Here is a 72089-nt window from a genome sequence, read left to right on the forward strand (position 1 = left end):
TTTCAGGTCTTTGTGGCTGAAAATTCTCCTGGACAAACGGAAGATAGGTTGCTGGTCTGTGCACATATGTGCTTGTGTTTCTTTCTTTAACATGGCCATACCTCAATTCTCAGCTTTCAGCACATAAATCAGTGTTTGCCAGCACTTCTATGAAGGTGTAAATAAAGGGGGCTTGATGACTCACTGCACAATGGCAACAACTGTAGTATTTCACAGGCAGAACCGCAGCTGCTCCCCACCTACCCTTGAATTGGCTCAATATATCCTGTCTGGGTGGATGTTATTGACTTGCCTCATTTGTCTGTCCGAACAGGTTCTCTTTGGAGAAGGAAATGGGGGAACCTAGAGCAGCCAGTCTGAAATTGCCCTTTCAAGATTCAAAAGTAAGTGCTCCAAACGCTCATTGCAAGTCCCTCTAAGTTATCCATCAGGCAGTGTATGCACCTCTCAGTTTTGTAGCTGGCTAGTGATTTGCACAGGAGCAGGAGGTAGCAGGGGCAAGCCCTGTTCCATAAACACAGTGAGGTGGTGGGGAGCTGCAGGAAAGTGAATGAGACTGAGCAGATGGAGGAGAGGCTCCAGGAAGCATTTCCCTATTGTGATACGCCGCTTTAGGGGACAGTGGCAGCCCTTGAACAGCTGGTTTGCTGTACTTGTTCAGGTGCCTTGCATATACATATATATATATATATATATTTGTACTCGCAGATACACATATTGCAGCCTACTGAGCCCTTACTAGTGGTAAACCAATAGGAGATAAATCCAAATGCACAAGAACCCTGACCATTTTCTAGTTTCATGAAGCAAGGATTTGTTTATCTATCCTTTATAATCTCTTAGTAGCAGAGAGTGAAATAGGAGGAAGGCAAAATTACAGCCTTTTCAAGATAATGTATAGGATGCTGTTGTGTAGAACTGTTTCTTACCTTTTTCTGCACAGAAGAAAACATGGCTCTTTACAAGAAAACTGTGGTTGGTTATCCTAAATTGCTGGAGCACTATATGCTGAGCATTCTGCTTCTCTCCTGATGGAGGAGTTAAATCAGACTAATTCATGCCCAGTTGTAATAATATATCCTGATAATGAAGCATTTGCTTCTGGCCTCAGATTACTGTTTTCATCACCCAGATACTTGCTCCTTTGCTGTGTATGTTCACACAGACCCCAAAATTAAGGTCTTTTTAACATTTGTGCATTTTTTAATACCTGGATATTCTTAACATTAAGATTGGCTTTTCATTGATCCCTACAAGCTGGAGCTAAAGAATTCATGATAAGACTCCTATGACTCCTGCCTAGCCTAATAAATGTGGGCTATGAGGCAATGCAATCTGCTGAAACACTGGAGCACATTTTAAACAGTCGTCATGGTGTAAATATTCCTAAATAGAAGTCCATGGTAATCTAATACAATACTGTGATCTGCAATATGGTAATTACAACTGTGACTTGACTCATTAATTTTGGTAACAGTTGTTAAGCAGCTCATTAGGTGGGTATCGAACAGCAGACGTCAATCTGGGGAGCCTCTCTAAACCTTCCAATATTTTTCTTTTCGCAGCAAGCAGCATAGCAAAGGAAGGAGGAGGCTGGACTTTGGGACTTCTGAGCTCCTGAATTCTGGGTACTTTGTGATCTTGACAAACACTGTTCTTGCTTTGTGAGCCAGAATTAGGCAAAGATATGGCAGTGTAACACATTTCAACTGCTGGGCTTGAAAAATTCCCCTTGGTTGCTCAAATCACTTTTATTTCAGCAGACCCTCCAGTTTCTACTGACAAACAGTGGGGATAACAGGGTATATTCCTTTATGAGACTGCACAGAACTGGTCTGTGTTTTCATTTTCTCATTTCGTATCACATTTAATGTTCTAAAAGAACGATTTTTGGTGCTTATTTGAATTAATTAAGCTAAAGTACATCAGTTGGAAATAAACAAGCATATATCTGTATGCTGGTTATGGTGAACAAGATCACAAAATTCACAAATATGAAAATTAAGCTGTCAATGGCAAGTGCATGAAGTATAGCATCTTGAACATATGCTTTAATCTCCCTGCTTCTGCATATTTCATCAATTTCCTGTTGGGTACTTTAAAAAATGGTGTGACAACCTCCAAGACTGACCAAAATTGGACAGTGCTGACTAGATAGCCACTCTGCACAGAGGAAATTAGATTTGACTTCAAGTATTTAGCTTTTCCTTGAGCAGATTACTCAAGGGAATTTGAATAGACTGTTCTGAAGCTGACTGACTACAAATAGCAATGCCAATACCAAGATGCAAGCCAACATTCAGCCACATTGTCCATGGATTTGCACATAGTTTAATCTTTGAACTTAATGAAGCCTGAGAGTTGTCAAACTTGTCTGCTCCTCCATTCTACAAAACCTGTCCAGTCAGGCACAAAAGTGGCAAAATCACTATCAGACTGTATATACAGTATGGAAGGAAAAGCTGAAGTCATTCAAAAGTTGTTACTAAAACCTCCCAGTCCAGCCCTGCTACGCTTCGATAGGAATAGTGGCAGAAGCTCAGCATCTGAGTAGTGTCTCCTGACCAGTATATCACAGGTAGCTTTCTGTTGGTGCATTTCCCTTCCTGTCTGCAGGAGAGGTGAGAGGTGTCAGTCTCTAGAAAACAAGAACCATCATGGTGTAGTTTTGTTTCAGAGCTGTACTGCAGCGAGAGATAGTTTCTCAGTTGTAAAAGTTTAATCTGCTTTCTTATTATTAGTCTTTCCTGTGATTATAAAATCTTATGCATTTCTTATTCCACATTATCAGCTCAAGAGAAACCCTGACTCTGACGTATAAAAACTTCCTTGCTAAGTAAATGATAATTTTCTGATATGCAGACCAATTAAACCAATGGTGCAATATAACTGCCTTTCAGGCATTTAAGTATTTTTAGCTCCTGAGTGACTGAGTAGATTGGATGGTGCTTTTCATCCACCTTTTTCCTTTCCTCTCCTTTAATCATCCTTATTTCATACTTGATAAACAACGATCCTGAATAACCCCACAGTGGCCATACTACTAGAAGCACTACTAGTGGCAGCATTTGAGTGACAAACACTGGTATGTTTATGCCAGATTTATGTTTAACTTAGAGACGAGAGATGTAAACTCCTTACTGTGAATCTGTCCAAGGTGTGGTCTGCTGAATCTTTGCAAACTGGGCTTAAGAGGCTACAGTGCCTCACTGAGGTAGTTGGAGAGTGCAACCATATAGGGTAGTTTTGGTGGTTTGGTGTTTTTTTATTTTTCCTGACATACTTTCTATTATTCAGCCACATATAGTAAGACTTTTAAAGGCCTTTTCTCCCTCCTGTCCCACTACCTCTCCCCCACGCCAAATACAATCTGGCTGCTGTTGAATATAAGCCTTCTCCCTTGGGTCACCTTCAGGCAGGAGCATCATTTTTTGTCTCTATCTTGCTGAGTGTCTGTCTATTTTCAAGCCTTACTGGCAAAACTCTCCTCCTCCACTCTTCAAATTTAATTCTGAAAAATAAATTTTAGTAGGATACTGCTTATATGAAATATGCTGCAAGTTGGTTCCACCTCCCCTAATGTGAGCTATCAAAAATTGATTGTCTATTCCAAGTTAGCTGTCCAGGTTCCTTCTGTAGTCAGTGGAGAGACAAATTATTTAGCTCATCAGAAACAAGTATTAGAGGACAAACTTCAAGTTATATATGGACTGGATAATACTGTGAAGAATTCTATTCCCTCTGACTTAACTGTATAACTAAGGTCCCAAAACACCTCAAAGTCAGTTTGGATCTAAATTCTGACAGCCCATCTGGTTTCTCAGTGTACAAGCAATCTTGCATTGTGCGAAGGAAGTTTTATTTGATGCCAAACTCAGCCAGCCTTTCTTATGTGGAATAAGCAATTTATTTTTCCTCTGGTTGCTGTTTTTCATTCATCCCTGAAAAGAGAAACTGCTGGATTTTGTAAGTGCTCCAACAGACAGTTGTCTAAAGTCCTGTAGGAGTGACACCACAGTTCAAGTGATAGCAGAAAGGCAAACACTTGATTGATCCTCGAAAGTGTTACTAACACTCACTTCCCTGTCTACCTCTTTCTGCATCATTCACTGTCACATATTTTTAGAGCAGAGCCCTTTTGCTCCTCCAGCTCTTGTGTGCCTTCTCTTTGCTGCATGAGCTGTTTGCCAGAGGTGGGAATTGAAAAGAAAAAATTCTTTAATTCTTTGCTAGAGCTTCACTTCTTATGGTTGCTGACTCCCTTAAAAAAAAAAAAAAAAAAAAAAAAAAAAAAAAAAAAAAGCTGCACTAAATAGAAGTTCGGTCTAGCTTTTAGGCAAACATAAACCCCCACAAATCTGAAAAAAGTTCCTCTGCTCAAAGAATCAAAAACTATTTCAAGCCTGGACAAACACAAAGCTGTTGACTCTTGTTTGAAGTAGGGCCAGTCTGTCATGGTCTAGTACTGGTGGCACTTTTGGTCCATGACTGGAGGCTGCTGGGTTGGATGGGGTGAGCCCTGGTGGCAGCTGCTAAATGTCTCATAGCATCAGAAAGGCAGAGATAGGGAAGAAGGAGAATGATGCAAGTCCTTAGAAGTGTTTGTTTTGCCTCAAAACTCCCATTTAATGTTTGTTTTCCTCTCCAATGAGGCGGATAACTGTGCAGTGAGTAAAGGAAACTGCCTTAGCATTTTTTACCTCTTTTACTGAACTCAGTCCCCCAAAGTATCTCCTATAGCACTTTTTATTTAGGAATGTCATTTTCTCCCGTTCTTTATTTCCTATGAAATCCTCTATGAGATACAGCACTTTTTCTCATCTTCAGATTTGGTTGCACCCCAGAGGCAAATTTTCTGAAAAATGTTTCTATCCATCAGTAAGCTACTGGAAAAGTTATAAGAAGAAAAAAAAATTAGGAATAAATTCTGCTTTGAGGGAGCAGATTTTGTCAGCTATTCCTGTTTTAAATAGTTTCAAAATATAGAAATTCTAATAAGCTGCTTCTTCATATAAGAAAAATTGCCATACACTGTAAAGCAGTTGAATTAGTTCATAAACTGGGTATGCCGTGTGTGGTTACTCAGTTACGACCCACTAGATACAATCAATAATTCTGCCCTATCATTGTACCATAACAATGTTGCCTAGGCATAAAGGGCTTACAAAATCCACATCTATTATGAGCTACTGTCTCCGTTTTTCTATTGCAATTCCTCACAATCTACTTTTTTATGTGTGTCAAGCCTCATCTGTGGGGGAAGAATAATTTAGAAGATCAGTAATGGGATGTGGAACATTTCACCTCCAGGTCACTTGTTTGAATCTAACCCTGGAGCAGTAGTGATTGAAAATCATTGCCATCTGATTGCTTTCTTTTGCTGGCCTAATGGATATGAACCGTTGGTCCTGGTCTACAGCGTAGAGGACGTGTGCCCACATCTGAAATCTTCCTTTGGAATGCAGTTAGCCTCTTTACACTCCCAGCAGAGACAGGACCTGGGTGGAATGGGTGATAGTGAATGAATTGCCTTACCTCCACGACCTGCAGTAGCCTTTTCATGTAAGTGAGATATTCTGGTAGAGTTATGGAGAAACTTTTATTCCCTACATGATACTCTGCTGAGAGGTAGCAAACCAAGCCTCCAAGTCAGATCATGTCCCGTGTTTTTTGAGTGCTTATCTTTCCAAAAGAGGAAAATATTTTAAGAGTGACTCTCCAGCCTCCACTACCAATCAAGAAAAAAATTCAGCAAAGATATAGGTGTCCCGAACAACATTAGAAAATGTGTGGGGATGAGTGAAGGCAGATAAGGAAAAAAAAAAGCAGAGGTGATGATTATACAGAAAAAAATAACAGAAGCCATTACATTATAAGCCTAAATTTTGTAACTTTACTAATATACCACAAATTGCCTATCAAAACTGGCCCTTTTAGGTTGGATTTGTAGTGATGAATCTCAGCTTCTCTCATTGATGCTGTTTGCCTATGATCCTTCTCTTGGCTTCCCTTCTTTTCTTTTGGATTGATCTACATGGTTGCTTGTTAGACACTGTCTGTAACTCACTGTCTGTAACCTGCAGAAGAGGTCTGTCCTTACACCAGAGAGGAGAACTGTTATTTTTAGAAGGCACTGTTTGGGATCCGTGAGGGCTTTCTGGGAATAAACCCTCTTCTATACTATAAACTATACCTCTCTACTATGTTACCTGAGCTGGCTCAAGGGGCAGATGGGCATGACAATGCACATAGCTCTGACTATGATGCTGGTGCCTCCTTTCTTCTGTCTTGTTGTCATGAGGCACCTCAAGTGCAGAAGCTACAAAGCTGTATTTCTCAGTGCTGCCTCAGCTCATATATAGTTCTCCTTTCATAGGTGATGTTTTTTTTTCTCAGGACAGGAGATCAATCAGACAGTGCAAGGACTACTCTTTTTATTTTATTCCACAAGACCAGACAAAACAAAATCAGATTAAATCTGTGAAGCACAAGCAGAGGAACAGAGGGTTTGTTATTACTCTAACCACAAAGACCTGCCTTAATCACAGAGCTTTTCTTAATTCTTCCTGTGATCTGCTTAGGTAAAATCTTTATGAATTAGTATGAGTAATGACAAATCTGAAAGCTAAGGTGAGACTTCAAAATTTGGCCCTATATGATTTTGGGCATTAATTTGTTTGTTTTGTAATGCAGGTCCTCACATTTCAGTACAAAGCAGTGTGCAATACCAATGCAGGAGAAAAAAAACAATGAAAAACTAGGACTGTACTGCTGCCCTCCAGGAGCCAGTAAGAATAATGTCTTAGATTATAAGAAAGGGCAGTAGCAATATCACCAGTGCAAAATACAAGTAACAATTTCTGGCTCCTTTATCACTGACTTTTTCTTCTTTTTCTTCTTTTTTTTTTTTTTTTTTTTTTGGCCAATTTAAGATCAAGATCTTAGAAAGAATTACATTCTGTCTTAGGGGAAACTGACAGAAACACATTTTCAATTACCAGCGGGTGACAACAGAACAACAATGTTGGTGCTTTTTTAAACAAGGTTATTTCTTGGTTTACAGTGGTGACTATTTATAAATGACTGAACAAGATTCTCTTACAAATGATCTTACTTTTTAAAAAAGAAATGCCCTCATTTGAGGAATGGAGATGTTCAATTTATATCATATACTCTGTTTTAAAGGGCAAGGGGTCTTTGTGCACAGAATAGTTGCAGTAAAAATATTTTGAATTGATCCATTCTTTAAATAAAATCTGGCTGTGTGATGGGGTCTTTTCTGCCAGCTCTTTACATGGACACTGCATCCTGCCAGACTTCAGTGACCCCCATCTGGGTTCTGTCCTGTGTGAACAGGGTCCTGAAAGAGAGAGTGGTATGGTCTGTAAATCGCCACCTTTTTGATGGTAGAACAATGCTCTACTGTGCAACCACAGGAATCAGCAGGGACATAAACTCGCTTACAGATAACACACATTAGTGTGCTATCGTTAAGGAGAATAAAGAAATGTTGCAGTTTTTCTATGCGCTGAAATGTATGCTTTCAGTGAGCTAAGCGGGGGGGAAGAAAGGTAGTAGCTCTTGTTTCTATGAGATTATAATGAAGAAAGAAACGTTACTACACTATTCCCTCTTAAATATTTATCTTATTTCAGCTTTGTCAATATATAAGACCAGAATTGTACAAGAAGATGACCTGGAACAAGCACCTTTTTGATGGCTAAGCACAGTTCAGCAGTGCTGGAAATGAATACATTACACAGATGCAGGAGTCAGAAAATGATCCAAGCACAAGGCAGCCTGACTCCCACATAATGGGGCAGTTTGTGGGGTTATAAAACAGGTGATGTATAAATGAAACCAATATAACAGCCCTTGGTATGTAAAGGAGCCACATAAACATGGCAGGCAGTGTGGTACCTGGGAGCTGGAAGCTGGGTATCAGTAAAGTAACAAAGTAGAGCCCACAACAGATGCATTCTGATTTGACATATATTGATACAATCCTAAACCTGGCTGGCATCAATACTGAAGCTGTATCCATTTATATTAGAATGATAGCCCTGACAAATGCTAGGCCTTTCCGGTTTTGGTTTAGTGAATTTTTACAGATCTGGAAGTGCTATGGTCATGCATGTTTGCTCTGAAGTCCCGAATGGAAGGGATGACAGTCCCGTTGAAATCTCTGGGCAATAACAGAAGGCTGGAAGGAGTGATCTGATGCTGAAGTCTGCCATTGAACACCCAGCCTGGAAGATCAGGTGTGATGAAAGATTTGGTGTTGATGGAGGCCTTTAAATACCCAAGCATCTTTTAGAAAGCTGGTATGGTGACAAACAGCTTGTCAAGCAGTTCCTATCCTACCTTCAAAGAACTTAACAGAAATTCATTGCAGAAAGGCAGCTTGTGTGAGAACAGTTGTGAAGTAACAGAGGGCACAATTCTTAGGAATAAAAAGTGAGAGAAAGAAGAATAAACCTAAAAGACTACAGAAGAAACATGACCTTGGCAAAAATAACCTAAAAAAGAAAGGGGTCTCCCTGGGGACAATCAGCTTGACATGTGTAAAAGATCTCATTCTGAAGAAGAATAAACAGTGCCTCACATTCTCTCTGAATAGGACAATGGGAAATAAGTTTCAGTTGCATAAAATTTTAAAATCTGTGGAGACACTTATACCCTCAAATGGATTGCTTAGGGTGGATAGGGGACTTCTCTCTTGGGGTAGTTTCCAGGGACAGGTTGGACAAAGTATTATGAACAGTTCAAGTACAGCTGGTATTGCATGGAAGTCATGGAGTGGGGAAGGCTTTCCCCATGATGAGGAAATTCTTCTTAGAAGAAAGATGAAATTTGAGATGACTCAAAAAATAGACTTCAAGGGAAAAAAATGTTTTGTCATTAAAGTCTTCTAAAAATCTTCCAATTTCCTCACTGTTCAAGATGAAAACTTTACTTACATAAAATTATGCAAATCTTAATTTTTCTTTCTGGTTCATTTAACTATTTCAAAAACATCTAATTGGGTTAGATATCTTTCCTATATAAGTAGTTTTTGCCTCAAAGCTTTTTTACACACCTCTCATATATTAGTCATTTTCCAAAGAGTAGTTTTTCTTTTCTGTCTTGCTCTTTCTTATACAACAGATATCTTTTAAATTAGTCTAGCACAACAAATTCTGTAGTTGAGCAGCTTGTAAATTGTCACTGCTCTTTCAGCAATGGGGAAACATTTTAAAATTGGGTAAGAAAAAGCCCTTTGCCTCCACTGAATGTGAGAAATTTAAAGAAACTGAATTTTAGATTGTTGTTAATAGGAATAACAATTAACATTTAAAATGTTATTGAATATTATGTACTATAACTGATCTGGAGAGATTTTCCTTTAAAGCCCCTGTTTTGGACAAAACAAACCTTGCAATTATCAGAAATAGGAAGAATGCTAAATAAAACAAACAACCCCACAATTTCTCTCCTTTATGAGCAATAATGTCAAATCCCAAAAAGGCTAAAAGGTTACGCTTACTCCATGGCCTTCCCAGGATTCACTCTATTACTGAATTACGCTTTCTGCTCAGAAAACCACCTCCCAAATCTCAGATAAAATAGAAATTACCATCAGTGAAAGAAAATCTTAGTTAAAATCCATGACCTTAATACTGTCAGCAGACAAATCTGTGCCAGTTACACTTCATTTCTTCCCCTGCAAGATCTATTCCAAAGGGGCTGAAATGCTTAAATTTTTCTCTGGACTTAAAATTTTCAGCTCAGTTTATATGTATACCTCCTCCCCACAGCCATTGTGCTTGCTGTTGAGCTTGAGAAGACATGAAACATTTTCCCTGGCACCTGCAATAGTCCTGGGATCCCTCTTTAAAGCCAAAATTATATATTCACAGTAGGAGGACTGGTTCAGATAATCACAGGTCCAGAGGCCTGGACTGCTACTTAGGCTGGAAATACCAGAAGATTAGTTTTTTCCAGTGCTGTTTCCCTAATCTTGTTTCTGGACTATGATGGAAAAAGGCACACAAGAAATACTTTACAGTCAGGCAGAAGAGTCTAGGGGAGAGAATGGACTCTGCATATTTTAGAAAAGACCTTATTTTAGACTTAGTTTTATACAATAGTGAAAACTTATGTCTGAATAAAGTTAGTTGCCTCTTTTTCAAACTGTAGAAAGTCACACAAAATTTATTGCCAGTAACTTGCAGATATTGTCCTGTGGATAAGTATCTCCCATAATAGTTATTCAATATATTTTACTATATGGAAGCTAAGCATGTGTTTAGTTTGCAGAGAAAGACTTGTGGTGTTTTTGGTTTTTTGTTGCTGTGTTGCTTGGATTTTGTTTCCTTTTTTTTTTTTTTTTTTTTTGGCAGGGGGAGGTAGGAAGGTAGGAAAGGGCTTGTTTCTGTGGAGAAAGCAGACTAAACCAGAATAGCTGCATTGGCTGCATTTCAATTAGAAGATACAGTACATTATTTACATGTAGTGATGGGTTGACCTTGGTCATCTGCCAGCCACCCTTTCAGCCACTTTCTTGCTCTCTCTCATCAAGAAGATGGAGGAGAAAATTATGGAAAGTCTCCTGACTTGAGATAAAGACAGGTAATTTATCAATTACCATCACAGGCAAAATGGAATTGACTTGCAGAAAGTATCACTACATGTCTATTGGGTGTAGGTGGCCAAGTCTTTATGATGGGGAGCTGTATCTAGCACAGTGTAGCCGTAAAGACCCTCCCCATGCTCCCTCTGCCTTCCCATTCCCAACACCTGGCTGGCCTCATCCAACACACATGCACTTGCAAAGTGTCCCCTAGCAGAGACACTGGAAGTGTCTTTACAATGAAGGTCCTTGAGCCCAAATTATGTTTTATGGACTTGATTGTGTTTTGAGCTCATGGCCAAGGAGTGGCAAAACCACCATTGGTCAGCATGATGCTGTGTTATTTAATTCACTCTATTGGGGTGTCTGAGGTTTTCTTCCTTTTTTTTTTTTAATATTTAGTCTGCCACTGAAATATGCATGAAAATATGACGGTGAGATGTAACAAATGAGCAATGACAAAAGATCTGTTAATGCAAACAACATAGGGCAGGCACAGAAGACAGGGGAGATACAGAGGAATGACCAGGCTGGCAGGCTGCATTATGGCCATGAAAAATGGAAATATACCTTTTAAGTGAAATTAAGGCTTCTTCTCATATTTTTTTTGTAGACATCATTTATGTGATTTCTTTCAGCAGCTCAACTGGCTTAAATATCTACTTCAAAATTTCTATAACTCCAAACCTGCAGTCTGAAGTTTCCACCAGTGCAATGGAGCCACTAAATCAGACCTTATTTTCTCCAGATGTTGAGCATCTGTCATTCTTAATTAAGGAACAGGAGTTAGTGCTGTGGAAAAGCATGCGCTTTTAAAGGTGACTTGCAGTGGGATGGAAAACTGGAATTTTGCCCTCTCTTCTTCTTCATGATGTGAAAGAAAAGCTAGAGAACTTTCTCCTTTTGAGGTTGAGTTTATTTTATTTAAGTGATGTGCTTAGAAGTATCAGGAATATAAAATCAGATATTTCCTGGTTTTGCTAGGGGACTTTTTGGAGGCTTCATCTCCACATATTATTTATTTGTCCTGAGGTATGGCTGAGCAGGGATCAGTGCTGCACTGCACATATGTGATTTGTGCAGCATCTGGCACAATCTTTATTTGCTCTTAAAAGCTCTGTGGGTTTTAAATCTTAAACAAAGGAGTGTTTTCTCACAAGTTTTTTTAGGTAGAGCTGTTGAATTAGAGTGTTTGATTTAAGAAAGGGAAACAAAATTCCTTCTCCATTTCATCAGTGTGGGCAGAAAATATTTTGGCTTGGCCTTACATGGTTAACCTGGGAAACATTCAGTATATCATAGTTTATGGTTAAAATGTTTTATATAAATGTTTTTAGAATTGTGAACATAACAGACTTTCAAATATTTGGTTTACATTAGTGAACTTTCTCTAAATAGAAGGTGGTAGTCAATAATGGAAAAGATACTTTAATTCTTCAGCCTCAATAAAACTAAATATTTTGGACAATATATTTAGATTGGTTGGAATATTTCAATTCCCATTACGTTTTCAGGTTTTTTTTGCTGCCATAACAAGATAGATTTTTCTCCTGGTTTTAAAGGTTTCCTATTAGAAATTATAAATGAACTATTGCATGAAATATGGATTACAATTCTGAATTCTAGAAATAAAAAATGAAGGCCCAAAACAAAACATGTGAATTTAAAAATTAGCAAATATTCGGGGACCTTTATAAGATTTGTAGCAAAGGAACACAAACAGAAACATATTGATTCTGTTTTCATTTGTAGGGTACTTCTGAAAGAAATTTAAGTCAACTTTTTAAGTTGGAATCTATCCTTTGGAGCTTGGTTTCTCTTCCACTCTCTTGGTACTTCTGGCTACTCTGAAAGACTTAATTGTGCAGAGACAAGCTAACTTTTTCAGCTGAGTCAGAGGCACCCATAAAATCTGAGCAGTTCGAATCAGATGGGGAAAATGTAAACAGACTCAATCATGCATGAAAGCTTTCTCACAGTATGAAAACGTAGAATATAATTTGAGAGTTTCAGAAGTGCAAAAACTTGTATTGTTTGCATGGTGAGACCAGGGTTAATAAAAGAGGTGCTGAAGCAGAAAGCTGGCTTCCACAGACACGAGGAGCAGAGCATGAAGGTTTTTTTCACTGAACAAGGATTAATCAAGCATCTTTGACAGTTTAAAAAGACACTTCATGCAAGGAAGTGTTAGTATCTTTTCATCTGTAAGGAAAAGATGATCCACAAAATCACTAAGGCAACTTTCCTGGCCCTGTATGCTCAGCTGCCCTTGATTTCATAAGAAAACAAAAGCATGGAAGAAAAGACAGAACTGACTTTTGTAGATAAATTTATGGGCTAATGTTTTACTTTTGCTCTGGCTTAGGAGTGGAGTGGAAGGATGTACTAGATTATTTTGTACTATGATATTTTAAACAGTAGCCAGAAGCTTTAAACAGATTAGTGCAGCACAGAGTTCATTTTCCAAACTTGGTCTTTTATCTTACAGACTGGAAGCCTTTGTTAAACTGAATTATTTCATTTTTCTTCTTGCTTTGGACCACATGTAATTGTAATGAGAATGAATCCTGAAAAATGTAGCATTAGAATGGTGTAGTGAAGGTCCAAAACCCAAGAGGTTTTTATATGTAGCTAATATGCTTCCTATTAACACGTCAATAGTGATCCTTCATTCCTGCAAGCACATGTTCTGTAGTTTCTTTTTGATCAGCATTTGAGTTGGAAACTCTGCCTACATTGTCAGGGGTTCTTTAGATATTGTGAGAGGATATAAAGACCCCATTATCTCTTACTTCTCTTCAATTTTTTCGGGATACTTTTATCTTAAAGGATTATCTTAAAAATGCCTATTTTCTTAGAATAGCTCAGTCTCGATTTTTGTATAACCTGTGTTTAAAGAACATTACAGCTTTTCACTTTAAAAAACAAGCAGGCAGGAAAATATTAGTAGTTGTGGCATTCCGTCTAGTTAGGTGTGACTAAACCTCAAACTAACAACGGGCTTTAACATGTTGTGTGCGATTTACAGAAAATAAAATTAAACTCTGATGGATCTTCTTCACACTGAGGTAAAAAAAAACAAAAAACAAAAACAAAACCACAGCTTTACTGAGAAAAAAATGGAGTGTGAGCTGAAAACTACAGCTTTTTTGATTTTCAAGATAAAAAGTAGATCTGAATAGGGAAATTGGCTCTTCCAAGACCTCCTCTTTGTATGAAAGGGAGCGATATTAGAGAGGCTTTAAGGATTTCACATTCACACAGTTGTGAAACAGCTGATTCAAGGTGCACCACAGTGAAGCACATTGATCATTAGAGAAATGCAGATTAGAGAAATGAACAGATTTTCAAAGAAACTATGAAAACGAAAAACCTTCTTCTACATTCAAAAGCCCCAAAGCTCCCACCTCTGGGGATATTGAGGCAAGAAATACTACACAGCAAGCCCTAGGAAACAGTGTGACCAAGGGAATGATGTTAAGGGTATTGTAGAACTGGACTTTTACAGTCTGCAATCAGGAACTTCCTCTTGCCTTGCTGGAAGTAACACTCTTTTTCATTTTTAACCTTGTTTATTTTAAACAAATTATTTCAATATACCTGACAAATTGTCATGCTTTTTAATTTCCCTTGAGTTAACATAAGGTAATGTTGTAGACAAAGGCTTTTATTTTTTGAGATCCAGGCAAACTTGAGGGCCTGCTAGAAAGGATTTGAGATCTGGTGATGTCAGCTGTCAGGATGTAGGGGACAAAGGCCCTCTCAGGAGTTCCCTGTGTCCTAAAAAAGGAGGCCTGAAGTGATGGGAGAACCTGTGGCTTCAGAAGCAACATATTCTTGTGCAGATGGTGTACTTAAACAGGAACGCTTATAAATAATGGTGGCAGCTTGAATTTTCCTTCTTCTCTTGTGCCTTTTGACAAGTCTCTGAAGTTGTAAAGGTGATCATTATTTAAGGATGTGTGCTCCCCTTAAGCTCACAGGTTTTCTTGCACAGAGCTCACTGAAAGTCAGGATGTTTGGGTTTTTTCCAGAAGCCTCAAGGCTGTATTCATTTATGGAATAAAACCGGAGAACAGGCATAATTTCCTTCAGTGAAGAAGATCCAAGGAGTTAATCAGAGATGAGCTTTTTGCATTATTGACAAAGCAGAATTGTGCCTTATTGGTCCACTCTGAGGCAACTGGTTCTGACTTGGTGTCTCCAGCACTCTGCAGCTTTCCAGAGGACAGGAAATCTTCTCTGCAGTGGGCAACATGTGAAATGAGCCAGTGGGGGTGAAAGTTTCATCCCAACTCCCTGATTAGATATTGGTTGACTTAGTTGAGTATGGAGCTTTAATGGAGCTCACACAACTGGTAGAAGACTGTTTTTGCATGAGCTGCATCCTACAAAAACTCGGTGTGAATTTTGCTTCAGGAATTACATTACATTCTCAGACTAATCATGTAATGTTTCTTGAGAATACTTCTTTTCTCATAGTTTTCTAAACCAACAGGGGGCTTGAACAAAAAGCCTTTAATCACTAGCTATGTCTATATAGTTTAAAGAAACCTGTAATAGACAGTTTGAAACCATATTATGCAATGTTGTAAAAATCAGTGCTGGACACACTTATGAAATTTTAATCTAAAACCAATATTTGCTTAAACAGACTTCATGCTGGTATCTTTTTAAGTATTTTCTTTGCAGGTCTTGTAATACTTAGAAGACAGTGAAAAATTCATTTGATTTTGAACAAAATATCGTAAGAATGTACCTTTTGTACAAGGAAATAAACAGCTAAATCAGAGTAATAAGTAAACTGAGCTATTCTACATAGATGAATGTAATCAGTTGATATCATTAAAAGTCAAGTTAAAGTATTGGAGAGGGATACACAATATAATTTCATGTCAAGAAATGATTGCACAAACTGTCCATTAAGTGCCTATAGGAATGCATTAACATTTTTCAGTTTAACCTTCATAACCTTGATAACAAGCCAGAAACAGTTAATTCCACTTCTCTGCCCTTTTTTATTAAAAAGACAAATGAACATGAACACAGAATACTCTAGTAATTTTACATACCCTAAAAAGGTCCCTTTTTCTCCATGAATGTAGAAATTCTGATCTTAGTACCTCTTATTTGTGCACCTATATAGTTTCATCCACTTCAGGGCAGCTTCTTGCGAGCCTTCATTTAATCATGTAGAAAATTAGGAGTAATTTTTATTCATTCTGAGGACCACAACCTTGAGGGTAATAAGGGAAATCATTGTCCTTTAGTTTTTTATTAAGAACACAGGTTATATCCACTCTTCTTGATGACAGCAGCCAAGGCCAAAGACAGAGAAGAAAAATCATACAAGTGAAACTGCATCTGTCTTATTTACAATAGGAAAATAGCTTTTTTTTTTTTGTGAGAATATTCTCCCTTTGACAGCGGAAGCTTAAAAGATTTTTCAGTTTCCCGTTCTTTACAATTATTTTAGGGATGGATCCTAGCCGCTTTACCTGCTCCTAAAGGAACTCTGCTTTGATAAAACATGCAAAAGATCAGTCTTGAAATTCAAAACCTAAACAGTTTAAAATAATCAGGGTATATTGACTTATGGCAGGTGCTTTCCCAGCACTGCTCTCACAGCAGACTCCTGCTCTTACATCATCTTGCCAGTGAAGATTTACCCTTCTTGCCCATTTATTCCTCCCCTGGGTGCTGGATTCAATAGAAATAAAAAAATAAGTCTTCATTAGCAATTCTGCAAGAGCCTTTGATCAGATGTCTCATTTAGGGGAAGAAAGGAAGAGTGGAAGGAGAAGGCCACATGGTTATTGCTCCTCGTTACTGCTGGCTGTTCTCTCCAGCCTTCCTGTTTCCGATGCTGACATGTCAAAAATCTCTAGAGGTGTCAGTGTTTTTAAAATGAATACACAGTTTCACTTCTCATTTGTGCCTTGATTCTTTAGAAAAGAACAAACTGTGCTTCAATCTCTATCTAATTTTTGCTGGATGCAGTGTGGATGCATCCCTTCTTTAGACACAGAAAGTCTAAATTACTGACAGTTGTTGTTTCCTGTTATGCAAATATCGCCTCAGTTATTACAGTTGTGTGGGGATGTGCACATGAACTTTGGTAGAGAGACCAGCTCTAGCAGAGGCAATGATTCCCTCACCCACCATCTCAGTTTGTGTGCTTTGGGTTAGCAATAGCTGCCTACCCCTGAAAGGGATAGGTCCAGTTTTTCTTATTTCTGAGGCGAAATCTTCACTTTGATCTAAATCTTTTCTACTGAAAAAGGACCACAGTGACTAAAGGAAGTGAGAAAGCTCTGGTTTCTGCCACTGAAGGTTCACAGCAAGAGACCTCACACAACCATCCTATAAAACTGTCCCCAGAGGATCTGTTTGCTAACAGTTGTTAGGAGTGGAGTGTGGAGGGCACTGAACCCCTCTCAGTGCTCCAGCACTGATTTTGCCACAGACCCATGCCAGATTACCATTACAGACCATGCAGTGCTAGAGAATGTTCTGGATTCTTGGAAGAGCTGGGAGCAAAGTTGTCTGGCAGCCACTCTTGCCTATTTTCTGTCTTCCAGTTCTATGGATTAAAGCAATGAAGTCTGGACTAGGAAGGCAACTTCTGCTTCCAGAACACTGACAAAATATTGGAAAAGAGAAACAAATTGGAATAGTCCATTATTAACCTGTTTTTTCCCACCTCACCATTTCTCTTCACTTTTCTGCAATGGCCATGGACTATTCCTCCTGAAATTTCTGCTTACCAACATTCTTTTACCTGTGCATGTTGTAAAAAATCCATCCAGTATTGTGTCTAGCATTGCATACAGACACTTTCCCTTCTCGATTTACCTTGTTCAATTTTACAACAGTAAATAGCATGATCTTATTTCTATTCTAGTGTCTCCAATGCAAAGAGCTCTCTGCTCTTTGCTCTAGCCTGACAAGTCAGGTTTTGTATGCAGACCAAACTGACTAGAGATTTTCATCCTGACTTTAGCTAACAAAGCATAAAAGAGACAAGGCTCATATATTCTTACAATTCCCACACTGGTCATATAAAATACAAATTACAGACATGACAGATTAACTTTATCCTGTTACATCAATTGGGGATGTAGAAAAATTTTGCCACTGGCCGCATGACTGGTATGTTTTATCCTTTCTCCAGCTCAGCAGCTCTGTTTTCCATTTGGATAGTCTCTGCCCTACAGAGCATATAGTTTGCTACACCATTGTGCTGTTTAGTCACAAGCATAATCATCTCAAAGTTTATTAATAGCCTGCAGTGACTTTGCATTGGAGGGAGGAGCTTATCTTAGAGCATCTTTAGAAATTACTGCAGACCCAGCAGCCTTTACCTTTACAGGAAAGCAGGAAGTGGGAGAGGTGCCTCAGCATCAAAATCTGTGACGTACGCCAGCGTTAATGCTTCTCCTGTTTGGAGTCCCCTGTAGCTTCATGCTTCACCATTTTGTAGGAGATGAAGTGAGAAATGCAAACATCCTGAAGACAGCAAAGTCTGTAGGGGCCTTCCAGGAGGAGAGGCATAGGAAGGCTTCTGAGCTGAACATGGAAGGTAAGGCTGGACCTACCAGAACAATGCAAATACTAGATACAACATTACAGTGCAATGGCTTTTTGCATTTGGGTGAGTAAAAATCTGAAGACATGCAAATACAGACAAGCCTACCATATATGCTAATTTAAGTAAATATTATGTTTAAATACATGAGTATACACTTGTATTTAAGTGTGGGAAAATTAATTGTATTATTACTATTATGTACTATGTTTCCAAAAATCCTCCTTCTTTCCTTCATTTGCTAATAGAAACACCCACAAAATGTTTTTTGCTGAATGCTTGAATACTATTTGGTGATGCTAAAATTGTAGCTAAGAAAAATAAGAGGACCTTGGTATTGGCTTTTTAACACCGTAACACTGGAATACTACAATGTGTGAATTTTTTTCCCAGATGACTCAAGCTTCCTCAAAGCAGAACAGCTCCCCTTGTGCTGCTTTTCTCAAGTTATACTTAAAATGACCCATAAGCAGAGTGAGACTGGATGAACATCTCTTTCTTCCACAGCCCTGTGAATTTTTAATGCCTGGCATTAAGGTGAAAATCATCATTTCTCTCTGCCTGCTGGGCGATGGGCCATCAATTAAATTCTCTTTTGTCCATATGTAAAATAGCTAATGGTTGCAGCTTCTTTCCATAATAGAGCCATTAGTGGTAATCTGCCCCTCTCTGCCAACCGATTTACTCAGATGGGTATAGAAGAACTGGCAGTAATGTGTTGTATAAACCTGGATCTGTAGATGTCCTGAAAGCAGCAAAGTTCTCTCAATTTGATACTTTGCTGCAATGTATGGCTGTTTGATATGTAACATAATCATATACTGGTGGGGTTGTGGTTGAATATTTTGAATGTGGTTGTATATTCCAAGATTTTAGTTTACACAAATCTGATTCATGATCTGACATAATGTACATATGAAATATTTTCAATTTGGTAGTGTGAATCTGATTCATATTGATTATATTCAGCGCTGGTGTTCAAAGCTCTAAATTATCTTCAGTGTTTGCTAGCTTACAAATACAGCACATAACTGTTAGGGAATTTGCAACCCTTTGAATATATACCCATTTGACTGTGGAACAATTAATATTTTACATTTTTTAAAAAAGTTTTCCCCTCTAAAGAACTCTATCTCTTTTTTGGGAGGTGGGGAACACAGCAGGGTGATCTTGTGTTCCATGGTAATGGTAAAGGAAGAAAGGATAGCAAAGTAGAGACATCTTGTGAACAGTGATAAATGTTTCAGTCATGCACTTACCCACACCAGTGTGCAGTGGCTGAATAATCAGTAAGATAAACCATCATTTTCTTTGTATTTGATGTTTGACAAGTATAATAAGCTAAGTAACTTATTTGGTAAAAAATGGCGATGATCCAGGAGAATGTGTTTTTATTTTTTATTTTCCCTGGGTTGAAAGTCAATAATGCATATGCAGCTGTTACAAGATTTATCATTACTCGAACATATAGGAAGACTACCGCAATACGGGAAACATCTTCAATGATTAGGAAAGCTGGAGATAGCATTTTTAAGTGAAGTTGCCAAAAGAATCATAGCATCATATCGCAGAATCATAAAATGGCTTGGTTTGGAAGGGACCATCAAGATCACATAGTTACAATTCCTGTGACATGGGCAGGGACACCTTCCACAACCCCAGGTTGCTCAGAGCCCCATCCAACCTGGTCTTGAAGACTTTCAGGGTCAGAGCCCCCACAGTTTCTCTTGGCAACCTGTTCTAGTGTTTTACCATCCTCTCAGTAAAGTATTCCTTCCTAATATCTGATCTAAATCTACTCAGTTTGAAGCTATATCCCCTTGTTCTGTCACTACATGCTCTTGTAAAAGTTTGTGTCTATCTTGTAGGCTCCCTTCAGGTGCTGAAAGACCACAATTAGGTCATCCTAAAGACTTCACTTCTCCAGGCTGAACCCCTATTCTCTCATCCTTCCCTCACAGGAGAATTTTTCCATCCCTCTAAGCATCTTGGTGTCCTTCCTCTGTATTCCATAAAGCAGGTCCATGCCCTTCTTGTGCTGGGGATTCCAGAGTTGGATGCAGTACTTTGGATGGGGTCTCACAAGACTTGAAAAGAAGGCACCTGCTACCTGCACTTCTTTTGGTGCAACACGGGATATAGTTGGATTTCAGGGATGCAAATGCATGTGGCAGGCTCATGTCCAGTCTCTCATCCACCAGCACCATCCCCAGCTTATTTTGATGTCAGGTGCAGCACCTTGCATTTGGTCTGGTTAAACATCATGAGATTCCCATTTCTCCAGCTTGTTCAAGTCCCTCTACATGGCATCCTGTTTTTCAGTTGTGTTAGCCACACACTGAATTTGGCATAATCTGCAAATTTGCTGAGGGTGCATTTGATCCCTTCATCTCTGTCATTAATAAAGGTATTAAATAATACCACTTGTCACTGGTGTCCATAAGGAATCTGAGCCATTGACCAATATCCACTGGGTGTGATCATCCAACCTGTTTCTTATCCATCTAACAGTCCCATTGAATCTTTCTTCCTCCCATTTAGAAAGATGTTGGAGGGGGAAGAAGTCAGAGGCTTTACAGAAGTCCAGATAAATGGCATATTTAGTCTTTCCCTTGTCCACTGATGCAGTCACTTTTAAAAAAGGCTTTAAAAAAAGGAGATACCTTTCTTGAACCACTAAACTGTTCAATAATTAAAAGATATGATCTATGAAGAGAAGAGCACTTCTGGCCTGAAAGTAATTCACCTAAAGGCCAATGTTTACTCCAGGATATAAATGAAATATTTGAGGCTGCTTCCTTTTTCAATAATATGAGGGAGGAATTTAAAAAATGGACAGAAGTGATACTGGAGAGATGTTTCAAAAGCTATTATCAGTAGTCCCCCTCCACTCTCATTTAAGTTGAAAGCAGAATCCCAAGGACTTGATACCAAAATGAAGTTAGACCAATACTGAATGCTCTTGAAATTTCCATAGTCCTATGTGTTTGTGGGCAAGCACTTACATTAAGGTTATGTATGTATACGTTGCAATTACTGTATCTGTGTCCAGTAAACAGATACATACTTTCTTGCTCTCTGCTTGCTTTTCTTGTCTGGCACACTCTGCGGATTGTTTCCAATTTGGGTCATTTCTGTCCTCCTGCCAGTTTTCCAGTCCAGTGTGATCCAAATTAAATAATCTTCTATTGTGCCTTTCCTGATGAATATCAGATTAATCTTAGCAGAATGTGGGACTTTGCCTGACAAGATGATTACTGCAATATTTAAACAACCCTTAGGGCCTTAATTCACTAACAATTTATGGTTCTCCCTATATGCGAGTGCTGTTTCTGCCTTCTGAATGCCCAGGTGCACCCTGCTGTGAACTGCATTATCAACTGGAACTTGGTGACATGCACTCACTCCCTTTTGCTGCACAACAGAGTGCTTTAGGTAGAGTCCAAGAAAGGCTTTAAAGTGCTCCCCCTTCCTGCTCCCCAAACTCCACGAAGAAATGTCATCCCAAAGAAAAAAGAGAAAAATGCTGATGGCAGTCAGTGAGAACCAAGTAAGGAGATCCTCTGACATTTGCATTAAGTAGAGCTGCCACGATCTGCATTGTTGTGACTGTTGCCACCAGGCACTTGGAGCAAGAGAGGTGCATAGCCTCTGCTCTCTTCTGGAGCCAGCTGTGAGCATGGGCTCAGAAGTTGCTGGGGCCAGCCAAGGAAAATCCTCACTGGAAAGCCCAGTCCACAGTGCAGACACCGGACAAAGTGGCCAGAATAGAATTTGAGAAGTTTAAAAGGAATTTAAAAATGAAGCCAACACTTAATGAGGCTTGGGAAGAAACTTCCCCTAAGGCCCTGTTATTGAATAGCTGCTGGCTGTAGGCTTTTTTTTGTTCTCTTTTAGAGCAGCTGGTACTGGTCATTGCTGGAGATGGAAAAGCTGACAGGGGTAGACATGCCAATGGCTGTCTCAAGGCTTACTTTAATAGAGTACAGATTCTTATCAAAGGAATGCTAAGGACATGATGAGGACATCTCTACAATGTATGAGTGAAGGAAAGCCTCCCACATTCCCTCTCACATTTGTGTCCAGCCTGTGTCACATTTGTGTCCCAGGATACAGGGTTATGTTTCACTTGCACAGTGTGCCTTTAACTGTCTGATGTCTGTAGCATAAAGCAACTGGTAGTGTTTAGTGGCTCTCTGCACCAGTAGCTCCGTCTTGAGGGACTGAAATTGATGTAATTTATCATGGCAGGTGAATATGCAAGCTGTGCCTCTTGCCCCACCGCACAATGTAGCAGAAGAAGCAATAGACAACGAGTGAGAAATAGCGCTTTTCTTTTTTTTTTTTTTTCCTCCAGCTTTCTGAAACAGCAACACTGTGTGTCTGCATGGTTGGAATATCTAGATACAGTAGCTCCACTTAATGGTGCTGTGTACCACCACACTGTCAGAAAGCTGTTGGGGTTTTATTACTGAACCATTCACTGTGCATCTATTTTGCCAGAAGTGGTAATGAAGACTGCATTTTGTTTTGTGACATTTTTTTCCAGTTGAAAGAAATTCTTCCTCTGTGTTTATATTTTGTCTTGATGTTTTCGTACTATCACTTAACACTGAAGTACCCTTTTATCTGTTCTTTAATAGACATATCCCAAGCAGGACCAAGCAAATGGATGGGACTGTCATTGCCTGGATCAGTATGTTTTTTTCCCTCCTCACTTACTAATCATACTGTATTACCCTGGCTTGATAGATTCATTAAAAATCATAGCTTCAGGCCTTTTGAATACATGTGCCAGTTCCTCCAGACTTTTAAGATGAAGATTACCAGTCACCTCCACTTGCCTGCAGTGAGCTCCTTGAGTTTTGGTTCCAACTCAGCTGTGTTACTTTGCGTTTCCACAGACTTGTTCCTATTAACCTTCTTGCCTGTGCCTCCACTTTCAACATCATTTCGCTAATCCATGCCAGAAAGACAGGAAACATGGACGTGAGTCATACCCACAGGGGGTATCCAAGGGATACATAATCCTACTCCCACTTTGAAGGATCCCTCTGCATGAATATTGCAAGTTGAGTTCAAATATGCCGCTGCTGTTATTTGTAGGAGAGACATTCTGCAGGACTGGGGTGGAAAGACACCGAGTGGCTCAATTTTGTCTGGGCAGGGACCTGTTTGAGCCATTTCTAGAATTTGTCCCCATTAGCTGGGCTCCTCACAGGTGCGACCGGTGGGAACTGCAGCTGCTCCGCAGCTCTGCAGCCCAGACTGCTCGTGTCTGGGACTAATCAGAAGTGCTTCAACCATGAAAAGGTTTGTGACTTTGAGAATATTTTACATATCCCTGTTAAGAAACATCAAAACAACCATAATCCCTTTGCAAACGTTGAGTCTTAACACAATCTTTTACTTGCCTCTGTGTCTGTGAGCAGGCATACACACCTTAACAGGGCTAATGAGCAGAACAGCCAGCAAAACAAAATAAGTAAAATAAAAACAATAAAATAAAGTAAAATTAAATCGAATTAAATTAACTGAAATAAAATAAAATACAAAACAAAATAAACGCCTCTTACTCCCAACAGTGTAGTCTTATCACAGTTGGACCGTATTTTTCTTCTGCCGAATTCAGTTTTATTTTAAATTCTGCACATCACAGCCATACTAAATATCCCCTTAGACAAGACACAAAGCTGCTGAGTAAGACCCCTGCAAATCAGGGATGCTTTTTCATAAGACCAACATGCATAATTTATATCTGCATACAATTAGCCTGTTTACATTTATACATCTTCTGTTTCCTTTTATGTGAAATATTCCACAGGATACTTGGTAATGCATTCAAAGTAGCCTGGTTTTTGTTTTTTTTTATTTTTTGTTTTTTTTAAAGGCTGCAGGACTAAACAATTTATAAAACCTCACACCTAATAAATACTTTATATGAATACAAAAGAGTTTTCTTGCTAGGTAGCAATGGCTTTACATTAAAAATAGTCCTGCCTTTTCCCAGTATAGAAGTTCTCTCAAACACTAGTCTATAAATCCCTGACACATTTTAAAAATGTGTTTAAACTGTGGGTTTTGTGAATGCATTCAGTGTCAGAGTCATAATCATCCCTGCAGAATGGATACAGCAGTGCCAAGTCTTTCCATCACCCCTGATCTGAAAGGCCACTCCTTTAAGACTTCAAGATCCTTTAGGGGGTTTGGATTTGCTTCACTAGGCGTACTGAGGATTTCTTTAATCCTTCTGTGCCCACTCTGTGGTGTCGCTTGGCCCAAATGACACAGCAAAGCTGCATGTGCATAACATATGATAATGAAGGGGCTTGGTGTGACTGTAAGATCATAGAATAATTTAGGTTGGAAAAGACCTCAAAGATCATCGAGTCCAACCAATGGTGTGGAACCCAAATCCACCACTAAACCATGTCTCTAAGGACCACATCCACACATCTTTTAAATACCTGCAAGGATGGTGACTTTACCACTTACCTGGGCAGCCTGTTCCAAAGCTGGACAACAAAAAATTTGTTCTAATATGAGATCTAAACCTCCTGTGGCATAACTTAAGGTTATTTCCTTTTGTCCTATCATCTGTTATTTGGAGGTAGAGATCTGATCCCCACCTGGCTACAGTCTCTTTTCAGAGAGTTGTAGAAAGTGATAAGGTCTCCCCTGAGCCTCCTTTTCTCCAGGCTAAACGCCCCCAGCTGCCTCAGCTGCTCCTCATAAGCCTTGTGCTCCAAACTATTCTTTGGCTCTGCATGAGAGATGCAGCAAGCTGGTGAATGCAGTTGTGGAGCATGGCTGGGATGCATGGCAGGTGAGAAGATGGAGAGGGCTGTTTGCAACAGGTTATAGACAGCAACTCGAGGTGTGTGAGGATAACAAGCACTCTTTGAGGCAGGGGAAACTGGTTTGAAGAGGAAGTGGCATGGAGAAGGTCCCCTCAGGGAAGGACAAGTGTCTAGGGGGGAATAAACAGAGACAGAGACTGGGAGAAGTGCTTGAGAAAGAAGACTAAGATTTTGAAAGAAACTGTTTATTGCCGAAGGAAAATAAATTCTATTGTTCCCTGGGCATGAAAGATCATGTGCATTCTATATGGATAATATTTAATAATGGAGACATAAAAATTAAATCCCTTTGCCAACAACTCATTACTAGCTCTGTACTCATGTACTCAAAATTGAGGAGGTTTCTGCTATTCTAAAAGCACTGACAGAGGTATAGCAGGGATAATCTATGTTTACAAGCATGTCAAGCTCAGAGCAATGGAGTTTTGGGTTCTCACCACTATACAAGCATGTACTATTCTGTAGCTTCTGCCATGCAGAAGTGATGAGTTAGGTCCTTAATGTTTTCACTACTACCTACTGAGCTTTGGATTTGAATGGCTGCACACAGACTGGCACTTCCTCCCTCAGCACACACTGGTACTTCTCCTGGAGCATTCGCTCTTTGGAGCATATTTCCTATTCATATTTGCATGTTCCATTCCCTGCCTTCCCCATGTTGTTTGTTTGGTTCTTTTTCCCACTGTCCCCTGAGAGCACAGTAGCTATTTTCTATCCATGAGTCGAGGGTGAGAATGGTGAAGATTTTGGTACAGGATGATCCAACAGGAGAGGAATTACTGGTATTACTTTGCACTCACTCAGTACCAACTCTCCAAAGAGCTGTTATTATAACATAAAACACAGCTGGAACATAAACCATTGATTCTTATGAGTTTTTTTCTTCTTCAGTCAATATTTCTTTTTAGGGAAACTTCACTCAGGATGCAATAAAGAGGTACATCATGACTGCTATGTGCCACAGGACACAAGGGTTCATTTTAAATGTTCTGAGTCCTGCTGGTATTGAAAGGGGACTGCAGTGCCACAGCAGGCCAGAAGATGATACATTTGGAGACTGAGCCCTGCAGTCTATGATGCTGCCAGGACCTCTCAGACAGCTCTCCAGGGCACAAACCTTGAATCTGCCAGTGACTGTAGCTCTTGACCTCTCCTGTGCTGTAGACTCCAGGAAATTATTTCTCTATTTTTACTCAGTGGCTTTGACACACACAACTCCTGGCTGAGGAACAGGATGACTAAATACTGACCAGGACAAACCCCAGTTCCCTAGATTGTTATAAAGCCTGGTGGACTGGAAATGGGCAGGGAAGAAACTTCCTTCTTGAAAGTGAAAAAAATCACTTACACAGAAACAAGTCGCCTTGCATAATAAGACAATTAAAACATCCATACCAGCAGTGCATTTTTATAAATGAGTTCTGTCAGAAGCTGAGGAAGAGTGCAGAGTCACCCCACAAGGCAATAAGGAAAGAGTGTCAGATAGCAATTAGAGTTCACACAACCAGGCAGATGGGTTGTCCTTTGCAGCTCAGATGTGGAAGGGGCTTTTGTGGGGTTTTTTGAGACTGCAAAGCACTGAACAGCTTTTGTTATAATAGAACTTGTCTGTCAGATACTGAAATAGACCAAGATAAGTTCATATGCTCACAATTCTATTTTTGATGCTAAATAGAGGATTACTGTTCAAATAAATGGAGGAAAATGAGAAGAAAAAAATCCCAGGACAAGTTCCCAGGCAGAGAGATCCTGCATAAACATCATGTCATAATAGAAGCCTGGGCAATCACCAACCATGTGATGTTGAACAAGGACATGGGCCAGATTCTGTGCCTGTGACAGTGAAACCTTGGATATACAGACAGACTGGGGAATGAGGGGTTGAAGAGCAGTGCTATGGAAAGGGACCTGGGGGTCCTGGTCCATGGCAAGTTGAACACGAGTCAGCAGTGCCCTGGCAGCCAGGAGGGCCAACCCTGTCCTGGGGGACATCAGGCACAGCATGGCCAGCCAGGCAAGGGAGGGGATTGTCCTGCTCTGCTCTGAGCTGGGGCAGCCTCACTTCCAGTGCTGGGGGCAGTTTGGGTGCCACAATATAAGAATATTAGAGTGTGTCCAGAGGAGGGTGAACAAGACAGTGAAGGATCTAGAAGGGAAGCCATATGGCCTGCAGAGGTTACTTGACTTGTTCACCCTGGAGGAGACCAAGGGGAGACCTCATTGCAGCTACAACTTCCTCATGAGGAGAAACAAAGGAATAGAAACTGATCTGTCTCTGTGGTGACAGGACCTGAAGGAATGGCCTGAAGTTGTGTCAAGACAGGTTTAGGTTGGATATTAGGAAGAAGTTCTTCACCCAGATGGTAGCTGGGCACTGAAACAGGCTCCCCAGAAAAATGGCCATGGCACCATTCCTGCCAGAGCCCAAGAAACCTTTTGGTAAGTTCTCTCTGGAATATAATGTGGTTCTAGGGGTTGTGCTGTGTAGAGTCAGGAGGTCGCCCTAATGATCCTTGAAGGTCCCTTCCAAATGAGGATATTCTATGAATTTTAGTTAAGCTTTGGTCTGATTGTACAGCTTGCTGTTGTTTTGCAACCATTAATTTGATTGTTTAACTTTTCTTTCTAGGAAAATATTCCTGTCCCTTGCCATTGACCTCTCCTCTTCATTGTGAAGTTAGTAATGACCAATTAATGTTGCTGAGACTGACCTGAACTTTGGTTCCTCGATGCTGCCCAAAGACCCAAAGATCCTGGTTAGTATGTGAGCATCATTACTCTGCCATTTATCATTTTCTGCAAGCCAGTGACCAACAGGCCACAGGACAGGCAGTCCTGTCTCAAGTAGCCCGAAGATTTAGTTAAATCTCAACAACTTACACAAACATATGGGGACAGAGAAAGAGATTACAGATGTCAAAGCTGGAAGCAGGATCTGATAGATAAAGATCACTTCATTTTTTAGAGGTAGAGATGTCCTGTGAGGAACAAAGGGTTATGTACAGGACTAAGTCTCTCTGTATTGACTCATTTCTGGTTACCATTGGAGGGTAGGGCTATGGTAACCTTTGCTTCTTCTGATTTTCTCCTCCGTTTGTTTCCCAGCATGTGGCAGAAGAAAAGATTCCACCTGTCCTCTCTTTCCCCCTACCCCATCCCCAGTTCAGCCCTAGACTGTTGAGAAAGTAGATCGCTTTGTGGATGAGGATGGGGATCCTCACAGACTGACTAAAATCACTTGAAAACAGATGGAGAAGAACTGCACATCTCACTCTGTTTTGGTAGAGAAGCAAATTATCAGATGTCCTGTTACAAAAGCTATAAAGAAACTGATAAAGAACCTTGTGAGTTTTTGAGCAGACTCTCGTGAGTTAAGGGTATGCTGGCCTTCAAGTAGCAGAGTTTGTACACCCATTTTCATCTGCCTTCTCTCTAGTTGTTCTTGCTTTAGTTAGATGGACTGTGGGAAAGAGAAAAACAATTGAGCCAAGCAGAAATGGTGGCTGACTTCATAGATCAGAAGTATGTCAATATTAACATATTTTTAACTCACCAAACTATGCAATGGAAGTGCTGCTGATTTCAGAGAGGTGGGAGTATGCATGAGGCATGTGCTATATGCACATTCGAGACTTACACATACAAATATAACACACATGCACACATCCACAGAAAAAAAAAATACCACAGTGATGTCCAATGGGATGATGGTATTTTTTCAGGCAATTCCAGATAAAAGGATTGCTTTTTTGATCTACTATGTTGACTGTGAACAGAAAACAAGATGGAAACGTAGGCAGATGTATGAGGTGGGCAGAAAGTGTGAGAGAGTTCAGCACTGTATCGCTTAGTGCAAAAATGCTTTGGCAGAGCATATAGGTGTAAAATTATGAAGATAGAAAGAGAGAGAATTCAATTTCTTCCATTTTGAGCCTTTATTTTACTAAAGAGGTGAAAAGTTCTTAAAACATCAAAGAGAAAGCTTTATGGATTGTTTGAGCTGTGAAAAACTCAGTTTGGTTCACACAAGCATTGATGATTTTCTCACTTTCTATTGATATGTTATGCATGGAGTTATCACACCAGTGATATTTCACAGTGTTTCTTAGACCCCCGAAAGGTCATGGGATCAGTTGCCAACAAAGTTCTGCTACAAATTCTGATCAGACCTACAGTATTCAGTGCTAGATAAGGTATGCCCGAACATTTTTCACTTTGAGGTTCACTGCAAAGTTTAGGAACACACCAAGCTATTTGTTATGGAGCACACTAAAACAGAACAAAGGACTCTTGTTAAAAATGAAGATGCTCCTCACATCTATCCAGCATGTTATGGGGCACCAGGTGGAAGTATTAGGGAAAGATAGGCCTGCTGAGTAATTTGAGAATAAGGGATTTGTTACACTGTCAAAGGATAAAGATCTTCTGGTCTCTTTGAACAAATCCATTCCTCATACCTTAACATTCAACAATGAAAAATAAGATATTTGCACAAAGAAAACTGGAAATAATAGAATTATTTAGGTTGGAAAAGATCTCTAAGATCACTGAGCATACCATTTACTGAGCTACATGAATGGAAATCATCAGTAAATGTGTAAAATACTGGATTATTCATACATCAGCAAAAAGAAAGATTCAAAGAAAACACATATATAAACTGGAATTAAAAAAAAACAGCATTAAAGAATGGCCAGTGAGTGAAAAGTAGTCAAATGAGTTTTTATTTCCAGCCCAAATAAATGAGTGGCAATTTGATAGACATGCTGCAAACATGACTTGCTGGCCATGCTGGGTAAGCTGAGAGGCCCATTCTCCTGATTTATTTTCTCAGTCACTTTCTAGGTTTACATCTGCTGCCCCCTGTGTGCATGCCTCCTGGAGAATCACCACCAGAAAGAGTTATTGACTTCTCAGCCACCAGAGATCAAAAAGTCTACTGGCAGTGCAGTGTATGATACCTCTCAAGTGACTACTCAAATTTAGGACTTAGTTTTGTTAATGCCTCAAGTTGTCTACTTTGCAGACAGATAAGGTGTAAAGGTCATGATTTTTAGTCATCCTGGACAATGCTGGCTTTGTTTCCAGGTTATGGAAGCTGGATGGGAAGATGATCTGAAATAAGCTGAAACACCCCTGTGACAACAGCAGCGAGAAAGTTAATTTAGTGATGCACTGAACATCTTCATGTTCTGCCAGGTAGTGATATAGAGGATTAAGCCCAAGCCTTTTTGCATTTATAGCTTTACTAGTCTTAATTATAACCAACAACAAACCTTGGTGGGGAAATCTTTTTTGGTATATATTGTATGCAACCTCGTTTTAATCTATGTTCTTAGCTCTTCAGACACTGTTCTATTGACTGATCTCTTTGCTGGCTTTTGGTGATGTTCATCTGAATAGATGAGGATTAGGTGGGGCACATTTAAGAGATGCCTGGGTACTTTGAAATATCATATGATACAATATATATCAATACAGAAATGAAAAACACGGTGACAGGGCATATAAAGAAAACATGGAAGGAAGTCTTTAGACAGAATAGATTGTGAAAACCATGATTTTGTATTGAAAGATCTTTCTGAAGAGAACTGGGATTTAGAGGGCTAAGGTGCTGGTGTTTTGGTAAATAAGGATCTGGGCTTTTTTTTTCTGCTTTAGTTCAAAACAATTTTAATTAGTTCTAAATAAAAGCGTGATTAAAAAAAAAATCCTGAGTAAGCTGAAAAAATCCTTTTCTTAGGATAAGATCACCACTATCTCTATATATGTTTTGTCCACAGGATCTGCTTGTTATCGACCTCTTCCCTTATCTGGCTCAGAGCCCACCTTGTATCCTGCCGTGGTGGCTGTGCTCCCCCTCTGCGCCTCAGTGCTCACCTTGCACATGATGAGCAAAGCACCTGCTGCTTCTGCAAATGGCCAATTGTTCGAGTCATTAACCATTAACATTTCAGTCTCTCACACGAGGGGGAGCAGCTGTCTCCCTGCAGTCCATGGAGTCAACAGGGAATGCAGAGATCCTCCTACAGTCCAAGGAGATTCCAGCTGGAGCAGGTGGATGCCTGAGCAGAGAGAGGTCCGTGCTGGAGCAGGGTCCTGGCAGGGACCTGCAGAGCTGTGGAGAGAGGAGTCCACTCCAGAGCAGAATTCCTGATAGGACTTGTGACCCTGTGGGGAACCCGGGCTGGAGCAGGCTAAAGTTGAAGGACTGCACCACATGGAGGAGTGGCCCAGATTTCAGCAGCTTGGGGAGGACTATTGCCCATGGGATGGACTCTCACTGGAGCAAAGGAAGGACTCCTCTTTCTGAGCAGTGGCAGAAATAGCCTGTGATGAACTGACCAGCACCTCCATTCCCTGTCTCCCTGCACCAGTGAGGGGGAGAAGGTAGATCTTGGAAGAAGAGAGGGGTGTTTTTAAGATTTACTTTGGTTCTCGTTACTCTGCTCTTATTTTGTTAAGAAATTCAATTAATATCTCCAAGTTCAGTCTGTTTTGCCTGTGATGGTAATCAGTCACTCTCCCTGTCCTTAACTCATGAGCCTCTTGCTATATTTTTTCTCCCCTGCCCAGTGGAGGGGAGGTATATAAAGGCTTTTTGTGGTTGCCTGGCATCCAGCCAGGGTCAACCCACCACAGTGACAGTATGGATAGAATTAGTGAACAGACTTTATATGCAGTTTACTGCTGGTTGTGTTTATTTGTTTGCTTGTTTGTTTTCTCACTTCTCAATGATTATAGGTTTGTCTGGTTTTCTACTTGTCAATAACTATGGGTTTTTCTGGCAGAATTAACTCTGTGTGACAGATATGCTGGTGTACATAAGCTTGTGTAGATGAGTGCAGGGGTTTTTGAAACAGTCTTTAATTACTCATGACATTGAATTTACAGACCCTGATTCTCAAATAAAGTACTTGAGAAGGACTTGTGTGCATTGTGAATTTGTATAAGATAAATCAGGGCTCCCATTTAAACAGTATATCAAAACAAGGATATGAATTCAGTGAGTGTGATCTTCAGCTGAGACATCAGTTTACAAATTGGTTAATTATGTATCTTAAATACATAATTATATCAAGGGAAATACCTGCTTGTATGTCAGATAACTGAGTATTCTATTGCCACAACTAAAGGAATTTTCCAATTGCTTGGGAAAGGTATTTTTTCCTCCTTTTCATTTTAGAGATCAAATAGAGCATACCCTCCATTTGCTTGTCAGAATTAGAAATCTAAGTTAAGAAGATGTTTAGAGAGAGGGTTTTTTTGCTACCTTGCTGTTAAAATAATGTTTTTTCTGTCTATAACCACAATATTTTCAACATTGTAATGCTAGGAAGGAAGGACAAGATTACTAGCTATCATCTCTGATTTTGCTGTTTCCTGTTTCATGTCTTATATGGCCTAAAATTTCTGTAGATAAATGCAGTTTCCAAGTTAAACACAGACGTGCTGCAGTGTAATTCTGGCAGGTGCTATTGTGTTTGTGCTATAAAAGGAGTTACCTGATCTTGCTTGTCTTTGAAGCTGAGCCAACAAGGGGGCTGATTCGGCTTTCCCTCGAGTAGACAGTGATGTAAAAAAGAAATTTTCACCAGCAAGTACTTTTCAGAGGTGAAACAGGTCCAGAGTGAAGAGCTTGTTTTCCAGTCCTTCCTGGACTCTCACAAATACCTGCCTGCTGTTCCTTAGGAATTATGCTTTCCTTTGCAATTTTTGAATGTGCTTTGCAGCAGTTTGTGGAGATGCTGATACAAAAGGATAAAGGTTAAGGGTGTTCTAAGAGGTATCATACAGAAAATAGGTAAGGAGAGAGAAATTGGCAATATAATGCAGAGATTAAGAAAGTGTGTTGCAAGAAAGAATGTAAAGATGCATGCAAATAGGAGAATTAAACAGGACAAAATAAGATAGTAGGCCATGATTGAAAATGGTTAACATGAAAACACAAGGCAGGCAAAAAGGAACTAAGACAATACTTATTGAAATTTCATTCATCAGAGGAACAAGAGAAACAAGAACCTAATTTTCATGAGCATCCTAAAGTTCAGCAGGCATAAAATCAGACAGTTAAATTACAGAATACCAACACTCTAAATCATGCATACATACATACAAACAAGATGTTTAAAAAAATAAATGTAATCTTATTTTAAACTGCTTATGGTTCCCCCCAGAACCAATTTAGACATTTTGTCTGTAATACCCTGGCATGGTTCCTGTAAAAATGGGAGCAATTTGAGATTCAGCAAGTTGGTTAGCAATTTAACTGAAAAAAAAATCAACCTGGTATAGTCAAATAATGTTAAAAGGTTTTACTTAAGCTCAAAAATCACAGAATTCAGGCATGACTAAAGTGGTGCTGCTTAACCCCCTCCACTCTGTGGAAGGATTATAGCAGCTATTCATTGTTTGAAATCTCTTTTAACACTTAAATCCAGCAGATTAAAGATAGGATTTTGAGAACTGAGTACTAGGTGAGGAGATTGTGAGAAGAATAATGATAAAAGGAGCCATTGTCATCAAATTAGTTTAATTTGATAGTTATATTTATAGTCATGGGGGATAAAGCGTAGGAGTTGGAAATATTTTTAAATCCTGCTTCACTTCTTGTCTGTAATTTTTCTTTTCAAGTGTTATGTCTGTTGTGCCTGTATGAAAGTTGCTCAGAAACTAGAGATAATACACAAGTTTAAAAGCATCTTTTTTGCTTTTACTTCTTCAGTATTGCCAATGTGATTCTTGTGGTTATCAGAACACATCGATTTGTAAGAAATCAGATGCTTGGCTAATAAGTACTATAAAATCTGGACACCATTAATAAAAAAAGTTACAAAACAACTGCTTCTAATAGAATATAAACAAAATCTATATTCTTCTGTCATAGACAAATGTCTTTAGAGGCGTTTTGACAATTGTGTTATTTTGATTTAATCATTATATTCCTTACAGAAATATTAATATCTACCATAAAACAGCTATCTCATTTAGGCATATCTATCTTATTTACACACAATGAATGGAAAACGCGGTGGCTTTGTGGTAACAACTGTTACAGAACTTTGGCACAAAGTTGAGTTTTGTTTCTCAAAATGGGTGGCTGTGAACTTGAGTACCAATAGATTTAATGGGATTTGATAGAGATTAATGATGCATTTGAATTTTGGGCAGTATGTGTTTTGTTGATCTGTAGGATGGGGTTTTGCTCTATTACCTTTTGGGTGGATGTTCTCTTTTTAAACTGTTGTCTCAAGTAGGCACTGGATCAGCTTTTTGAACTGCTGTTTCATAATTCTGCACCCATTAAGCCATCTCATAACAAGTGATTTTTAAAGTTTCTAATTTTGCTTTATAACAAATCTGATCCTGAGACAATCAGGAAGACAACTAGGGATAGCAGTCTGTTAGTCTATTGACAGAAGAGTTACATTAGTTAGTTTTTTGCTATTAATGTTTTTGTTTATTACAATGAATACTGATTGTCACAAATTCAAATAGTGCATAAAAACTAAAATAAACACATTTTCTATATCTAACTGAAATATTTTTCTTAGACTGAAATTCTTCTGTTCAATCTTTTTTTCCCTCTAAACTACATTGCCTTGGCAGCTTCAAAAGGCCATATTGACATTACCAAAAATTACTTCGGAGATTTCATGTTCCCTGGCTCTTCCATGGTAAGAAAACATACATGAGAGCTCATTTTTGAAGGCTTCATAAACCCAAGCTCAAGAACCATAAGCAAAGCAAATTATCCCACATACCTTGCAAAGGCAAAAAGTCATTCCTCTCCATCCATCTGTCCCTCCAGAAGTACTGCTGAATTCAGAGTATTCCCAAAGCCTTTGATTTAAGCTACCATAAAACTTTGCTTTGAGATCAAAAGATAGTAGGCCAGTTGCACAAATGATGAGAAGACATTTCCCACCTTGGCATACTGGTGAAGGCAGGCTGGCTGCAGAATTTCAAATACCGTAAAACCAGAGCTAGGGTGGCTGGAGGATAAAAAGTAACAGCACAGAAGTGAAGCAATCCCATCTGAGAAATGGAGGTTATACTGTCCTGTATATTTTTGCTGAAGGGAAGGATTATTTGTAGCAGGAAACAATTACTCATTTTTGCGATATTGTGCTATTTTTTTATCTGTTTATAGTACTAATTGTTAATGTAATTTAAGACTAAATGTATGAGCCCTTACAGACATAAATGTTGTGCCTTCAGAGTAACACATTAATTAAAATATTGTGATTAAAATATTCTGGGAATGTATTTTTCACTTGCAGTTTTTTATAATATTAAGATGAATCCCACTGTGGCTTATGTCAGTCTTGTCAAATTCTATGATGTCAGCCATCAGAAAGATAAATGGAACAAAGGGTGGAAACAAAGAGGTAGGTTACTGAACAGGAGACAAATCAGAATGTATATATAGCAAGAGATAGAGACGATGACATAAAAGGATGAACAGAGAACTGACAGTACAGTTCTGTATGGGAGCAGAGGTGGAGAAAAAAAGTGATGTTACAATGAAAAGGGGAGATAGCTCTACACAAGAGTGAACATCTCCATTAAGTCACCTCCAGTAAAAATGCTAAAAATACTTTAACAAGATTAACCTGCTTAAAAATAGCATCTAAGTGCAATTTTTTTGACCATTACTTGTTGTTCCCTTCCCATCAGAAGTCCCAGGGACAAGTTTCCCTTGAATCAAACTCAAAGGTTATGTCAAGATGGCATCAATGCACTGTTGGTGTTTATACCATCCTTGTTTCTAGCACTACAGTGGTCCAACTCATTGTCCATGATACTTAGTGCTTTTTGCCCCACAAAAATATGTCTCCCGTCTGTAGTTATGTCTTTTCCCATCTAGTTTGTCTTCCTGGATCTGCTAATCATGGACAACACTGTTAGTAAATACAAAAGGAAGGATAATATAAACCACAATTTCTAGTATATTTTATAATATCGCGTGGCAGTGCAAGTGAGTTTGGTGTGCCTGTGGAGAAGTGAGGTTTGCAGCATTACAGCAGATGACTTGCTCCACCAAATGGGCATGAGGTGCCTGTCATCCTGGCACCCAAGTCCTTGTGAAAACCAGATTGTCTACAGTAAGCTGTTGTTACTGGTTCTCTCAAATATTTCAACTGCTTTGTTTGCATGTTAAAAGACAGAAGATTTCATGTATTGTCTGTTCATTTCTTTGCTGGCTGGGAGGCATCTCAGTAGGTACAGCAGTTGGTTATATAGAAACATACTCTTAAGGAAGAATGTATTATTTTATTTCTCTATCACCAAATGTAGTTTAACAGTGAGAAAGAGGAAAAGCCAACTGGCCATTTGCCACCATCTTGATGGCAACACCATGTATTATTGTGGTCCTCAGGAATCAATTTGGGAACCACCCTCTAGGAATGCGCACTATAAAGAGAAATGTGTTGTCTGTGGCTGCTCTTGAAGCTCCATGAGGAATTTAGATTTTTATTTCAGAAGCAGAGCTGATGGCAGAACTCTAGTGAATACCAATTCCTTCTCTCCCATAGCTAAATTTTCTCCACAGAAATCTCTAGTCTCAGGCATTTTGTAGCACTGCCTGTCAGCTGTCCTGGATCTTGATCTTACAATATGTAAACTTTTTCCATACAGGTTTTTAAAACATAACCCATAAATTTCAGTGTTTGCTTCAGAAAGGCAAGCATGAATTTATATGCATGTGATGACAGTAAAACAAGCTTTTTGCCCAGCAGAAGACTGAGGCATTTTTTTTTGCTCACTGAGCAACTAGCAACACCCACCCTGGAAAGCCTGTTGGATGAGATTGTCAGAGCAAAAGTCTCCTTCATGGAACAGTACAAGGAATCCACCACAAAGAAAGTGAAAAAAAAAAATATATACTGAAAAACAGCCCAGAAATAAATCCCAGGATGTGGCAACGGTGTTGAAGGAAAACCAAGATGGGAAGATAAGTGAAAAACAGAAATACAGTTGCAGCTCTTTATCTGAGATTAATTTCTGCCTCTCACATGGGAATAAATATTATTTTCATACTTAATGGAACTTCAAAATTCCTTTAAGACTCCTTTTTCAGTTGAGGGCTAATTTCAATTAACCTCATGTTTTTTAACTCTCACATGAATTTCCCCCTGATAGCTAGCATCTAGATAGTGAAAGAACTGATGCCATTTACAAATTCTTCAGGGAGAGGCTTCAGTAATTTATGCTGCATTGATGTCATCTGTGTACAAGGCAACATTTGTAGGTCAAGGGGGTCAATAAATGAACCTAGGTTAATGGTAAGCATATATTTTTACTAAGAGGTCATAAAGCACCCCAGAGTAGCTAGCAGATATATAAGGTGTCTGATCATCCTGTCTTAGCATCTCTCATAACATTGAATGGTGTCATCTTTACACAGAAATTTGACTGTCATTAAGAGAAAAAATCAAAGGAATCCACAGATAAAAACACAGCTTTGAAGATTGTAATATCAACTGACGAAATCCAGGAGGTTGAAGATGTGACCTAGGACACAGCCTGCATTTTTCTTTGGTGTAGCACAAGAAAAATTCAAAGTTTCACTCCTACCATTGAACTTCCTGGCTTTTGTCATTTTTATCATGATGTTAACATTGATAAGCATTCATCAGTGCCAAAGGGGTGTGTGAAAATGATTGCATAAATACAGTATTACAATGCATATGATTAATAAGAGAAAACATTCACAGGCTACTGCTGTACTTGACTTGTTTGACTTTCATCAGTTGAGCAAGAATCTGTACTTAGTTTCAAGTGTTAATATGGAGTGGGGATGAGGGAAATGTGCTAATTCTTGGAACCAATGCCCTTCTGAAGAGTGACAAGGTGGAATTTTCTAGGATACTTGAAATTTCAGTCCACTAGTATGATTATAGCATGTTGCAATGCAAAGTGGAATTTCCTAGTTAAGAATGTATCTCAGGTTCCTGAGCCCCAGGCCAGTGAAAGCCGAGTGTACTGTGAAGGTGAAAATGTTCGGTCTCCAAAGTGAGAGAGCCATCCACATCGATTTGCAGCAGGCTAAGTGGCATCAGCAATGGGAGGTAAGCTTATAAAGCTGAGCTTAGAGAGCTGTGCTGCAGAAGTTGCACGGCACTGATTGAAGGAATCTGCATAAACAAACCAAAGACGTGGATGAAATGCTCCAACATCACTGTCTATAGAAGCACAGTGCTGGGGGGAGGAAAATGATGTAGGACAAAAAATGTTTCCTATATAGCAATAACCAACGTCGACTGCATTAAGGAAGGAACGTGATTGGCTTATATTCTGTGGCAGCTGGGATTTACATCAGAGCATACTTTAGGGAAATCTGTGAAGCAAGTTTTACTTGTGGTATTGCAAAAACTTTGATATTTTACATTTCATTTGCAAGTACATGTAAAAATTTATATATGTATATATGTAGCCTATGTGAATCTGCATTTCACTCCTCCTGAGATTCACTGAAGAGTGAACGCCAAATCTTAAAAAAAAAAAAAGGCATTAAAAAAGCCCCTCATTCAAAGCAACCAGAATTCCCCTGGTACCACCACTAAGTACAATGTCACTGGTTAGGTGCATTGATTCAGTGTAAGTTAAAAAGAGGCCCAGGCTGCTTCTTAAGCTTTGTGGCCTCTAATGATTCTCTAAAAGCACATATCCTATGAATTTTGTTATTATAGTAACAACTGAAAGCTGCCAAGTTTTCTGATTTCAGGTTTCAACTTTGCTCTTCCGAGATGAGCAATGCTTCTGAGTTGAAATTGGCTGGTAGGAGATAATTAGGTAACATTTATGGAAAAGTGCTTGAAATTGTGATAATACTGCATTTTCAAGAGAACTATGGAACCTTCAAATAACACTTGTTTGTATTAATCTCTTCTTATTTCCTTTCAAAATATGGTTGATTGTAGAGACAAATTCTGAAAGTGGAATTTACAACCTGATATGTTTGTAAGGTATCGAATGTAAGGTGTCAATGTAAATTCCTTGAAAAGGTATACAGAAATGAAATCAGTTTGAAATCAAAAAGGGAGTTGTTGATAATATTGTTATCTATACACAAACCCAAATCCAGAGAAGCCTGTATGTGGGAGAAAATACTTTCCAGAGACCTAGAAACAAGCTATATTGCCAACTTTATACAATATTCTGAACTTCCAGGAAAATTTTCTTTCACCTTTAAGGAGTTTTAAATTTCAGCTTAAAATTTAATTGCTTCAATTTCTAAATTATTCAGATATTGTTGTATACTTATAACAGTTTCAGGAACTGCATAGCAGTAGCACGTGTTGAAAAATCAGGTTTTTTCCTTATAATGAAAACAAATAGTAATGGAGATCCTTAAAAATGCAAAATAAATCTGTGTATCCAAATACAGAGCCCAGGACAGCTTTTACTCACAGGGAGCTTTCAACAAATACCTATTTCTTTTCAGCTATAGAATAGAAATGACATATGCATATTTGAAGAGTAAATTTCTTGTTACAGGAAGAAAAAACAGCGGCAGAAACTGAAAACAGGGGGGCTTGTTTGGTGCCCTCTGTCCTCACTAGGACATCCTCAGTTTCTTCTTTAGGAAAGAGACCATCTGAGATGCTAAAGATCTTCTAAAGGTCTTCTGGGTTCTTAACTTGAAGTTTCCACACTTTAATATTTTTAAAGTTCAAGTTTTCAGGCTATAAATTTCAAGCACTTTTATTTAATTAGAATCTAGGCATCATACATGAATATTTTCTTATGAACAGTTTCAATAAAACATTATATATCATTACTTGGAAATACATGTTGAGATTGTGTGTGTATTTTTCTCCTCTGTGAATGCCAAGCTCAGGACACACTATTGGATGCCAGGTGGTGTACTGTTCCCTTTTTAACAATTTGCTCTCAATTTTTAACAAATTGCTCTCATCACTTCCCTCTGACTTGGTAGCTCTCTGAGGAAGAGGAAATAATAGATTTGGTGGAAGCTATTTGGTGCAGGTATTTTCAAGGAATTATTTTCTGCATGACAAGTTTGGAATCTCAGCTTATTAACTTTTGGTTGTGCTATATTGTCCAGTAGGGCAGAATTTGAAAGCGACTGAAAAAGAGAAAGTGATGAATATTAATAAAATGATTTGTCTTGATTTTGATCAATTCCTGAGCAGTCTTCAGACACAACATGTGAAAAGGCTTGTTGCTTTCATGCACATGATTCCACCATGCTGTTTGTGTGCCTCATACTGGCATGACTGGACAGCAAGATGTAGAGATGGATAAAACCAGTGCAGACATACTGTCCAGAGATTCATTTAAGTATTTTTCTTCTCTTCTGAGCATTATTTAGCTCTTTGAGGTGCATACCATCCTTTAAAAAGAAAGAAAAACAGAGGAAAAAAAATAGTGGTGGTCCCATGATGTTTGCACTGTAAACCCTGAACACATGGGTGAGCTATTCCCAGTGGCTGAAGGAGACCCTGGAAATGAGTTGGGAAGGGAAGGACAATAAGGATAATGACAAAAATTGAAGTAATACTTTAAAATCATTGTTGCCAGCCACTTTGAAAGCAGGAACTAACCTGAGGCAAGACACAAATCCAGAGAAGGCAGTAAACTATGGCAAACCAACACTTGCTCCTGATGATGTGCACCAGAGTCAGAAGGTAACATTAGTTTCACCCAAAAGCCTCCTCTTGCTTCATCACTCAAGTGTAGTTAATGGAGAAAAAATGATGGTGAAGTCAGGAACATCTCAACCCCCCAGGCAGTGCTGACATGATGGTTTGGCATGGTTTTACATTCCTTGTCTGCACTTCAAATAAACATCAGACTTCTTTACTGTTCATTTTACTTTTTCTGAAGTTTTACATGAATATGTCTAACTGCTATGTTATGAAGTATTTCTATGTCCAGCAACACATGAAAAGCTTTGATCAAATGCCTCTCTGATCATACAAAGACCTCTCCTTTTTATTCTGCATTTTCGGGGAATTGAAAGGCTGCTATGTTAGTAGAACAGTCTGTTCCAATATGGAAGAGTAGATGCTTTATATAGCAATTTTGGGTTGTAGAGCACAGTATTATGATTTCCCTCTGGGAGAATTTCCCAGTGTTGATATGGAGCTAGAGTCATAAGCTTTGTGATTCACAAACTATACCCAGAGTCTATAACAAAAATAGCTTAATTAGGAGGGCTGCCTGACAGATATGCTAGACAATACTATCACCACTGGAGCTAGCCAGGAATTTTGTGACAAAATGGTTTTTCATCATAGCAGAATGATTCATCAAGCCTAAAACTTTCAGTGGAAACTTTCTCTTTCATCCTTCCTTTTGCAGAATGGTTTTGCAGGCTCAGGGTAGATATAATGACAAAAATTACAAAGCTGGCTGACTCTACTGTGACAAGGAAGCTTATCAAAAACACCTGGCCTGGTACAGACTGGAGATGCAGATCCTGAACTTCCAAATGTCCCTCACATATCTTGAGTTTTCGCTGGAGAGGGTCTTTGCACTTCAGGGGAGTTGTTCTGTTCTGTGCAATTAAAATAGTGTGAAGCAGGGACCCGAGCCTTGTTCTTCCATGCTCTTGGTGGCTTCTCCACTGTGTTACAGAGTGGCTTCAGCCTGTGCTGGCACGGTGGCTGCTGGGCTGCCTGAAAGGGGGCAACTCCAGTGAGGAGGCTGAGCAATGAGGACTCGGGTATTCATCTGCATGGATGCAGATGTGGAGGAGCTCCCACATCCATTGACTTCCTTCCCGTCTTCTTTCCATCTCCAGCTGAAGAGATTGGGAGGAAATTTCCCACTTCTGGTTATTCCTCATCATGTTTCTGTTTTTCAGCATCTGGCTAACAAGCAGCTCTTTGCTTCTCAGCTCTACCATAAGACATATTCTCTGAGAAATCTGGGTATTCTGCATTAGCATGCTTGTGAGGGAATGCTTTAAGTGACAAACAACCTGTTGCTGACCGTGACAGAAATGAAATAGTTCTTTCTGAAAGCTGCTTTAGTCCCTTGGATCAGGATGCCCTGAGAGGAAGAAATATGCATGTGAGTGGTCTTAGGACAGCTGAGTTCTGTTGTCAGAATCAACATTTGGAAATTCAGGTAAAGCAATTCTAGATTAGGGGCGCTTCTTTAAAATTTAAACATTGTCTGCACTGTTGCTTGCAGCTCTTTTTCACAACAAACTTTCAGTTTTTCATTTCTTCTATTGGCCCTGGAAAACTATTTTATTTCTTAATGTACTGCTATCATTTCTCCCTGGAAAATCTTTTCCCCTTTGTCCAGATTACTGCTGCTTCTTTACGCTCTATAAGTGTCCAATAAATATGGCAAAAAAAAATTTAAAAGTCTTTTCAAACACAGTTGAATTTTGTGGATTGTGTTAAGCCTAATATGTATTCAAATGAACATTGCTGCCCTTGCATTCTCAGCTCTCCTTCAGTCTGGTTGGAGAACTGAACTGTGACACAAAATTTTACAATTGCAACAATTCAGGGGTAAGGAGATGGAAAGCATGTCTAATACTGAACTTTGTCTTTCTTTAAGATCAGATAGCTTTGCCTACATCTTTGTCTGATGAGACATTTTATCGTGAGAAATAACTTTTTGCCACTTCTTGTTTTAAATTTTTTTCCTCATGATTGGGCAGTGTAACACAACAGGCAAAGTATATAATTAAAAGATCACATTATTTATACATAGGCAGAAACATGCACAGTTTTGCCAATGACTGCAAGTAGAAAAAGCCCTGTCTTTTATAAGAAATAATGTATTACAGAAACTAGTACAACTTCCCTTGCACACAAGTGTTTCCTATAATGTGAGTCCAGCTATCAATCATAAGAAGTTCACTAAGCAAAAATTTTATAACATGCTAAAGGAAGGAAAGCATGATGCCAAAAACAGGCAGTCAGGAATTTATCAGTTTGTTCTCTCAAAATCATGACATCATCTTAAAAAGAGTACATTTGGCTCTTTTTTTATATTTGTCTCTGGGTTTTTTTTGTATATGAGGATTTGTGCTTAAAATATTTTGTATAATAGTAGGGACAAGGCATTTTTTTAAAAGGACAAAGAAATAATTTTCACATGATACCTTAAATTCAGGAGAGGAGATCTAGGAAAATCACATTGCACAAAGCCCTCAATAAAAATTGCCAGACTTGACAATATAGGCTCCAAATTATAATTTTTTCACTGCAGGTTTCTATTCTGATAGAACATCCAGAGTTCAGATCCAGCATACAGAATAGTTCCCCCTTGAATGCATTCTTTCCTAACTTGGAAAAGAGAATTATTTATTGTCACTTCCATTTGCACTGCCACAAAATATGACACTTTAATTCATTATAAGGATCGCCCAAGACTCTCAGGACAAGATCTCTTGCACAAGATCCCACAATGACTGCATTTGGTCTACAACAGTAACTTTTGTTTTAGCAAAACAATTGCTATTTGGAGGAAATTGAGCTGCTCCACAGACTTTTCACAGTCTATCTGTCAAAGGGAGATTCCTGGAAAGGCCATTAAAATTTAATATTTCAAAATTGAACTCTATTGTATGCTTAGCAGGTATTTTTAGCTTCCAAAATTATTTGTATTGTTTCTTGGAGACTGAATAATATATACTAAATGAGAGAAATTCTTCTGCCTAGCAGTGAGTGGATCCAGAATAACTCCATTCTCTTGAATGGTATCACTTCAGCTTTAGGGAAAGCAAGATTAGGTTTTGTATGTCTTTCAGTTCGCTGGGTTTCCATAAGTGTGCTACTGTATTCCACAGTTTTCCTAGTGTTAGTTAAACAAGTATAAGGGGTTTTTGCCAGTTCTGGCAATTTTGTTTCTCTTTCTCCAGTAGTTATTTCATCAAATACTCTCTAAGCACATATTTACCAGTCTCTGTAATATTACTTGATATGGTATAGAGCTATTTTATTGTCTTCCTAATGTTAGTTGATAAAGTAAGTATTTCTCAGTTATTGGAATACTGTAGCTCTTTATATATATAAAGGAGGCATTTCACACTTTCGTGGTTGGGAGTATTCTTCCATTTGTCTGCAATATTTCATTACAGTGCATTTGAAAGTTCCAAAATTGATTTTTTTGGCCTATAATGTGCTTTGTACAGAACTTTCTTACTCTTAGTATTGATTTCACTGTATCTTTGTCTCTAAATTTTTTGTACTTCCCAATTTTCTTTAATATTAGCTTTGGGTATAAAAGGAAGTGTAAGTCTTGCTCTTTGATGCTGTTTGGGCTTTCTGAGTCCCTTCTTCTAGTAATGTTTAGTTTAAAAGTCAAGAGTCCCCCTGGCTGTCAAAAACCACACAATTATTAAAAATATCCACACATCAACCCCTCTACAGTAAATTTCGAACTTGGCATTTCCACCCCCCACTCCCCCACTTTGCATTCCAGTGTTTGTCTCTCATCTTCTTTGCTTCCAAGTTTTCTGTTTCTTACTTATTCACTACATCCTTCATTATCCTTCAGTTCCTTTACCACATGTTGTCCTTCTCCTTTTTTCCCATGGCACCTTACCCAATTTCACTGTTCCCTGCTTCTTCTCCTCTAGCCTGCTTTTCTGCTCTATTTCCCCAGTTTCTCCCACTGCCATATTTAAGGAATGCAGAAATAAAGAGGGGATCTTTTTTTTCACGAGGGGCAATTTAATATTTGCCGTCAGAGACTTCAGAGACGTAGTGTCCATATTTGTTGAAAGAATTCTAGCTACAGCTTTATTCAGAGCAGTGGGAGAAAATGGCATATTGATAAAGGGAAAAAAACTTACAGATTACTTCAGGGGGCAAGTTTTAAGGAAACAAAGACACTTGTCACATTTCTGGTAATCCTGTAAACATTGGGGATTCCCTTCATAATATTCTGCTCTGAAAAATGTCCTTTCATTCCTGCTCTCAGTTTCTTCAGGCAGCAAGTTAGAATGGGAAAAGAAGTGGTCTGTGAGGAGGGAAAAGCATGTATGAACCACAGAGGGAGATGCAAGCAGCAGTTTTTGCTTAAGGAGGAAATATTTCTCTAGTGCTTGATTCTAATTTTCTTCCTTTTTCAAAGCAGTTACCCTGACATTATGCTACAGTAATTACAATAAATACTGAATTATTTTCCGCATAAGGAAAATGTTCAGAATTACTAGAAACTAGTTCTGTTTTTAGAATGTTGCTTTTCATAACAGTTTTTACCTTTCTCCTCTCTGTTATGACATGCTGTAGTGAATGTAGGCAGAAGGACAAGAAGAAACAAGCTGAAAAATCAGAGGTATATGGAGTTGCAAATGGGGGTTATGGGCTACAATGAAGTGGACCTAGAGTTACCAAAATGATTTTGTCTAGTTCTACACATATTTAAGAATGTTCAGTTTAATTCTCACATATTGGGGGTTGTTCACTTCTCACAGAAATCTGTGAGCACATTGTCATGTATTTCTTCGGGTAAATCACTGCTATTTACGTAGATATTTCTGGATTTCCTTTTGCAATTCATTATGAGTCTGAAACTCATGCAAGCAATGGATGGACTGAACAACTACCTGAGATTTTCCATTGTTTTTTTGAACCTATTGCACTAAACTTGTTATGAGCTTTCATCCCTAAATCTGATGGTATGTAAACTCCACACTTATGAGGTATAGGACACACAGTATGACATTCAACTTCAATTGATCAGTATAAGATTTAAAGATATGTGCAGTGGAGAATGAAACCTACACAAAATATGTTTGGCTAGGAGAAACAGGTATCAACAAACATAAGTCTTGAATGGCAATATGCAAAAAAGATTCAAGTCTGTCAATCCAATTCTTAATTGTGATATAGAATTTTAGTCTGGAGTTCCCTCACGATGGTGCCAAACAGAGGAAAGTTGTCAATATGAGACGTTGTTTGATCATCTCTGATATAACTTTCTATTTGCAGAAGTTCCCATTTTATGTCAGGAAATTAAAATATGAGGTAACATTATTAATAGCTTTATTGAGTGAAAAGAGGTTAAGGTACTGCAGAAATACTTTGAAAAAATCCAACCAGGCTTTTAAAAAGAACTCTCAAAACTGCATTGAAAACCCTTTGGATGTAGATAGAGGGCAGGCTTGAATGCAAGATTTCCTCAGCCTATTTGTTTCTGAAGGCTTCACAGGCACAATGGACTAAACACAGAAGTTGCAAAAGTTTGTTCTGATTTTGACTTCTGTATAAATATATATATGTACACACACTCATACAGAAAAACTGCTAAACCACGAAACAGAGAGAAAAGGATATAGAGAAAAGGATGTGACTTTTTTATCTTCAATATTATTTGTGGAAAAACTAATAAATAATGTTTTACAGAAAAGCTGGGTTTTAGGCAGAAGTAATTTCCATTTACTAATTCTGTCTTCATAATGGGGCACGTTCATGGTAACTGTATTGTAATTAACTGAAGTCATCAAGGTTATTTTTGCCTGATCATTTGACTGAAAAAAGGAACATCTGATGGATTTGAGGACATTTTGTTGAAACATTAAGGCTTTCCTTAGGTCAAATATTTGCATGTTTCATCATTCCTTTCTATAGTATGTTACTCTGCTTTGCACTGAGAAGACGAAGAGGGAGAGAATTCCTAAAGCAGAATTTTCATTTAACCATGTCATATTTTAAATGGCATGTTTACTGTACCTGTAAAGCATATACCTATCAATACTGAGCAATACTAACCTTAAAGTGAAATGCAGAGCACTGAAATGGGTGAAGCCCATAATGTGGGGTGGAAACTGTGTGTGATCACTAATGGCTTTAAGTGCATGAACTTGGTTTTGCATCTCATCCAGAATAAAGGATACCACTGTCATTGTCAAAGGCAGCTGAAGAACTTGGATTTTTGCTCAGCATGGCATTAAAAGGGCTCACACACATTTGTGCCACAGGAGTGGTCCTGTTTGGACACTGACCAGGTGTGATCCCATGTATTATGCCAAGTCTGGCAAAACCATAGTTCAAAGTGATGCTACCTGGTTCCATAAGCTTCAGAGAGGTGCAGGATTTGTTCATCCTCACAAATGTAGTGCATGATAAGGAAGGAAAGATAGCACATCTAACAAATGCTGGGAGTACAGGTGCTTCAAGAATGGCGAGAGAATGGCTTTTCAATTGAAAAGGGAAATTCTACCTAAAACAAAATAAATGTTAAAGCCACTATTCACTTACAAAAGGCATTATGTGGTCTTGTAAATGAGAGATAAAAACACAGAGAATGTGATAAAGACTGCATAGAACATAAAACATAGAAAAACATGCAAAATCTAAGATAAAGCCTTTATCTTACAAATGCTTATTAGACTGGCAAGACAGAAACTGTGAAATACACAGTTCTAGTACAAGCAAGGTTTGTGGAGTACTAATATATTTTATCTCCTTATGATATGGGGAAAAAAAATAACCTCTCAATCTCGTAAGTACTTCATCAGAACTGAAACAGAAGCTTAAAACAATAGCTTTCAGTAATAAATTGGTGGCTTGTATAAAAGTGTTGAGAACCAAAATGGTACATTTTCTCAGGTTTGCTTTAAGAGTAACTGAAACCTAGCTAAGTCTTGGCATGGCTGTCACAAAGCAGGTGCTTCTGTGTTCATAAATAAAATGGAAGCAAAAAAATACATTTCGTTAGAAACTGTCAGACTTTCTGTTTTGACTTAGAATTTTTTTTTTTGAGTAATTTTCCTTATCTTAAGAAGAAAAGCTTTAGACTTCATGGCCAAAAAAGGCTTTATTTCCTCATAAACTGATAAAGTTAGGAGACATTTTTTAAATGGCTCACGATACTTTTGTGATCATTCCTGTACATATTCCAAGGTGGTGAATAATCTTAATTAATCTACTTTGACTTCAGTTGTCTGTCAGGGACTTTTGTGTTCCTCTTGCTCCAATGAGGTCACTTAACTTTCTGATTTCAACCCAGATTCTATAAAGAATTGGAAAAATGTTACATATATTGCTTCATAGCTGTACACATAACGTATAACCCAGAACTTCACTTACTATTTAAGGTTCCATAAAACAGAGAGTTTAACTCCTTTGCTTCAGTGGGTACTGAGCTTACAGCACCCTGCAATAGCATATTTTATAATTCTCCATATTAAAATATGACAAACCTCAGTATATACCTTAGACATTAGAACTTCCTTTGCTCAACAATACAGGCAGCAGTGTTCAGTTGGTATCCCAGTACCCAGTTACAAGACCATATAAAACACTGAAAGTAAAAATGGAGCATAATCTATTTCTAGAACTGCTATTATTTTTTTTAACCTAACAAACAATCAAGCACCCTTAGTGCAGTACAATTAAAGCCCTGCATTTTTGCCAGAAACCCTGCACTACATGTTGCCAAAAATGCTGGGAAGTCAGCCTAATCTTCAAATATGGGCATCTTAATAGGATATCCAAATTGCACATTTGGGTACCTACATGAACACTTAGAAGTGTAAATGCCCACTCTGTGGATCTGAGTGCTGATTTGAGCATTCATGTCTGAGATTTAGACATTCCATTAAAACATCCATATTTGATATTGGACCCATAGTGTGTGCGTGTATTATTAATGTTTAAATAGAGGAAGAGCATATGAGCCAACTATCCACCTTACATAATACTGGGTAGTTGAATGTATTTCTACTGCACACACACATATTGAATATGATAAAACAGCACCACTGAGGCTCCAGTAAATGTACAGACAATCCCTTGAACATACCTTGAGAGAATATGAAATAAGTGCACAGCAACATAATAAAAAAATCAAGATATGCTTTTACTTATAAACACAAGCACTAAAAAAACATTAGGAATATAAATATAGAAATAAACATCAAAACTCTCTTTTCTGTGCACTGTTCTACTGCAATATGGAGAAAGGTCACTTATTGCAATAAAGATGTTCACAGTTTTAGATGTTTCCCTAAGCAGCAGTTGCCCAGTGTTTTGGATATTAAGCATTCCGTACATACCAGACACATAGCCTCATTTGGTCAGGAATTCATGTCTCTACCAAGCTTTTTATGCCTTCCCCTCTTGCTCATTGAACAATCTTTTATGTTTCTGTGAGCCTTTCCAAGTATTCTTCCATGTACTCTAACTTAAACATAATCTTCTGTGTTAGGAGCATTAAGGTGTTAAAAAAAAAAAGATTAGGCAGAAAAAAACCCTAATCAACCCAAACTCCCATCAAACTCCTGAAACTCCTGAGAGCACTGTTAAAATCATTATGTTTGGCTCTTACTCCCAAAGTGCAGAAGTGGTTGATGCTAAGCTTGAAGGCACAGTGAAAACACCACATTGCTGTGACAAATTTGAACGGGCTTTAAAAAAAAAAAGAAATGTCAAACAAAGGAAACACCCACATTTGCAGAAGGACTGATGTCAATGAAGCAGGCACCTGAAAGCTCTAGCACAGACATCCAGCACCTGTATTCCTAAGGAAACCCTGAAGCATGCTCATCCTTCCACCAGGTTTCTCATGGACCCTTTGCATGGCAGCCCTGCCTGGGGATGAAGAAAAGTCGTAGCTCCTCCTTAGCTGCAGGGTTGCAAGGGTGAAGCTCAGAAGGGTCACAGCAACTTCATTTATAGGAGGTGCAGGTGTCCTCCAAATGGCTTTGTTTCTATCTGGAACAGAGAAGGAAAGTAGAGCTGTACCAGGCTTTTCCTGAGGATGTGTGTTGCAGGTACAGTCTCCATGAGCAATGGCTGCCTTGGCTCTGGTTTTTGCAGAGTCAGAGCAGGATCTAAAAAATGTGTAAGGTATGAAATAGCAGAAAGCATGTGGAGAAAGAAAGGATAAGAAAGAAGTGTGTAGGAAAACACATGGGTCTTGGCATTACTGGAAAAATGGCAGTCTGAAGCAGACTGGAAGCAAGCGTACAGGAGAAGTAGAAATAGTTATAATAATTTAAGTTGCAATTATCTGAAACAATCATGCAGGTATAAACTGTCTTAAAACTCAAGAATTTGAATCAAGGAACTCTAACTATTGGTAATTTTTCCAGTACTCAGTTTATGGTAGCTGGGAAAAACCAATGACTTTTATTGTTTTCAGGTATACTAGAGGTTGCCTGAAGTACAGTACAATTAATTTCAGGCAGTGATTTTTTTTTAAAGTTTGCAGTTAGCTTTTCTGTTCTGCATAGCTTGCACAATATTTCAATACATTCGTTGACACGGTAAAATATATTACAAAGCTGTATTCATTTCTGATGCAAACAAATAGAAGTTTTGAGGTTTTTTGCTTATAAAAGGCCTGACAAGTTAGGGCGACTTTTATCCCTGTACTTGAAGATTACAAACATTTATTTTGTCACTCTAGAAATTGTTATCACTTGTGCATAAAGGCATAATGGAACTCAATTATAAATAGTATTCTTGATTAATGCTGACTTAACAAGTAACAGCTATTGCTAGGGACACATTATAACAGTAAAAATATACTACCTTTACATTATAATAATATCCATTTCAGGCTAATCATCTACATTTCAGCTCAGACAAGTCCATAGAAAGTAATTTCTTTTTAAGTATAAATCGTGGATCACACAGTTTATATGATTTTAAAATAAATGCTGGAGTTTAAGAAAGGATTTAAACAACTACATGAGTGTGAGAGTAGTTCTTCAATTATAGAAGTATAAAAGAAGAATTAATAAACAAACTAATGTTCCTTATAATCATGCTATATCAAATGTATTTGTACTTCTACTTGTTTACATTTTTCAGTCTTTTTCAGTTTACTGGTGTTATTGAAATTTTAATACATATGTCAAAGATTATCCATTGTACTTAATTTCAGTAAGCTGAAATTTAATACTTGATCCAAGTGCTATCATAATACACCTATTTACAAATACTCGGGACGCACACTTGAGATGGAAGAGACTTATACTGAGATCTTCCTCTCTGCAGGTACTGTCTTAAAGTTTTCTGCTTTGAATATCTTGTGAAATAGTCAGTGGCTTAAAAAGACAGTAATGATTGGCTTTAAAACTTTTGGATAAAATCACTTTGAGGGAAGTAAAGCAGCCATTTTTCATCCTTGAAGCAATGTATTCTTTTACTTAAGGGTGAAAAGATGCTTTCCCTCTCTTGCTTTGCACCAAAATATACATCCAATTCTTAGCCTGTGAATCCAAAGGTTTTAGAAATTTGAGAAATATAGAGGTGAACCTTACCGGCATAGGATTTTTTAAAATTGTTTTTTATAGAAACTGTTAATTAAACATAATCCTCATTTGTGTGTGGCTCAGACCCAGAAAAAGAATGAATTCTTTTTCCCAAAATATAAATAAATTACCCTGTTCTATTTGTGTCTTACAGGTTGGGAATTGCCAATGTCTTCTCTAAATGTGATAAACTGGCTAATAATAGAATTCAGTTAAATACAGTTAATTCTTCCTGTTCCTTTCTTTGTTGAAATAGACGGTTCCCTGTTTCCTGACTGCTGAATATGGGCTGTTGCTGCTACAGACCTTGAATTCTTTAAAGTAAGATTACTGCAATGCTGAACACAAGTGGTGTAAAAGGAAATACACTGTGATAAATTTCAATCTCAAAACGTTCAACACATTAGATATTTTTCCAACCAATCCAAGTTTTTTGAGGGTTTTTTGTTGTTATTTCGGTCTTTGGCATTTGAAGATAGGGAAGATTATTTGTCCCATCTATTACATTAAATGCCTGGGTTCTGTATTTGTCTCTGAAAGAAATAGATTGTAAACAGAAAAAATGTCTGTAGACCTTAATCATCCATATTTCACTCATCTGCATCACATTTTGCAACTGCAACTGTACCACAATTAGCAAACAATCTACTCTGATTATGCAAGGAATTTTATAGGCTATTAGATGTAGTTAGAGAAAAACAGTTCAGACAGTTTATAAAAACTTGGTAAACCCTTTAACACGTCAGCGGTGTCCAGCCTAATGCCCCAAGAACAACCAAAGTTGCATAAGTGATAAACATTATGAATATTAGTCAGAGTCAAGCACTATGCATGAAAGACTCTTTTATTCCACCTGACATTGTTTCAGTGAAATACTGCTCTATAATGAAAAATTAATATTTTTAAAGATTAATCTAAGGGAACATAAGGATGAATATATATTTTATTTGCAAACTGACCTGTTTGTAAAGTATGTTATTAGAAAGGCATTAGCTTCAGTGTGCATCATATTCAGACACCACCAATCAGCTACTTAATTATTAGGCACATTTCGATTTACCTTTCAGGCTTCATTTTTTTTTTTTCCTTTCTTTTGGGTGATAAAATTGGCAGAACACTTTGTTTATTCCCAGTTTAGCAGCAGATCTGGATTTCAGAAGGTAACTTCTCATCTCATTTTATCTTTCAGAACATGTGGATTCCTCTTTTGGGGGATGAGATTCAAAGCTTCTTCTGATAGAAGTATTTCCTGGATGGTTCTACTCCTATTCTTCTGTGGTTTGTCATTGCTACCATATGAAAAAAAAACAGTTATTGACCTTGTGGCAATTGCCCTTTTTTTTATTTTTCCCAGGCACAATCCACATATCCCCTTTGGTGGACTTTTAAATTGTGGTCATATTTTGGCAAGAGAAGGTTACTTGCTTGCAGTCTGTTTAGTAAGCTACCAGAGACAACTTTACTCCCCCAACTAATTTCATTATTGTATGAATTATTTAATAGAAGAATTTAATATCTTCTGATGGTTTACAATAAAAATTCTAGTATATTGATGTTTTCTGGTTCTCAAATGCTCTGCCTTATTGCTCAATGTTCTTTGAAGATACCATATTTGTATGGAACATACCAAGTAAACCCATGTGCAGGTGCAGGTGATTGTTACCTTCAGATCTTTTCAGTCTGAGATTGAGGTTATGACAGAACCATTTCTATGTTCAGGGAACTTTGATCATTCCTTCACTTGGCTCAAAGAGTATTTTTTTCCATACTTTTATCTGTGCTTGAAAGTTTTGAAGCTCTTGTATTGGTAAAGTATGTGAACTTTTCACACTTTGAGGGGGAAGTGCTGTGTGTTTTACTGCCGCCAGGATGGTATCAGTGGTCTTTTGCTAGCACAAGGTGTGTTTCTAGATTGTGAGGTTTTCTTGCAAAAGCTAAACAGGCAGACAGGTCCAAAACCTCAGATACAGAAAGATATTAAGACCACTTTCAAAATACTAATTTGGGCTGCTGTGTCAAGTCTTTACAATGCTGACAGGCTGTGCAAGACAGGGGGAAATGACACTTAGAGATATAACTACTGGGGGATTTTTTAAGATATGGTCCACAATCTTCTACAGTCTTTTGACAGTATGCTACATTTTCCAAAAATTCTGCAGTCTTGCCTACACCTCTGCTGTATTTTACATAGCACTTGTTGCACATAATATAGCTCCTCTTCCCCCTGCCATAATTATAAGCAGATGGAAAGTGCATTTGTCTCCATGGATTTGAAACAACACTAGCTGTCTTGGTGAACACAGGGAAAAAACTAAAGGAAGAAAGGGAGTGTAGCACATGCTGAGTGAAAATGCACAAAAGCAAAATCGACCGTCAGGTAGCTCTGGCTGATTCAAAGGTCCCAGGGAATGACCTATCATCTTGTTTTACATCAGACCTGGAGGCAGAGTCAGGGCCCAGTTATTCTGATTTCCAGGGCTGCCTCTATTGCTAACATTACTGATGACATCAAGCTTACTTGTGTCATAACAGACTCATAAACAGTAATGAGCTGTTGGGCAGCAGACTGGAAAATATGAGGAAAAATTGGGAAAAATAGAAGAGGGTAAAAAATGATTCAAGGAATAAGGAGAAAACAAAAAGCAGAAGGCAAAGACGCAAGTAAAAGTCAGAAGTATTTATCTGAGAGATGGAACATCAATTGAATGGGACTGTGGATAGGTAGGCTGCTAGGTGTCTGCACAGTCTGTGCCTGTTTTAAACATGCCATTTATTGTTGAGAGAGCCCTAGCCAGCAAGGGGTTTGGAGAAAGGAAAAAACATGACTGAGGAACTTCAGGGGATGCCTTGAGACACTCTACCGGTGGATAAGAACATTTCGTTTTGTCTCTTGTTTCAACAACCCACAGCAGTTAAGATGTGATTTGGATGACTGCACAGCATGACTAAGTTATATCAGGAAATAGGAGTGAAAATTGTACCTCCTTGTGTATAAATGAGAAAGCAGGTATAATTTGACTGTTGAAGGGAAATTTCTAAAAGCTGAATTGCAGGAGGTAGTAGCTTTAAAGTCTGTCAGAACTATTTGGGGAAGCCAGTGGTATATTTTAATTGTCTAAGGTAGCTGTACAGGGAAAGTTTTATTGCTTTTTGAAGACATTTTCTTTGCAGTCTATATTTCTATTTCATACTATTTGCTAGGGCTTGAAAAGAATTGTGAGTACTTCTTCGTAAAAAAAAAGGGGGCAAAAAGCTTATGGATTTAAAGCTTGGGACTGGGGAAAAATGGTTTTCAGAAGAAGTGCTCCTGATTCTAATATGAATTGCACTACAGATATATGGCAAATTTATTTATGTCAGTTCAAGACCTTTAAAACAGAAGTAATTCCTTCCATAATGCAGAAAACTAAGTAGTTTTGTTCCCAGAAAAGAGGTAGTATAATGGTGGAAGAAATGACATTGCTCATGGAAGGCTTTTTACTTTAACACAGTGATGGGTGGTAGGAAGAATTAATGAAAGCAAGTAATAAGACAGCTTAGAGATTTAACACACAGTTTTACTTTATTGTTTTAAGTAAAGAATGGACAGAAGGTCATTTCATATTTTAAAAAGATCTGAAATTTCCTCAACATCTAAGTAAAATATATTTCATTTTGCAGTATCTTCAGCTGTCCAAAAAAAGCACATGGATTTAAAACAAGGAAATTCGTCAAATGTTTTTACAATAAATATCATAATCAACCTATCCAAAGTCCCAATATTAAGGAAAATCTCAGTTTTCTGGATGTGGCTGCTATCTTGTTATTTTTTTACAAATGTTAGCCCTAACATGCTTCAAGATTAACTGAAATAACATACTCACTAAAAAAACTGTGCAGTTAGTCTCTGAATTTTATTTTTTATGTCTGTCTTTATCCTGTATGAACTGAGGCTCTCTCAGCACAGTTGATCATGCTCTTAGAATGCCATCTTTCTTGACCTCTTGAGCCTCTTATGGTTCTCCTGCCTCTCTAAGGTCTGCCACCTGAAGAAATGTGAAAAGCAATTCTTATTCATCCTTTGATTGGTTCCTCCCTCTCTGTTACAGAAAACTAAGCTGATCCCTTTGTCTGTCCTCTTCTCATGTTCTTGCACTGATGCTGCCTTAAATTCAGGTAGTAAGTCTTTTGGGTCAGAGTCCATTTTTTCACTTGTTTTTGGGCAAGGCCTCACTGGTCGGGAGACTGGTTCTTCACTGGGTTTCTTAGGCACATTGGTAATACAGGAAATTAACATCGTAAGTCTAAGGCTTTTTCTAGTCCACAGGGAAGGGAAATGAATATAAATTAGTAAATGATCAGCTGAAAATAAGAGAATCCTCCCTAGTAATAAGGAAGTGACAAAAAATGTATTGACTGTGTAACCATGAGTACAATCTGGTGTAAGCACTGCTTTTGGAATATATTTTAGAATATAACTCTTTATTGACTTAATTTTTGTGTGTATCTTACCAGACTCTAATTGCTTTCTGCTTGCTGCTCAAATAAATTCTTATGATTAGCATTATGTGATTTATAGAAATCCTTCCAAGAATCCTGTTGATTTTTAGTTGAAATAATTACATCTTTACTGACAAGTAGAATGCACAGATATCCCAGTTTTACCAATACTGCACCTTCCCCACTTTTTTTTAAACTTTTTGATTCTTCCCCTGCACTAAGACTCAAACAAGGCTGTATCTGAGGAGGTATGTTTAGAGGGTGAGGCATTCTGCTTTGCAGATTTTTCTCTACAGGACATTTTCTGGATCGATGACTCGCTCAAGGGAGTTTGTGCACATATTTACGAAGCCTTGACCTGTCTGCTGCAGCAACCTAGATGCTGAACATGCCCTACAAATGAAAGAAATGCAAGCCTCAAGTGCAAATGAAGGTTTGCTTCATTCAGTGTTGGAAACAGGCTACCAAATCACTCGTGCAACTGAATGTGCCACCTTTTCTCTAGCAAAGTATCATCCTAACAGTAACTAGTGCAATCCTTGAGTGACAGAAAAAAATATGAGCCAAGACGATTAATTAAGTAGTCAATAGAGAGCTCATCCCAAATGTTTGCAACAAGCGATATGATTGAGTGTGTAGAAGCAGCATTGCATTTAAACCCCAGATACTTATCAATACTGGTAGAAAGCACTCCAAAAAATTGGATGTTGTTTGTAGTGGATCATTTCAGCAGTGATTCATCAAATGCTATCACGTATATCTGACAGAACTCAAAACTGGCAAGTGTTCTAATGGAACATAGTAACAATGATGAGTCGTACATTTGTAGCACTTACTAAAAAGAATTCCAGGATTGACAAATTGGAGAGGCAATGTTGGCAGACTTAAAATGAAGCATTTGTACAGTATATACAGTACTCAGAGATGTGGAATGGATTCCAATATGAAATGCAGAGATATTTCTTAACATCTTTCTCAAACTTCATGCCAAGATGGTGCCTAATTTTTATCCTGTCACTCACAAACCCCTTTGCATCTGTTGTTTCAACATGTGAACAGTGACCCGGTTCAAGCTGCTGCTAAAATTTGAGTACTAATTAATAAGAGGGAAGCTGGCTGATGGATAATTAAGATCAGAGAAGGAAATTCTGGACAATGTATTTGGAAAACTGCACTTGGAAGAAAGATGAAGAGAGCTTTAAGAAAAATAAAACCATTTTGAAATGAGAAGTATTTGCAAAGAGTATCAGACATTTTAATCGCCATAAAAAACTCCAATTTTTCATTTTCTTAGGAAACTTCACCATAATCATCCCAGTTGCTGGACTGGCCTTGTATTGACTCAGTTGCATTACTTCTGCCAAGAGCACATAATAAAAAAGCGAGTTTTAAAGGGCTCTAGCTCACCAGTGTTACTCAGAGTTGCAAGTTTCTAACAGATGTAACTGCTAATCTGTTTTTTACCTTCTCTTATCTTATTTCTCTATGGCTGAATACAATAGAGCAGTAATCCAGATTAGAGCTTTCCACAGAAAAACCACAGTCTCTCTCATATGTAGCTCTACCAAAAAAAAAAATTGTAATTTTTTTTTTGTACCTAGAGATTCTTTTGATCTATTGTTTACATCACTTTAAAGTATGGTTTCACCAAGAGTATTATCTGACTTTTGTTTTCAACTGTGGGAGGTGACTAAGTTAAGGGGAAAAATTTTGGCTATACACACAAAAATTATTTTATACTCATCCACATTTTGGTTGACATGTAAAATCATGTAAAGCAATGTTTTTATTCAAAGATATTCACCAGAGGTAAGCTACTAGCCACACATCTCTATGAAATAACCCCAAGAATTTTTTGGCCAATAACCACTGGTCCACACTGCTACACAGATGCTGAAACACATGAAGGTACAATTATCAGAAGGCACGAGAAGGGCTCAGGGATTATGGGCATATCACCCCTATTTGCTTGGCCACATGATACCAGGACAGGCATAGTGCTTTAAAAGAGGATTTTCTGACAGACCTGTGTAGCAGACCAACTGCTTATTAAACCATTGTTGCTGCTTCTTGCATAGGTCTCAGGTCCTAAAGAAGAAGGAAAACAAGATCTGAACACATCCCTCATAAATCCTCAGTAAGTCAAATTAAAGGCAGGAAATCCATTGATCAATATCACACACAAAGGTCCACACACACACTATAAAAATGCATTTCAGGAGTGAAAGAAACAAAGATGCTATCAGAAATAAAGATGTTGTATACCTGAACTAAATGACTGGCTCTGTACTTTAATTTTCTTCACTTTCTTGCTTTTAAGTCCTAGCATTCCATTTTTAAATTTCACTTTCAACAACGATGCCTTGATGGTCACTAAATATTGAATCCCTTTTGAAAGGAGGATAGTTTCTCCTTCTGCAAAGGATCTGGCAGCTAATTCTGCAGTCACATCAATGTGATATTCCTCAGGCATTCCTGAAATCTTCCATCACAGAAAAATATAATTTTGTGTCTGAGCACCTCATTCCCAAAAGGTAAAGGAAAAAAAGAGTTTTAAAATTCTGCTTATCTGATACAAGATCTCATCACGATACAATTGTTACTTCACTTCAACTTTTTTTTTTTTTTTTCTTGGTACTTCTATGTTGCCTAGTGCTTGCTGCCAGGTTGAGGCAGCTGGGTGATATTTTGACCACGTATGCCCAACTCAGCAGAAGCAAGGAGCAAGAATCATCTGCCTTATCTGAGAGATGAAAGATCCCACCTGTTCTCTGAGAGGCAGAGACTCTGCTTGCAGAAGGGGATGGATTTCCTCTCTGCTGGCAGGCAGAGGCTCCTGGGTCTCTGCTCCCTCTGTCAGTTGCCATGGCCAAGCTGCAGAGACCTGTCCCACTGCAGCACCTGCTGAGCTCAGCAAGGGACAAGGGAACCTCAGGTCAGGCTGGCAGAGGAGCAGACCTGGAGGTGCTGCAGCCCCGGATCCTGCTGCTCCACACAGCCTGCAGAAAGGCAGCAGGAGAAGGGGCTCCTGCTGAGCCCCTCTGGCACCCTGTGTGGAGCAGCCCTGGAGGAGAGGCAGAAGCATTGCAGTGTGGGGTTTCATCAGCCTGCCTCATCACCAGAGGCTCTGAGCAACGCTGCCTTTATGTGTAAAGGCAAATCCCTCTTTCCAAGGTTTGAGCAGCCTGTGGACAGCAGTTTCCCATGGCCAGGAGGGTTTCCATTTTCTTCTCCTTTCCTTGAGCACCAAAGTGAGACACTAAAGCACATAATTCATTTTATTTATGCTTCTGTAACTCAGGAATAACTCTTCACAGTCAATAGAAGATTAAAACAGTGAGCGTTGGTTCCTGAGGCATTTGGGCATCTGGGCAAAAGAGATGGAATCTGCAAATAGCACTGTCTCTGAACAAGAGGTTGTTTTTTTTTCCCATAATAAATATAAATTTAAAATTTATTTATTTACATAATCCTTGTAAAAATTTCATTTGAAACAAATATCACTCTATAATATTTACTGATATGTTCTATGAGATAAAATGGCTTAATTTGGTCCAAACTTCAAAATTTTATTTTTATTTTGCAATTCAGTTTGTGAACGAGAACTATCAATACCTGTTGGGTGAAAAATGGTACGTTTTTTCAAAAGAACCTACAAATCAGTTTAATTTTTCTCAAATATTTTGATTTCTAGGTGATCTAAATACTACAGTTGCTAGTACCAACTTCTTTATACATTTGACTGAAAGATGCTAATGATATAAAGTAGAAAACCTAAAAAGGCTATGAAAAAAAAAATCTTTGCAACAGTTCTGTTCTAGCAGTCTACAGCAGAGTGGGCTGGAGGGTGAGGCTAAAACCAAAACTGAAATATTGAAAAATATACACTTGCATTCATTTCAAATAACCATAATTACTTAAGTTTATAAAGACATGTAATCAAAATATGATTTGGGAGAGGTGTCTTCGCCACTGTAAAAGCCTTTTCTCACTGAAAAACATAATAACAACCACATTTAATGACAATCAAGATGCAGCTGGATAATGATTTGCTGTGCTCTTTGATAACTATTTCAAGGTGTCAAGGCATTTGAATATCATATTTTCCATGGGAATTTATTCTGCTTTAACATCTCTGATGCAAAGGTGAGGGTTTCAACCTATTGAGCTGGATTAAGAACAAAAGGAATGTGTCTGTGTCCAGCATCTGCTGGAAATGAAAGGCCTGTGTACTGCTGACAGACAGAGCATGGTGAGAGGCAAGTTAGAAAGGAAGGACTGCAGATGTCTCACCCCTTAATGTCAGGGTAATGGAAAGATGAAGAAGTATACAGTGGATGTGTTGTTCTGCCCCAATTCTTACTACTCCTCAGGACAGATACTGGGTTTTTTTCCCTAGGATTTGGTGGATTGTGGGAAATGACTCAGTTTAAAGCTGATCTGGATTTCATTCCTGAGAATGACTTAACAGAGTTTCGTTACACCATCCATCCATAATAATCCATTGTCATTTGAAATTTTGCAGAAAAAAGCACATCCCTCAAGACTCAGAAGTTCAATACAAGCCACAAGAACCAGAGGAGACTTGGATGAGAGAGGTTGTGTGATCTTTTAGTTCTCAAAAGTCCTGTTAATACCTGAAATCTGATTGTTTTCTCACATTATGATTTATTATGCAAGTCTCTCCTACTGTCTACAGTTTGTAGCGTCTTCCTGAGCCCTTTGTCCCCCATGGCAGTTTGGAAGTGACATCTCTCTCTGAACCAGCTGGGAAGCTTCTCTGTTCCCATGCTTAAGAGCTAACAGTGTTGTGCCCTCTTCATTGTCTAAGGGGTAGAAGCACTCATTTTTCCAGATTTGTCCTGATGGAAGGAACAGATTCTGCTTAGAAATTTGTGTATCATCAAGAGCTTGGGGTGAGAAAGCCTTCACTTGCTTATTTTCATACATGAATCTCTTAAACACACAGATCTCAGCTTCATATCATATGGGCACAATCATGGATGGCATTAGCCAGACAAAGCACATAAATCTGAAGCTACCTATTGCTTTGAAAAGCCTGGGCATTGGAGGTGGATTATTTTCTCTATAACTCGTGCAACCTGCCACAAACAAAAACTGCAAGTAATCTTTGGTGTATAACAAAGGATTCTTTGTTTACTGCCAGGAAAGGATTAGCCATTACAAATAAAGGAAAGGTCTGAAAATATACTCAAGGCAGCACAATTCAGAGGCATAAAAAAAAAAGAGAGAGAAATGGATTTCTGGGAGTTGCGCAAATCTTTTGAAAAATAGCAGACAATTCCCACCTTATGACCCTCCACAGGGACAGTGCCCCTGCAGACCAGTATTTAAAAGGGCCAATACAAATATTAAGAATAATGTCATCCTCCTACCCAGGCAATGTTGTGGAAGGGACTGGACCCACAGCTGAGGTCTAATGCAGTGAAGATATTAAGAAGGTGATCAGGAAGAGCAGCTCTTCCCTGAAAGGATACATACAACACTTCTCATTATAAAGTGGCAGAGCCATGAATTTTCCACCTTCTCTATTCTGCAGTGGGCTATTCCCTGGAGACCTCAACCTGCCAGAGTACCTGCTGGCAGTACCTGGCCTTCCAAGACTTACATGCCCTTAAAAATGTGTGTGTGCATGCTGTTGCCAAACTTTTAGGATAAAGTCTGTATTCTTTTACTGTTGTTTAGCATTTCATACAGCAATACAGCTCCGTGCTACAACCACCAGAGAATAAAATCAAACTACTTACTCAGCAGTAATAAAATATAGTAACTTCTGAATATTTTATGACAATGCTTTAGGTGTAAAACTTTATCAGAGTCTGTTGCAAAATAATTGCGTTAAGGAAATGAAAAGAACAAGTGGAATATAGCAGGAGAATGGTACAAATTTAATCATCACTTATTATTCTCCACTTTTAAATTTTCTTTTTACCACAGAACTCTGTAACCATTTAGAGACGATTAACATCAGTGTTCCATTAAAAGTTAATTTTTATAATCCATAAATATATTTTACAAATAAGCCCTCTCTGTATAGCATACATTAAATAAATTGCCACATTGGCCTGTGCAAAGCAGAAAAGGTCGTACTTGACACACTATGCTGTAGGGTAGAGGAATAAGATTGGCTTTCCCCCTGAAGCTTAAAATGAATCAGTTCCTGGACTTTGGTGCCACATCCTCCATAACTGTAATGTGCTGACACAGCATTATTACTGTTTATCATAACTTAAATGTGGACCTCTATGACAAATTTTTGTCTGGTTTTTATGCATTTATCTTGACCTTCTGTGCTTTGAACACTTGGACCATTAGAAGTTTTGCAGGATGTTGTTGCCTAACTGAATTTTTCCACATATTCCTCAAACGTATTTAGAAAACATATAGTGAAAATATGTACAATTATGTTTAAGTAAATTAATGCAAACCAAATCAGAAAAATGCACAGTGAACTATAAATATGTATGGTTGCACTGTAAAATTCTTCGTCTCTTTTTAACAAAAATTACTTTGTCAAAGGTTTTCTTTACCTTCCTGTTCTTGCAGAATTCTTTTCTGTTATCTTCTCTTTTTGTGATTCAGCTTTTCTGCTCTTCTCCTCAGAGATCTTTTCAATTCTTGGATCTTCTCTGTTTCTCTGATTTAATGAAGATAAGAAAAAATAAAACCTCAAACCTTAATTAGTTTGGCAAGATATTCACACTGAATGCTCTTTATCAGCATGATTGGATTAATAATAAAGTTCATTAGCAAAGTATTTGTGCTTCAATTATTTTATTTGTTTTTAGAGACAGTGCCATCATTAAGATTCAGAGCTAACAGTCAGAGGAAAGCCACAGGACAGATAGAGAAGGTTTGTCAGTTGTTATGTGTGCAGAAACAAACTTCACACTGGTATGACCCCCTGTGTGCAGGCAGACATCCAATGGTCTATTTCAGAGGTGAAAATATTCAAAGTGTGTGGTAGATCCAAGGATTCTGCCAGAGCCCAGAAGGTGTGGTGTGAGCAGCTCCAATACAGTCCAATAGCTGAAGAGTTCCCCCTTTCCTTTCTCCTCTCTTGTGGAGGTAAAATATTTGCTTTCCCCAGTCACACTCATTTCTCTACTTGCAGCAAGAGCTTGGTTTATGTTGCTTTATGGAACTGTGCTTTACACAGTACATCCCCAAACATTTTCAAACTCAAACTGTTTAGCAGCTGTAAGAACAGCTTCACCTGTAAGAGCAGCTCATGTCTGGTCCACTGCCTTACCATCTAGACAATAATCATGTATTCAATTTTATTCAAAGTAAGATCTGAAACAGCTGCTGAGACCAGTATAGAGTGGTGCAGGTCTTTTACCTTTGAGTAAATTCTACAAGTAGCCTGAATTGTATGTAACTGACCTCTGAAGATGTTTTCAAATTTAGATAAAATACTTATCCCAGTAATGTGAGGCAACATACCAATAATAGAAAAGCTTCTTTAGTTAGAAAGTACTTCATTGCCTAAATAATGAAGTTTGCCTCAATCTGCTAAAACCTACTGACTGCATCTGCCTGGTCAACACTGTCATATTGCACTAATTTGCAAATACACACCACAATTAAATATCTTCTTCCTTCTGCCAGTGGCAGGAACTGTGCTTGACTTGCAGGTATTGCTGTTTGCAGCCTCTCAGCTGCACTGCCCAGCCCTATGACACACCCTTGTTAGAGGATGACTGCACAAACACAGTCCCTTCCTTTCCCACTGCTGCTGGCCCCAGCAGCCCCTGTCACCCATCCTCTGCACACCACTGGGAAGGGATTTTGTGGAGGATAATGTCATAACTTTGAAGGAGGCTTTGATGGTACCTTTGATTTCCTTACCCTCCCTTGGGGTTCCTTAAGGACAGGACTCTCTGAGGGCATGGGTGTGCTCTTGGGTAACCCCATGGTTACTTTGGCATGTGATGAAAGTCAATTTAATTCCTACTTCTTCAGGCTTCAGAACCTCCTGGCTAATCTGCTAATTGGGTTGGAGAAGAGGGGGGAGGAAGTGGAAAAAAGGGAAGTGGTGATGAGAGAGGGTGACAACCCATTGCTGTTGGGAGTAGTAACAGGTCCACAGAGGAGCAGGGCTTTCAAAAGGCTTCTGAAGGGTCAAGGTTTTCTCTGACCTGTTCTAACTGCATAAGAATTTCAGCCTGTCTGAATAATTTCTGGTCATTCGCTGTGTTTTAAGAGAGCCAAAGTAAAACTCCCCAAGCCCTAACAAAATGTTGCCCCTCTGTCACAAGTTGTGCAGTCATCTATATCAGTTCTCTAGTTTCTCCTATTTCCAAATCAACATTTTTTTATAATTAATGTGCTATTGTACTTTTAAATATCATTTATAAATATGCATAAACTGAAATAATCTGAAGCAGAAAGAAATTTGGAGTAAAAACATTATGAAACCTATGCTCTCCAATATAAAATATTATAATATAAACATATTGCACATAATTGCATGTAATGACAAATGTGTCTCTGTGTGGTATGATTAGTGCTTCTGTAACAAAAGAAGAAAGAAGAAGAAGATATCACTCTAGCTGTCAGCTATGTCAGAAAATAAATACAGATGAAGCATTTCTCTCACCCTTATTCTATTTACTCATTAAATAATCACTAGAAACTAACCAATAACTTGTATTTAGCTACAGAGTTACATATATCCAAAAAGGAAACATAAATAACAATCACCCTTGCCTCTTTGTGGGGACAATGAGCAGGATTCAGGTTAATGTATGTCATCGACACAAAGAACATGTGCAAAATGGCTTGTCAACTTCACAAAGAGCAGGGGAGTTTTGCTGGAATTATTTAGAAACCAGACAAAAAATTATGCTGTGAACATTTCTTCAAAGATTATTCTTATGGGGAGACCTGGAAAATTGTTGAAGAAGAATCAAATCTAAATTGTATTAAACAAAACCAAGCTTTTGAGTCGCTCTTATCAGAAATTTCACTTTCTGATTATTATTTCACAAGACGCTTTCTGAGAATATACATGTATGAAACACCTTTGTGAGAAAACCTCTGAAAGAGTCCTGAAAAATCAGAACAATTAGCATGGAGAAAATTATGTAAATTTGGCCAGAATATTTTAACAAATATTTCAGAAACCTCTGCAAAATTTCTCCAGCCCTGCTTGGAGAAAAACATCCACCAATCTGAGAGCAAACAACGAGCTCCCATGCTCTGGTGGGATGGGAGAGGGCAAAGTGAGGTCATGTAAACCTCTCCAAGCAAAGGTGAGTGCACTAACCAGTGAACTGTTGGCAAATGAATGATGGCCCCATCTTGCTGCCTCATTTTTGTAAGAAGTCTCTAAAGGTCTCATTTTTATCCAAACTTGTAATAACACCAAGTTTTAAAGCTTTGTTTTCTCATAGAATAGAAGTTTTATTTTCTGGACAGCTTGGACATAGAGCATCTAACACCAAGTGCCGAGATGAATCTGAATGTCCTAAATGGAAATTGGATGATTAAAAATGATATCTTGGAATAGGCATGAAGTTACATTGGAGCAGATGTAAAGTGCATTTTAAGAAATACAAGCAACCATACACGTGTCCAGTCCTAGCCCTGCATTATATTCCAAGCCTTCCAGACTGTTCAGGAGCACTTATGAAATACAAGCATTAAATCTGTTGCCAACTACTCACCCAGAGTGGAACAGGAAAAAACACTCTGTGCTTCCTTCCACATAAAACAGTTACTGTGACAGTATAAGCCAGTAAATGGTAAACAGAAATATAAAGGTAGGCCAAATTTGTCTTGGCACACATAAAAGTAATTCAAGTAAATGTAGGACCCACCTATAAGTCTAAGTTTACTGCTGGCTAAATGTCCACAATCATTTTCTTCAGACATGAAATATGTACACTGTCTTTTTGAAACTGTAGACTGAAGCAAGGTTCTTCTGTAATTACTAACACACTAATAGACATTTTCTTGCTCTCAACACCACTGAATTGTGGAAAAAAGCACCAATCTAAGAAATATTCTGAGGGAATTATACATCCCCCCTCTCCCTCTATCTTCCTTTACTTTTTTTTCAAAGAAAATTAAGTAACTCATGAAGGGTCAAACGAATATCAATTAAGAACACACACTTTTTTTCTCTGCACACAAAAGATAAATTACCAGAAAGCAATATTTACTACAGTGCATTCTTTCCCATAAGAACCCTTGATTTTGCCAGAACTGAAATATGCTTATCATCTGCCTAAAAAGTCACATAGTTTTACGTGAAATCAAAATATTATGTGAGTGATACCTCCTGCAAACAGAGAGCTCAGCCTTGTGCCAATGAGGTCAAAGGGGAATGAGGAGATTTTCAGATGAGAAGAAGGACCTTCCCAATGTCAGAGCATCTCTTTATCCCCAGATGCCGGGAGCTCTCCTCTATCTCCTGTTAGCTTTTTACCTTCTCCTCATTTCCCAAAATGACCCTTTCGTTTGCTCCCCCTGAGGGAAGAGGAGCAAGAATGCTTGGGATGAGTGAGGTTGAGCCTTGTGTGCCTGGGTGACAAAATTCATTGTTCTAGAGTGACAGGCCACTCGGCACAGGATGGGATGATGGCTGAACCTGGATTTCAGCTTTGAACTCTTACATGAGGGCTGTGGTACCAGATACAGTTTAAAACAAGCCAAGATAGGATTGATTTGTCTTTTTTGTGGAACCCTTCCTTTGTTAAGTGCTCATCCTCTCCAACTGGTACCCAAGCCTACAGTAAACAGATTCACTGAGCTATGGCAGGAACTAATGGTGAAACCACTGGCCAGACATCCTTAACTTTGACAGAGGAAGGCAGTACCTCCCTGGTAATCCAATTGCTTTTGTTGGGGAAAGAATGGAGGGTATTGGAAGACTAAGGCCTCTTCTGCATCATTATTTCTTTTTTACAGTAAGCAAGAGTGAGCAGGAAGTCATGAGTCTTCTTTCAAACAAAATTACTTGAAGCAGTTTCAGTTTATTCTAGCCAAAAGAAAAAGATATCAAAAGAGGCTGAGTCAACCTTATTGATTTTTGGCCAGTCTAGCACTGCTCTAAAAGCAGGGTTGGCTGGAGTTCCACATTCCCACTTACAGCCTGGGCTTCAGAATTACTCTGCAAGCAGAAAAGCAAGAATATTTTCATAGTCCGAGTCAGAAACCTTTACTGTCCAGGGAGTGCCACGGGTGCATCCTCCAAAAGCACAGGCAGAAAAACCCTTGCAGTGACAGCCAGTTTCTCCTTTGCTTTGTGATAAACTGCTGGCTTCTGATAAAAGCTGCAGCATCTCAGCACACAATCATCTTGCCATTACAAATACTCCGAGGACAAGCAGGGCTGTATTCTACAAAGATCTTGTTTCTTGTAAGTCAGACTCAGCTCTAAAGCCTACAGCAATCTCAGACCTCTGGGATCCTTTGTTTATTCTTAATTGGCTTTTAAGATCTGAGAGAACAATTTCAGAATGTCACTTTTAGTCAATACAAGGCTCACATTTCTCAGTCCCTTTTGTTTGTGTCATGATCTTCTAAATTTTTTAGTAATTCCATTTTGGATTATAGGCTTAAAGTGGCCATTTTGGAAAATTCTACTTCAACATTTTATTTAGAATGTACTGTGAAAAAAAAAGTAGACTTTTAAATGCACTTTTTGTAGACAGCTTTACTTGAAGCAGATATTCTGGGAGGAGATTTCAAGCATCTAGCTTTATCACTAACTTAAAATGTTATTTTATATTAGATCTGTTTTAAACTCTTCTGAAAATTAAATTTGAGTACCAACAAAGCCAACTATGAGGCGTCCTAGAGCAGGAAAATACTGCAATGCTGCAATGCTGGAGCACACAAGTCTCCACTCAGCCTTGTTTTCCATCATAGCTGCAGTTGAGATTCACTGAGTGGAAAAGCCTGGAAACACTGCAGTAGGCAGGTGCACAAGGTAAACTTCTCCTCTTAACTCACTTACTAGAGACCACCAAATCCTACCAGCCATAGGAGTTTCAAAACATTCAAAAATATTAGCTTTAACTCTTCTACTGGGTATTTTTTTCACTTGTTAATGTCATTTGTTTGTGGCTTGCTATGTTTGGTGTTTGCAGAGCTTTCATAATTTATTGCCTGATTATGCCACTGAATAGCATACACAACTCTTATTGACTTCAAGGGGAGTTTCACACAGAGAACATGGCAATATAACACAACACTTCTAAAGTACTTCCTATAACTATTCATGACTTTGTCTACATTGGTGTTAAGATGTAAACTGAAGAATGGAAAATTATTCCCAGTAATACCTTTTGTCATACTCTGTGTATTATGAAGAGAATAAGAATTTGCAACATTATGGTTCCTACCAGAACAGGAGAAAGCAAATAATTTGCTGGTAAAGCTGGCCAGATAGAAATCTATATGAAAAAGTCTTGGCACACATAAAATTCAGCAATAACTGAACAAAACTGATCTATAAATGGGAAATTGCAGGCACTGAGAAATCTCCAGGAAGAATAAGTGATTGTTAAGCAATCTTCTGACAGTATGCTGCAAGCAGTCAGGTAAATTCGTAGTCAAATATCCCCAGTTCCCTGCTGAATATAGGATGATGGCTACAGTCAGAGCATCAGACAGCAGTTTTAATGGTTGAGACCCTCTGTTCACAAAGGTAATTATTGCTCATTTGCTGCATTGAACATTAAACTAGCTCCAAGGAAGGCTGTCTACCAACATATGAACATATAAATCCAGAGGAGAATCAATATCAGGGCTCAGAAAATGTCCCAGTTGAACTCATCTGCCTGGCAATCTAGAATCTTTACTGACAAAGAGGTGACCAGGAAGAAGAACAAAATTGATTTCCAAAATTATTATAACACCTCCAGACGAAAGGTTTCTGAATAATCTTCCAATACTTATTAATAGTCCATTTCTTTGGAGGACAAAAAGTGATTTACAAAGGTGTCATTAGAGGATGAAGACCTAGTGGCTTGCCCCCCAAAACCTGTCATAAGGACCTTGTGAAAATGATGGTTCGATAAGAGAGGGAAAGAGATATAGCTCAATATATATGAACTGTAAGCAGCAAAGACTCATGCTTTCTTACCATTGATGAGAAACTAACTGCATTTTGTTGGAGAACTAAGATGGCATCTAAATTATTCCAAAATAATTTTTTTTCTTTGCTGTTAGCTTTGGTTTAAAGATACTCAATTCAGATACTCAATCTGAATTGAGAAGGATCAATTGAGGAAAAAAAATCTGAAGGGCAAAATCTCTTCCTTACCACACGCAATGATCATAGAGGACAACAAAGCAAAAAATACTTCAATCAAAACCAAAGCAAGTATAACTTGGAAATGTCATCAAATGCAAGCCTTTTCAAATCCTCCCATTGAAGAGAAGTGTATTCACAATAGGCAATACACCTATCTTTGCAAGGATAAGAGTAAATCCACAAAAAATAGATTCCTGGCTCAGGAGATCTTTGCCGACAAAGTGAATTTCAGTGGAGATTAGGAAACCAGCTCTAGAGGCAATTCAGATTGTGTGAGATGTCAAATTAGGAAAATCATGTTCTTAATTTTGTATTCTCAGAGAATGGTCTGGGTTGGAAGGGACCCTAAAGATCAGCTAGTTCCAGCTTTGTGCCATGGACAGGGACACCTTCACTGGACCAGGCTGCTCAAAGCCCCATCCAGCCTGGCCTAGACCATGTGCAAAGATGAGGCATCCACATCTTATCTGGGAAACCTATTCTAGTGTCTAATACCTCTCACAGAGCAGAATTTCTTCCTAATATCTAATCTAAACCTACCCTCTTTCAGCTTCAGGCCATTACGCCGTGTCCTATCACACACCTTTTTTTACAATAGGTTATCTCAGCAGGGCTTCTCAGGAAGAATACTACTGTGTCAACACTTCCCACTGTATCAACACTTTCCACATAACTTCCCTGTCAAGGAGGACAAGCAAGGCTAGGTTATGATGTTGCATGACCCTTTCTCTCCTAGTTTCCTTTCTTGATGCCTCATACTGTTTCCCCTCCCATGACTACCCTACCACACCCCTCTCTTTCTCACCGAGGGATGAAATAAGGTTTCTACTACCAGGCATCAATGCTGCAAAAGAAAAAGGGGAACTGCTTCAACTATAGAAGAAATTGATATTTTATTTTCAAGTACATGAAGCAAGAATACTGCCTTAAGACACGAGATGTTAAAAAAATGGTATACACCTGTTGTTAGCTGCCTTTGAGTGCTTGTAAAGCACCTCACTGCAATGCTAGCCAAGTCAATGAGTGAAATTCTCTTCTGCAACACCTCTGAAATGCACAAAGCCTTCAGTGCTGCTGTACTCTCCTGGGGGTGTAAAGTGATTCAATGTGTAAAGGGGTATTCTGGAAGAATGGTTTAAGTAACATATGATCTGAATTTAATTTCTTAATTTTAACTCAGATGTACAGGCTTAACTCATATTTTGCCTTAGTTTTACTAAAGAATACAGTGGAATTTGATCAATTGAAAGATAAGATAGAAGGAGTACTTACAATTAAAACTCTAAATAGTAGCTTTTGGGGGCTGAAAGAATTAATGGATTACGGTTATTTTCAGCAAGTACTATAACAGCAAAATTTTTATAAATTAAGAACAACAGTTAGGGTCTTTCAGATTGCCAGTATCAAAAGGATTACTTTCAACACAAAAACTTTGCACATTCACAAAAAGACAAAAAATACACAGATATATCCTGATCAACCTTCTCAAATATGGCAAATAATCAGGAAACTGCTATCTCCTTTTACATGGCAAATTATTTTAATCATACTATCTGCAGTATACAAAATCATAGAATCATAGAATGGTTTAGTGTTGGAAGGCACTTTAAAGATTATTTAGTTCTACACTCTCTGCCATTGGTAGGGACATCTTTCACTAGACCAGGATGTTCAAAGGCCCATCCAGTCCAGCCTGAACACTTCCAGGGATAGAGCACCTATAATTACCTGGGCAACCTGTTCCAGTGCCCCAGCACCCACATAGTGAAGTCTTTCTATTATCTGTTCTAAACCTACTCTCTTTCAGCTTAAAGCCATTCTCCCTTGTCCCATCACTGCATTCCCTTGTGAAAAGTCCTGCTCCAGCTTTCTTTTATGTCCCCTTCAGGTGTTGGTAAGCTGCTAAAAGGTCTCCCTGGAACCCTGTCTTCTCCAGGCTGAGCAGCCTCAATTCCTTCATCCTGCCTTCATAGCAGAGCTGCTCCAGCCCTCTGCTCACCTTTGTAGCCTCCTCTGACCTCGCTCCAGCAGGTTCACATCCTTCTTATGCTCCACATCCTTCTCATGCTGGGGGCCCCAGAGCTGGACATATCAGTCCATATACCTCAAAACCAAAATAAAAACACTGATGTTTCCTATTACCTCCAGAGCCTTCCTTGCCACATTATCTTTCATTATAACAAATTGGAAAGCAAAACCAAATGCCTAAAAATGGCAGCAATCTCTTTACTAAACAACAGCTTTTAGGAAAAATAATTTTAAAGTTATCTGCTCTGTCATTTGTAATGCTTGTCTTCTTTTTTTTTTTTTTGCATCTCGGAAAGGCTGTGCCAAAGAGGTCCCCAAAATTTGTCAGAGTTAACTATTTCACTAAACTTCGCTAAGCTACCACTGCTGGTAATTAATCAAATTTTGCTCTAAATAGGATTAATTCGGGTGTATCTGTGAAGAAGCTTGTCAGAGTGCACGTCCCTCTTCTCATCTGTCCTCGGGTCTTTTTTTCTTGCTGAATTTAAAATGAAGCCTGAGCTATAATCTTGCATGGCAGATACTGGATCGTTCCTTTGATAAACATCTAAAATGCTAATGAATGTGGGCTGCAGTTCTGAAACAGCAAAGCAAATGATTTGACAAGAATCTGGAGGGTAAAAAAAAAAAAAGGAACTTTCTGACTTGAAAGAAAAACTCTTTTTGTTCACATAGAGTATTGTTTCCCCAAGAAAAATTTTTCTGCTCTGCAGAAAACAGAAAAAATCCTACTACATCAAAATGCGGAAGCATGAAAAACTGATGAGCTTTCAGATTGTCCTCTTTTGCATGCAAATCATATCAGAAGTTCTCATTAGCATAAATGCATGAGCAGCTCTAAATGCTTTTAATTTCCAATCTCAGCCAGCAGAGGAGTAATTTGTCACTGTCAGGGTGAAAATCTAAAAAGAAAAAAAAAGAGAGAAGGACTCCATGCTAAATTGGAATCATATAAATTTTTGATTTGCTAATTGACTGATGCTACAGTTCAATCAGCTGCCTTGAAGGTGTAAATAATTCAG

The 72089-nt window shown here is 38.4% G+C and overlaps 1 long non-coding RNA gene across 4 annotated transcripts; it reads left to right on the forward strand.

Annotated features, from left to right (window-relative positions):
- The first annotated feature begins 310 nt into the window (after window positions 1–310).
- Window positions 311–35317, forward strand: LOC148224350 (uncharacterized). Of its 4 annotated transcripts, XR_015802425.1 has the most exons (8): window positions 311–383; window positions 1566–1628; window positions 17985–18194; window positions 18594–18737; window positions 22844–22896; window positions 27690–27816; window positions 30149–30259; window positions 30844–35317. It is a non-coding gene; the product is annotated as an uncharacterized LOC148224350 (long non-coding RNA). The 4 variants fall into 4 exon arrangements; XR_015802424.1 differs by lacking the exon at window positions 18594–18737; XR_015802427.1 differs by lacking the exons at window positions 17985–18194; window positions 18594–18737.
- The last annotated feature ends 36772 nt before the right edge of the window (window positions 35318–72089 follow it).

The sequence above is a fragment of the Sturnus vulgaris genome, chromosome 3 (genome assembly GCF_052056855.1).
Source record: "Sturnus vulgaris isolate bStuVul1 chromosome 3, bStuVul1.hap1, whole genome shotgun sequence".
NCBI classification, from domain to species: domain Eukaryota; kingdom Metazoa; phylum Chordata; class Aves; order Passeriformes; family Sturnidae; genus Sturnus; species Sturnus vulgaris.